The 69,425-nt window shown below is 42.3% G+C and overlaps 6 protein-coding genes across 11 annotated transcripts in view; 2 read left to right on the top strand and 4 right to left on the bottom strand.

Annotated features, from left to right (window-relative positions):
- Nucleotides 1-2,948, bottom strand: part of ccn2b (cellular communication network factor 2b) — a 5,759-nt gene extending 2,811 nt beyond the window's left edge. The window contains exons 1-2 of the mRNA XM_044052175.1: nucleotides 2,742-2,948; nucleotides 25-241 (exon numbers count right to left, since the gene is read on the bottom strand). Of these exons, the coding sequence (XP_043908110.1) occupies nucleotides 25-241; nucleotides 2,742-2,795 (271 nt within the window). The 5' untranslated portion in view covers nucleotides 2,796-2,948. The remainder of the gene's footprint in view (nucleotides 1-24; nucleotides 242-2,741) is intronic.
- Nucleotides 2,949-22,464: 19,516 nt separating this feature from the next.
- Nucleotides 22,465-27,892, bottom strand: stx12 (syntaxin 12). 2 transcript variants are annotated; one of them, XM_044051945.1, is made up of 10 exons: nucleotides 27,797-27,892; nucleotides 27,045-27,168; nucleotides 26,506-26,575; nucleotides 25,383-25,482; nucleotides 24,458-24,595; nucleotides 24,322-24,365; nucleotides 23,847-23,952; nucleotides 23,623-23,695; nucleotides 23,456-23,538; nucleotides 22,465-23,349 (listed from the first exon to the last, which is right to left on the bottom strand). In XM_044051945.1, exons 2-10 carry the CDS (start codon nucleotides 27,142-27,144, stop codon nucleotides 23,257-23,259), a joined length of 807 nt encoding a protein of 268 aa, XP_043907880.1. In that variant the 5' UTR covers nucleotides 27,145-27,168; nucleotides 27,797-27,892; the 3' UTR covers nucleotides 22,465-23,256. The 2 variants fall into 2 exon arrangements, with proteins under 2 accessions (XP_043907880.1, XP_043907882.1); XM_044051947.1 differs by having other exon boundaries at nucleotides 27,801-27,892.
- A 1,099-nt stretch (nucleotides 27,893-28,991) lies between these two features.
- si:dkey-222b8.4 (uncharacterized protein KIAA0895) lies at nucleotides 28,992-36,212 on the bottom strand. The gene is made up of 7 exons (XM_044052002.1): nucleotides 35,908-36,212; nucleotides 33,889-34,544; nucleotides 32,016-32,159; nucleotides 31,129-31,261; nucleotides 30,665-30,970; nucleotides 30,247-30,344; nucleotides 28,992-29,965 (listed from the first exon to the last, which is right to left on the bottom strand). The coding sequence occupies exons 1-7, from the start codon at nucleotides 35,930-35,932 to the stop codon at nucleotides 29,807-29,809; spliced, it is 1,521 nt and encodes a 506-aa protein (XP_043907937.1). The 5' UTR covers nucleotides 35,933-36,212; the 3' UTR covers nucleotides 28,992-29,806.
- Nucleotides 36,213-36,585: 373 nt separating this feature from the next.
- anln (anillin, actin binding protein) lies at nucleotides 36,586-47,560 on the top strand. Of its 4 annotated transcripts, none has more exons than XM_044053284.1 (24): nucleotides 36,586-36,776; nucleotides 38,477-38,627; nucleotides 38,720-39,151; nucleotides 39,281-39,582; nucleotides 39,770-40,127; nucleotides 40,312-40,514; nucleotides 40,638-40,745; nucleotides 40,832-40,943; nucleotides 41,085-41,371; nucleotides 41,465-41,607; nucleotides 41,698-41,839; nucleotides 42,051-42,186; nucleotides 42,486-42,668; nucleotides 42,760-42,886; nucleotides 43,117-43,165; nucleotides 43,278-43,331; nucleotides 43,665-43,697; nucleotides 43,791-43,809; nucleotides 44,419-44,531; nucleotides 44,736-44,789; nucleotides 45,394-45,480; nucleotides 45,584-45,691; nucleotides 45,906-46,078; nucleotides 46,520-47,560. In XM_044053284.1, the coding sequence occupies exons 1-24, from the start codon at nucleotides 36,759-36,761 to the stop codon at nucleotides 46,632-46,634; spliced, it is 3,507 nt and encodes a 1,168-aa protein (XP_043909219.1). In that variant the 5' UTR covers nucleotides 36,586-36,758; the 3' UTR covers nucleotides 46,635-47,560. The 4 variants fall into 4 exon arrangements, with proteins under 4 accessions (XP_043909219.1, XP_043909218.1, XP_043909217.1 ...); XM_044053283.1 differs by having other exon boundaries at nucleotides 39,767-40,127; nucleotides 41,088-41,371; XM_044053282.1 differs by having other exon boundaries at nucleotides 39,767-40,127.
- Nucleotides 47,561-48,373: 813 nt separating this feature from the next.
- asns (asparagine synthetase) lies at nucleotides 48,374-59,052 on the top strand. 2 transcript variants are annotated; one of them, XM_044053242.1, is made up of 12 exons: nucleotides 48,374-48,480; nucleotides 52,526-52,781; nucleotides 53,456-53,693; nucleotides 53,780-53,965; nucleotides 54,066-54,167; nucleotides 54,420-54,547; nucleotides 54,641-54,767; nucleotides 55,205-55,311; nucleotides 55,613-55,713; nucleotides 56,153-56,234; nucleotides 57,145-57,300; nucleotides 58,044-59,052. In XM_044053242.1, exons 2-12 carry the CDS (start codon nucleotides 52,533-52,535, stop codon nucleotides 58,251-58,253), a joined length of 1,686 nt encoding a protein of 561 aa, XP_043909177.1. In that variant the 5' UTR covers nucleotides 48,374-48,480; nucleotides 52,526-52,532; the 3' UTR covers nucleotides 58,254-59,052. The 2 variants fall into 2 exon arrangements, with proteins under 2 accessions (XP_043909177.1, XP_043909178.1); XM_044053243.1 differs by lacking the exon at nucleotides 48,374-48,480 and adding an exon at nucleotides 50,524-50,555.
- Nucleotides 59,053-60,692: 1,640 nt separating this feature from the next.
- On the bottom strand, nucleotides 60,693-66,831 carry tac1 (tachykinin precursor 1). Its single transcript, XM_044052105.1, has 5 exons — nucleotides 66,382-66,831; nucleotides 65,369-65,471; nucleotides 65,240-65,263; nucleotides 61,873-61,929; nucleotides 60,693-61,303 (listed from the first exon to the last, which is right to left on the bottom strand). Exons 1-5 carry the CDS (start codon nucleotides 66,493-66,495, stop codon nucleotides 61,257-61,259), a joined length of 345 nt encoding a protein of 114 aa, XP_043908040.1. The 5' UTR covers nucleotides 66,496-66,831; the 3' UTR covers nucleotides 60,693-61,256.
- Between the last annotated feature and the right edge of the window lie 2,594 nt (nucleotides 66,832-69,425).

Genomic DNA, 69,425 nt, shown 5'->3' with positions numbered 1-69,425 from the left:
GTGTTAATAGGAAGAAAGTATTACCCATGCAGATGCCAGTCTCAGTGTCACTCAGCAGAGCGTAGTCACAGTACAGCTCCTTGTGGTGGTCGCAGGGCTCCAGCAGGGAGCACGGATCCCCAAGCTGCTTGGCACACACTTTACAGCAGCCACAGCCGTCCAGGACCAGGCTGGTCCCCAACGGGCAGCGCTGAGGTTCTGAGGGGCAAGCGCAGGACTGGGAGCAGTCGTGTGCCACTGTCTGCAACATCAAACACACACACACCACACACAACCATACGTTAAGATCACACAAGAGTAAGTTGTCGCAGAGCAAAACATGTCACTTTCACTTTTTCCACTGTGATGGCCCAGTTCCAATGTCCACACAATGTGAGCCACATTCATGGTAAGTCACTGAGGACAGAGGAGAAGTACATTAAATAACCCTCTTTAAAAGGGCTATATGTTCGAAATATAGGATGTGTCATCGGAGGTTATAGATACATGTTAAGCAATAGCTTCAGCGATAACAAAGGTGTCACCAGATTATTCACGATTTGAATTGACATTTGCAAGCAATAAACCCCTTATGTACCCATCTTATCTACCCACCCAATAATGCAATCTCGTAGCAGCAATGTTAGCCTCAGTACCCCTCTCAAAAAAGTCTCAACAAACAAAAGGAGAAGGAGAACGAGGGTCAGCAGTGTTTAGTAGTTAAAATAAATTGGTTTAATGTTCAAAAAGAGGGACAGTTATGAATCTGCAGCTGCCTTTTTTTCACCATGTTTAAGAAACTCAATTCAATGTCTTTTTACCAAAAGATTTTTAATCTAAATGACCTTTAAATCAGCAGAAGGTAAAGAGCTTAAAACTAAAAAAGTCCCAAACTGGCCAAATTAAGTGACTTTAAGTGATCAACGTAAAATTATACACAGCATAAAGTGTCTCCCTTTCCTTTTTCTATTCTTCTACTGAGCCGTCGCAGCCACTTGTACTCAGTCACGTAGCTGCTGACATGTTCAAAGTCCATGAGGGGTTCAGGGCTTAAAGGTTTACAAGGACTTGGCTGAAGTAGCTGCTGAGTAAGAGAGGAACTCTGAAGGTTTGTGTGTCTCCACGCCACACAAACATGTGACAAAGGACAGTGACATGACATTGTGGTGCTTCAGATGGTGTCTCACTTAGGTTTCAGAGACCACAGTTCAGTCTTGACTGTAACTGTAACTGACCATTTAGAGCAAATGGTTTCACAGACGCATGCACGCACACACACAGTTTGGCAGAAAAGGCTCTAAAACACTCTGCTGAACCGATTCTGCACTTCAAAGAAACACGAACGGCACATCGAAGCTGAAGTGACAGCACCAGAAATACGTATAAGGTAGAGGTTGTTTAAGGTGAAGTAGGCAGAATCTTTAGGGCATTATATAACCTTATAACCTTTAAAAAAAAAACACTGTTTACACCCTCATAACTAAATCTGTATCATCCCAGGAAGCTTTGACCAAGAGAATATGCTCCTATTGGCTGTTCCACTACAACTAATCTGCATACAGAAGAAAGCTAAAATACGAGTGCTTTTCCATTAGCAATAGTACTTTTTGGTACCTGCTCTGGCGAGGTTCCAAGTGAGCTGAGCCGATACTAAATGTGATGTTGAGAGACTGCCGGTCACTGATTGGCCAAAGAGGGTTGTCACTGGAAGAGTCATGAGCACAACGCTCGACAGAGAGATCAAACCAAACAATGCCAGACTGTAGATCGGTTAAAAAGACTTTAAAAATCCTGAAGAAATGCATTAATCTCCAATATTTAGCAAAGGACATTTCTAAAATGTTAATAAAATGTTTAGCGACCGAATCACAACAGCCGTATTTTAGCCGTACTCCGGTCATGATGACTCCACCCGCGTTGAGGCGGTACTATAGTAATGGAAAACGACCCAAACCGAGTAGAGTCGAGTGCCGTGCCGTTCTGAGCCGTGCTACAACTATACAATTGTGAAAAGTGCGATAAAAGAAAGTCTTTCTCACAAGTGGGTCTATCTGACCTACAGATAAAACTCAACAGTCAACTACTTTTTCCAGCAACCCTGCCTACTGCAGCTTTAAGGAGAGCCAAGTGAGGACTTGTGAGCCTAATGTCTTAAATGCTCCAACCCAAAACACTGGAAGTCATTGTCTGTCGTCAATTTTGCACTTTTCGAGTCATTTTTTCCCGTGGTTTGCTCGCTAATATCTGACTACAATCTCTGAGAGACAGCTACTTAATAGAATGACTGGTCTTTTACAGTATTTGTACAGATACAGATGCTTTTCTTTCTTTCTTTCTATGGAGATATAGCACATAAAAGCAAACCTGCAGCACTAGCTACAAACATAGAGCTTCATTTTTGCAGAAGAATCCGAGTTTGTTCCAATGTGCCATTAAAACAATACCAAAACATTGTGAAGTACAATTTCCAGCAGAGAACACTTTGTTTTGGTCCCGAGTAGAGATTACACTCACTGCCACAAGATGGCGACACCAATCTGTGATCCCACAGGCCAGCGCACACTGTCCATGTTTTGCCTCTCTCCCTATGATAAGCATCAGCTCAACAAAAAGGGGACAGCATGTTCACCAGTTTGTTTACCAGCAGGAGATCCAGACATTTCACTCTGACACTCTGATCCACATGCTGCGGAATTTACAAAACATAGTCCAACTTCCAACTTTTCAAACATAGCATCACAACACGAGTACAACCAACTCACCAATGGGACAACAAGCAGGAGGAAGAAGAACGTGGCTGAAGTTTCCACAGACATGTTGCTCTGCAGGCGACACTTCACTCAGTAGTTGCGGTTCCTAAGGGGGTGTGAGGCTCACTCTTGTGTTTCTCTCTGCAGTAAACTGATGAAGACCTGGGAGGAGAGAGTGGCTTAAATACCAGCCCAGTGGGTGTAGCCGGAGAAACGAGAGCCATGCCACCACTCTGCTATGTGAGGTGAAAATATTCCAAATCAAACGGACCTCTCACAGAGGCAGCCTCCTCCTCCTCCTCCTCCTCCCCCTCCTACTGCTCCACAACATCACTTCACAGAGCTGTGAGTGGACAAACTGCCAAAGGACAAAGGGTGTTGACTTTGAGGTAACTGACAGCAGCTCTCGTCTGGTCATTTTGGAGTCTTCATTTGCCAGTTTTCCAGTTTGCAGTGTGTGTGTGTGTGTATCAAAGCCACGAGCAGCAGCTCAACACAGGACAGTGTGTGTGAGTCTGAATGTGGGGAATGTTTTCACGGAATCTGAGGAACACACAGCAGAGGTAATGATGGTGGAAAATAAGCAGGTGATGTGAGCCAAACACCGACAGACTGCAGAGCAACACACACACACACGTTTGCACAGCGAGGACACTCATATAGACATAATTCATCCCCTGGTCCATTACCCTCACCTTAACCAACACAACTAAATGCCTTATCCTAACCCTTACCCTAAAACCAGGTCTTAACCCTCAAAAAAACACTTTGATGGCTGACAGAACGTGAGGACCAGCCACTTCCCAGAATGTACCAAATGTCCTCACAAAGATGACCATACAATAACACACACACACACACTCACCTCAACTTGTTGTTATCATAGACATAGTGCATTCCCCAGCCCCTTACCCTAATATAACCCTAACCCTAACCATTAAAAGGTGCAGTGTGTAGCTTTTAGGTGGCTATTAAGGCAGGAATTGTATATACTTGATCATCAACACTTTATGCACTGTAAGCAAGGGTTATACTCATAGACTGTACACAAGAAATGTACAAAACGATCCGTATGCTGGATGAGGACAACCAGTTTCCCAATCCTGGTCCTCAGGGACACCTGTCAAATGGTCAGCTCATCAACAAGCTCTGCAAAAGCCTGATAACGAACCCATTTACTTGAATCAGGTGTGCTGGAGAAACCAGGGGACCAGGATTGGGAAACACTGTCGATTTAGGTTCAGGTCTTCTTCAGTGAAATCTTGTGTCAATTTTGGAAATGATGTTCCAATTTAGAGGTGAAGCACAGCACATGCGGGTGGTATCGTCCAATAATAGTTGCTAGTATAGTTGCAGGTATCTGTTAATTTTCAGTTGCAAATCCCAAACACGACGCTGACCCAATCATGACTTTCAAGGTTTTTTGAGGAGTTAAGATTTTTACATGTGACAGCACTAGCAGTTGGTTGTTCTTGGTTCTTGGTTGTACTTGTGCCATCTTAATACTGCCAAGTTTCTACAGCAGCCAGAGCGTACAGTTAAAGCCCACATAGACTGGAAGCTCCAATTAACGCTTCGTTTGTGTGTGTATCTGCGTCATTACCTCGTTTATGAAACCCTAAAGTTTCAGAACAAACAGTTCAGCCACTGCTGAGAAAATAGTGTTGTATTGTTTTCCTGGGCTCTGCGAAGCGGATCGGCACTTCCTTAATTTGATGTCGTCATCAGAAATCCTCACCACTCCTCTCACCACCGTAGCGCCTCCCGGTGCGGGCACTAGTCCGCAGAAGTAGAAGAACTACTCTCGTTGTAGCTGCTGAGATGCAGAGCATCCACCGTGCCAGAGGGGGAGCTGTGTATCTGAGAGCTGGCCTACCAATTACGTCACTTTCAGGTACCTGGCCAATCACAGGACAGTGGGAAAGCTCTCGTTGGCTGGCCAATCACAACACAGTCCACATTCTGGGAGTGTGGTTTTGGTCTGAAACGAGAGCGTCAGTGAGGAGATATTTTGATGGGCTCGTTTGCAGCGATTAGGAGGTTTTTAATCATGAAAACAAGTTAATATATGTAAGTAGACCTCCATAACTAACATATATGTGTGATACAAGCATTCTATGTCACCTTTAAGGACTTTGAGGCAGAAGGTGACAAAGAATGACGACATTAAACAGAAGCATAAACCAGTGAAGGAGAAGGAGGGAAAGTGCAGGAGTAAACAGACATGTGAGAGAGTGTTTACGGTGTTTTTGAAGAACCTCGTTCAGGTTGAGAGAGAGAGAGAAATTCCTTTCAGTTTTCAAAAATATTTAGGCCTTTTCTGCAATTGTTTCCCATTGAAAATGAACAGAGATGAACAATGGCCTCATCTGCCTTTAATCTGTACCACGTTGCCGCAGCGACTGTGGTAGGGAATCACATCTGCGTTTGATCTGTGCACGTCGGACTGCAGGCCGATCAAAGGCAGCAGTGTGAATACTGCATTTTCTGATGGGAACGCTTACTTTACATTGTTTGTTTGTTTCCCACCGATGCGGTTTCTTTCTCACAATTCTTCTAAATTCAACTTTCAGTATTCTCCATGTGCTGTTTTTGTCATATGCAGTTGTTAGCTTTGTCATTATGCAAATGTCTTAAACAGGGATTAACATACCACTCAGTTCTTATTACATTGTTAATGGTTTAAGACTAAAAAGCTTTCATGAACCTTCTGAGCTCAGTTTGAGTGGAACGAGAGAGAGGATGATTTTGTTTGACCGACTGAAGGCCTGTACATACTCAGCTAGAACATAGCAGTGTGTTTGTTCTCTCGAGGTGGAGAGGAACAAGAACAAGGTTAGGACATTTCATACTTCATGAGAAAACTCCAGGGACGTTTTCCGCATTAACTTAGCCCACTTCAATTTTGTGACCAATCACACAATAATTGTTGGACACCAAACAAGAAAAAAAGTTCTGCCCTGATGATGAGTCGAGAAGAAGCTGCAAGAACTCCCAAACCAGGGTTGCGAGAAAAGAATGGAGAGAGAACTAATTTCTGTGTTCTTGCAGAGTATGTACAGGTCTTAAGCCCCTGGTGGCTAAATTCAGTATAGGTAAACCCACCACCTCCATGTTAGCATATGTGACATAATGTAAACATCAATGTTCAATACATCAAAAAAATGTTATAAGGTTGTTATATGGTTGTTCTTCGTATCATTACTGATGATTTTAGTTCATAACAGACATGGCAGAATTCACATCCCTATCACTTTAGCAACATTAGCAAGTCTCGCTACATAGTTAGCCATGACAGACACTGCTCCGCTAACCTCTAAAGGCCCATTTATACTCTATTTTTGTAGGTTTCACGTCCATCTGTCCCAAAGCTTATCGCCGTTACCACCCCGCATACCTCCTCTAGAGGGCAGTGCCGAATACCAAGTTGCAGGCATTAACATAGCGACATAGCGCACAATGATGGACGAAATGAACGCAAAGTATGAATGGACTTTAATAGCCTCCTCCAGCACGATAGGCCCACCCACGACAAATGCTAAAGCAACGCGTACGTGTGGATCCACTGTAGGAGGTATAAGTTAAGCTGCATGCACATCACACACACACAATAATGTGCCTTTTGCTTGAACTGAGCATTTGTACAATGAGGTCTTGCTTCTTTATATCTGAAAACATCTTATATCACTGCAAAGGTTGTTTTTATTAAAACAAGACAGGAACTATTGGGTTTGGTTAAGTAAATGAAAACAGTGAGTCTTTGTTAAGGGCACTGGCAAACAGCTGCCATTCTCCAGCAACCACATAATTAACTGGTATTCGTCTTCGCTCTCTTGCCACAAACATTACGTAAAACATTGCAAAAAAAAACCAAAAAACCTGAACACTGACCACAGCAGTCGTGTCCCGGCAGGTGAAACGGTGCCTGCAGGATGATCTGCACCGGACTGGAAAAGCTCGGCTCACATTAGTTACACACTCTGTTTGGCCTGTGTATTAAATCACTATCATTTTTCCATCTCTAAACACACACAAACAAACGTGGGTCAGTGTGTGGTTTAGCGAGTATAGCGGGTCGTCTTTGTCCGCGTTCGATTCCTTACTCTTCCAGTCCTTGGGCAAAACTGTGGAATGGGCCCCTGATTGTTCTTCCTGTGGCTGGTGTTTGTGTTGGACAGAGTGCACCTCAATGAACAGTGAATATAGTGTATCATATTAGCAACATTACCAACTTCTTCTAGTGACAGATCATGACAGATTCAGCTCAGCTAACCTGCGATAGCGACCTCCATTACCAAGCATCAGGCCCACCCACCATCAAGAATTGAAGTTGTGTGTGTGTACGAGTGCAGATATGGTTGGTTTTAGACATATTTGCCTATATGACACACCACCAGCAACTCCTCTTTCTACCGTTGAACATTTTGCCACACATACTTGAACTACACAACTATAGAAATGTTGATATGACACATGATTTTGTCGAGTGCTCTGTATACCAGTCAAAGCTACTTTACATTACAGTTTTTGTCATTTTCTTCTTCTATGTTTGTGTTTCTATGGGGATTTGTGTCCATTCATTAAGAGGTCAAGCACTGATGTTGGACGAGAAGGCTTGGCTTACAATCTCTGTTCCAGTTCATCCCAAAGGCGCTCGATGGGGTTGAGGTCAGGGCTCTGCGCGAGCCAGTCAAGTTCTTCCACACCAAAATTGTCAAATATGTCTTTATAGTCCTTGCTTTGTGCACTGAGGCGTAGTCAGGCTGGAATATAAAAGGTTGTTGGAAGTACAGCATTGTCCAAAATGTCTTGGTACGCTGCTGAAGCGTTAGGATCGTCCTTCATTGGAGCCAAAGCCTGATTGAATCACCTGAATTCAATAATAAACAGGCGTGGCCGAATACTTTTGTCCATATAGTGTATGTGCAGCGCTTTTTCCATCACTTTTTCCTTCTTACTCATAGTCACACGCTGCCAGCACAGCTTTCAGGAGCAACTTGGGGTTAAGGCACACATCAGCATGTAGACTAACTGAGCTGGGAATCAAACCCTTGAAGGATAACTCGCTCTACCACTCCTGCACCATTACCCCTGTCTGAATCTGTATGAAATCCACAAACATTTCCCATGGTTTGCGGGAATTTTTTCGTTTTGGGACACCATGCTGAGAACCTCAGTGGGACTCCCTGAAAAAGTTGGACTGTCAGAACATCTTTCATTCAAGACACATCCCAGTGATGTGGTGGTGTTTGGGTGTTTATCACCACAAGTCTCAAACTGGGGAGTAAATCCTCGTCCAGGCTGCAGTCGAGCAGAACAACGCCCTGCTTCAGTCATACGAGTAATCAAGTGCGTCGTTTCATAACTTTCCCTTTGGTGATTAGCAGCGCTTTGAACGTGGACCCTTTGCTCATGTGAAGTGGAAGTGAAAAACAAGCCACCTGACTCCACAGCTTGTTAGTCACAGCAGGATACGTAGCGTTAATTACATCCTGTGTTACGGTACGACAGCTGAAGTCAGTCAAGGTGTTTGAGCGGAATCAAAGCGCAGTTTGGTGCTTTTGGCTGCGGCCGTGGAGCGAGATCCAGACCCTGAGTACATAGTGTTGTTGACTTTACATTAGTCCACTTACTGAGAGTGAGTTTCATATACATGATATATTATCACCTTCACAGCGAGTTAGGAGCGTAGTCGGGTGTAGCGTGTGTAGCGCCGTGTAGTAGAGCATGAACTCATTTCTGTCATGACGTCAAATTGTGATGCTCCCATATTCTGTGAAATGTGATTATTTGTTTTACCACAAAATAATATTTGAGGCCAATAATAAGTCACTTCCAGACGGTTGACTGAAGTTCTTCTCAAGGCAGGAAAACAAACGGCATTCAGAGATTCATTCATTCATTCAGAGATGTGCTTCTATTTTTGGCGTTACATACAATAAACTTCAGGATTAGTACCTCACGTTGTCGTTTCGGGCTTTTTTGAGGAATTTATTTAAAGTATGTCATACGTATACGTAACTGTGTACAGTTTTTTCTCTTTGTGTAAATTTTTCTTCCGTTCTCTCTCAAGTGGGCTGCATACTTTGCAGGAATACTGTATAATCACAACATACTATGATTTCCCAGGACGAATAAAATACTAATACTGACTTACAATCAAGTTAAGAGGTTTCAATGATGGGCTGTGAAACCGGCTGCAAATCTTTTGTTCTTTATCAAATATAACAAGGTACTATTAACGCATTTATTCACTCAATGACCGTAACTACAAACCTCATCTACTTGATTCCTTCAAACAGGCTTTTAAGCAGGAAATCCCTTCTTACCCTTTAACTGCCCTGTTTGGGGTGGCAGACGAGGGTGAAGGAACATGTGAACAATAAATACCAAGCCCATTGTTAGCTATGAAACTGATTTTATCAGTCTGGAAAGGGCCAAAATAACTCCCACGTCCGATATGCGGATGAAGGAGTTCAAGAGATCTTGAGAAGATCGCTCAAGATTTGTAAACACGTTATGTCGACTGAAATCGAGCTATAGTCTTAGTCGGACTAACATACCTGGATAACGTGAGGCATAGTCTGATTACTCCTGCTTGTATACGCTTCATCAGACTGGAGTTGGAATCCGGGAGCGAAAGTTACAGACACGAGATCCATCTCGCCGCTCGCTGTTAGTTTTTCTGTGACGTAAAAGGTCAACAGGAAACTGATTCAATACTCACTAGCCCATAGTGTGATACAGCGCCACCTACGGAGGCGGAGTCAGATGTACTTGTGCCTGTCGGACTGCGGCCCAAGTTATTTAAATGTATTCTATCGTTGTCTTTAACACTTACAGACAAACATGCGCCAGGTTTTCCTTTGATTCTTACCTTAAGGTGGTTATATATAGATATTCTGTAAATGCATCCCTCTATTAAAGGCTACTGCGATCAAAGACCATGTCTGAACACATGTTTTCTGACAGACGCGTGCGTACACCCGTGCTTCACTGATTCGCACACACACACACAGGCTTATCGTCCGCCGCCTGAACATCCTGGTGACCAGGTCACAGTCTTTCCATCCGTTGCGCTTTTATCTCAGCTGACTTGTGTGCGATGTTTTTCTGTGCGATGACCTCAACAGTTAATGCGCTGACTAATGTTATTGGAGCTAGATTAGCGCGTGACCCAGGAGGGTGGAGTGATTGGGCTCAAGTGTCACTGGGCCAGACAAACTGATTATATTGGGCAACTTTCCTGCTGAAGTATTAGGAAATGAAAGCAGGTCCATGACTGTGGGTTTATTTTTTACCACCTGTTTCCCTCAGAAGAGGGAAGAGCTCTGTAGTTTTCCCCTGAACCAAGGTTTTAGGATTAGTGTAATACCAACAAGCCCTGAGCCAGTTTCGAACTGTTTCCCATCCAAAGCATTATACTGCACACTGGATTAACGTGATAGCGTGGGTATGCATGGAACAGGGGAAAAGCGCACATGTGCCCACAGATGTGTTACTTCACATCCTTTTTAAGTTTGGACATGAACATAATTCATCCTTCCAAATGTGCTGGTGTCTGCATTTTTGTTGTCTTGCGACAACAAAACCTGACAGAATGTTCTATATTCTCCCTGCAACACACACACACACACTGTGCAGCTATTCTTCTTAAGACATTGCATTTACCACCTAAACAAAGGATTATCCCTTTACCAGTTAATGCCTAATCCTAATCTAACCGCGATTCAAATTTTATCCTTAAACATAACACCAGGTTTTGGTCTGTGGACTACTGGTCCCGACAAGGTCGGTGTTTAATGCCAGACAATGTCCTAAAGAGGGAGCAAATACAAGAAGACACACAGACAGACTTCATCATCTGTTTTTGAGTTACCCGACCTGTCAACTGAGACAATAACAGCTTCGATTTCACACATGACTGTGTGCCTCAAACCAAATGGTCTGCGCACAACACCAGATCTTTCTGCTGCCACGGGAATGTGTGGTTCACGCAGCTGTCTCCCTTTTTTTCCCTGCACGTCAGTGAGCACTGAGATTTAACAGTGCACACCTACGCAGTGACTGTGGAGTGAAAGTCATGATGAACAAAGGTTTCTCTCTTCGGCAGCTCAGTGAGCGCCGGCGTATAATTTACCAACAGCATTCATGTGCACCTTGATATCTCTGGGGCTCGATCCCATTTCACCCCTTGCCCCAACCACTTACTCATACGCCTGCATTTCGCAAGTTCACATGTTCACGTAGGGTGTTGCGATTGTTGTTGAGGTAAAGTGTAGGGTGAAGTGTAAAGGCCCTGGAGTACTTCTGCACACATGCCGTAGTGCGCTTTGCATTGCATGGACCCTGGTATACTCGCGCGTCACGGTCCTGTCGTATCCCACTTAAGCATAGGGTGGCGGTACAAGCGTGGACGCAGGGAATAGGATGCATTCCTACCAAAGAGGAAGAGAATGATGCCACAACTTCCTTCGGACACGTCTGGTTCGAGCGGTTCACAGATGAAAGGACCATTGGGCAGGGGAGTCGGGGTGTCAACCAGTTCAAGGGTCACCAGGTCGAGGCTCGGATGACTATCCTTGGTGACTACTTCTTCTGTTCTTATGTTTTTTTTCTGCCTGGTGAACGAGGCTTAATACTCCACCTATTGGTGGAGTGGAGATTCAGTTTGCGCATGTGTTGTCCACGCGGTTCCAAAATCTGGGTGGCTCTACGCAAAAGACGGCGACAGATGGAGCCTTTCGTCCATATTTTGTGTTTATTTTGGCCATCATTGCAGGCCGGGGAGTGTATGATGACGGACAAACCGGAACAATATCACCGGAAATCATGGGCGCAGTATAGAGTCAGTAATCCAATCAATCAGGAATTATAACCATCCCTGCAGCCAGAAAACGGACAGTGACTGCCAGGCGCTCGGCTTCACCCTCTGGCACTGTGGGACGTGGCATGTTTGATTCGAGGGTCTATCCGGCGAAGCAAGTCGTGAAAAGTCGCAGCGGACATACGGAAATACTGAAAATGCAATCTCTCTCATCGGAAATCCACTTGGGTTTCAGTCTTTTTCGTAACAAGCACAATAAAATAACCTCTTTCGTGGATGCCATGTTTGTCGATGGCTGCCGCTTTGGACTCGGCACTGCCCTCTCGAGGAAGTATTGCGTAAACGTCCATACCAAAAGACGCGCGGAAGTATGGGACATAAAATAGAAAGACACAGAGGATTATGAGATTTTTTCCTGGATTAACTGAATCCAAAGATGGTTATCAGGTTGTGTAGCTATGCTAACCACAACTAAATGTGTTTGCGGTCTCTTGCACGTACCATAAATAGTGTTCCCAGGCTTTGAAGACGACTTCCACCCTCTTGAAGTGGTGTCACATATATGCAGGACTAGATTTAACCACTAACCCTCAAGTCTCAGGGGTAAAACTGAGAAACTGTCCAACCCTGTCCTGCAGCATGTTTCACCTCAGCCTCTCAGACCTCATTGGTTAGGACGTGGACCAGTTCTTTGAACCTCCACTGCTAATTCATGTCAATATTGTCAGCAAAAGTTGCCTCATAGTGTGCTGAGGTGATTGAACCTCCTCCCTCTGAAGAGACATGGTTTCAGCACTTCAGTCTCATTATATCCTGATATTTATTATTTCCAGGTCTGTGAAATGGGAGTGTGGGGCTGTTAACCCCCTCTGCTCCACTTCATGACTTCATCTCATAACACACATCAAAGCACATCATGAAGTAGTGAAAACAGCATGTCTGAACTGAAGGTGTTGCCCCAGTGAGCTGATCCTGCTGGGAATGTTTCTGCTGATGCTGCTAAACGTCGTATAAACTGGAACTTAGCTTAGATATCATTCATGTCCTTAAAGGGATAGTTTGTTATGTGGGGGTGTGTGAGGCACTGATTCATGTAGTGTAGTGTAGTGTAGTGAGCAGGGCCAGGATTTAAAACTAGGGCTGTCAAATGTCAAAAGTAAGCTTTTTATATATATGAATGGGTTGGAAAGATGACTGAATGGGAAAAAAAACTTAACTTGTTCATTTTGGCCCTCAATTAATTGCAATTGAATATAATAATCTACTTATAACCCCTCTGCAGACTCAGGGATCTGCCACAACTGCTTTGGTTTGTCCCGGGTGTATTGTACTCATGAGGTTACCATAGCAATAACAAATAACCAGAAATATGTTTTGAATGAAAACCCAGTTTGTGGGACACAAAGAACTCACTGTGGTATCTCATTTAAATGTGTAGTTGATACACAGCTTTGGTGGATTGTAGTAATAAATAGCAGAAATTACAGTTTCTGTTTTTGAAATTGAAGTTATTTACCTGTAGGCCTTCATTATGGCAGTATTTCCTTGCTCCAACACGTGTGATTCAAACGGTCAGTTCATCAGTGAGCACTGCAGAAGCCTGGTAACGACCCATTTATTTGAATCAGGTGTGTGGGAGCAAGGAAACTGCTCTGCTCAATCAACAACACCTGGAGATCATCTAATCAGATCCTTTTAAGAACCCTGCTCCTGCTGCCAGTTCCTAACAAGTCATTGCACCATAAAGTCAGCTGCCATCGCCTGTCTTCAGTTTCAGACCTTTCATTAATAAAGGGACGTGTATGCACTTAGGCTACAATCAGATATGAACAGTTCCCATTCATAACTACTAAGTGTCTCACATCTGAATACAAAAAGTGTCCTCTAAAGTCAAAGGTCTTTAATCTCTCACATTAAGTCCATAATCACTTTTTGAAATTGTTGTTATTTCTTCTGACATAAAGTTGAGTGACTTTTTGTTACCTCTTCCACTACCTCATCAGTGACAACACTTCTTTTAGGTGGCAAACTCACCTGCTGCTGCCTGGTGGCTAATGGTGTAGCGAGAGCTGGGCCTGGTGGCTAATGGTGTAGCATGGGTTGGGGCTGGGCCTGGGCCTGGTGGCTAATAGTGTAGCATGGGTTGGGGCTGGGCCTGGTGGCCTGGTGGCTAATAGTGTAGCATGGGGGCCTGGTGGCTAATGGTGTAGCATGGGTTGGGCCTGGTGGCTAACGTGTAGCGAGAGCTGGTCCTGGTGGCTAAGGGTGTAGCATGGGTTGGGGCTGGGCCTGGTGGCTAAGTGTAGCAGAGCTGGGCCTGATGGCTACAGTGTAGCAAGAGCTGGGCCTGGCTAGCTGGGTTGGGGCTGGGCCTGGTGGCTAATGGCGCATGGGTTGGGGCTGGGCCTGGTGGCTAATGATGTAGTAAAGAGAGCTGGGCCTAGTGGCTAATGGTGTAGCATGGGCTGGGCCTGGTGGCTAATGGTGTAGCATGGGCTGGGCCTGGTGGCTAATGGTGTAGCCTGGGCTGGGCCTGGTGGCTGGAGGTGTAGCCTAGGCTGAGAGACTCAATGCGTATGGATTCTGACAAAACTGTTTTTATTCATGTTACATGGCCACATGTGGGACATCTGATCCAGGCCGTATAATGAAGTGACACAAATCTGATATAGAAGATATAAGTAACTTCATCCTCGACTGCTTTGTTATTGTTATTACCACCAGAGGAAACTTGTGTACCATTGGGGGTCCACGTACCACAGTTTGAGAACCATGGGCCTAGATCACGACATTTTGATGGAACCACAGTATAATTCGCTCCTCTGGACTTCAGAAACACCGTGAAAGTGGTGATGGATGAATATGACGAAGCTTCCTTAAGAAAAACAACAAGAAGCAAAGTCAGAAGAAGAAGAAAAAAATCCACCTTTTCCTGAGGAACTTGGCCTATGGCTTCATTGCATAATTGTTGTCGTCCGAGTGTTTGAAATTGGAGTTTTGGAGCACTGTTCATCTCACACGGCCCGGGTTATTGTGCTCAAACGTCTGTCCTCGTGGACACCTGTAAAAAAAAGCTAGTCTTTAATGAGGTGAGGTACGTGGGGCTAAAAATAGCCAGGGCTCCTGGACTGAACCTTCCTTCTCTGCTCAGTCAGGATGTTGTTTGAGTCTGGTACATTCCTTACACGCTTAGCCAGCCTGCATATTTGCCTCCGTCCCACTGTTTTCTTCCATCCACCTTCGCATGGCTGTACCAGCTGCACCGAGCGCTTCTGAGGCATCGTCTGCTCACATTTACAAATATCTCTGTCATTCAGATGGTTTTTTTGCAGTATGAAGGTGAAGTTGCAGTAAAACTGCAGTAAAACACACTCAAAGAAGCAGAGGAAGAAGATATTTTTGCAGTCTTAGCTGACAGTCCTGCGATAAATCCTACCTTTTTGTGAATGTTTGTTTTGTTTTTACTCAGATTCCTACAAACAATTAGTGAACTTGTGTTTATGATTTATGGTTTATGTCCATGTGCGCTTGATGTATTGAACAATGCTGTAAATGCATCACATCGTGTGATGAAAAAACTTTCCTCTTACGATGTGATGAATATTAAAAGCCGTAAAAAAAGCCTCATACGTCCACAAAAAACGAGATAAACTCTCCGGAATTTCAGCCTGGGAAAAAGTGTGATTTTTCAACATGGCAGTTAAAAGATTTTGTTTGGTGAGATTATTTCCATTTTGGCACCAATGGAAATTAAAATGATCCTGAATTTCAGTTTCAGTTTTTCGTTACCACAGAATCAGCCCTTTATATTAAGTCTTTTTAAATGAAAACACCTTAAGTTCTGGGACATGCTGGGAAGGGAAGGACGAGGTGAGACACATTCACGTGCAACTTCAGTTTTTCAAACAGTGGTCCATTTTAGTTTGTATTGAGCCTGAAACCTGTGTTCTCTTCAAACAGCGTCCACCAGGGGGCGACTGCACTGGTTTGTAATGTAAGTCTGTGAGAAATCACCAACTTCTCCCTTGATTTATGACAGTAAATTATTCCCCATATCTCACTGATTAACCAGAATAAGTCAGTGTTTATCACTGACCCCAAACTTCTTTTAAAAATCTAATCTTTAAAAAATTAAAAAAAATCCTCCCTCTGAAGAATTCTCTCCATTTTTCCATTGTTGTGACACACACACACACACACACACACACACACATTCCTGCTGTGCTTAGACCAGATGGGAAATAAAAAATGTAAAGTTATGTACTGTATGCGTATTAAGGTCATCATGATGACAGAAATGGGGGATGTTGGATGCTGTAACAGACCTGACCTGTTCATCATGTCATCCGACCTCTCTCTGGGTGCAGGAGCAATGCATGCAGGGAGTCAGGATCCTTTAGCATGGAGGGGTTTATTAGAAACAGCCACTCCTCCGTCTCCTTACAGTGTTCTCATCCACAATTCCAACTTCAGCCAATCAGACACCAGGACGGGAGCTGTTGACATGGTTTCACCAATCGTTCTCTGTGACATTGTCAGTCTACAGCGCCTCCTGGTGAAAGGTCACGCGGTGTTTGATAACCGTTAAGATAAAAGTGTGAGTGTGGAGCTGGGAATGAAGGTTTTCAGAAGATAAATTGGGCCACATGAGGCCACATGGTTGGTGCGGTGGTTAGACCCGGGTTTGAGACCCAGTTGGACTAAGGGCCCACCTCCAACCATGTCTGCAAGTAAAGAATTGTATTCTTTATCCACTTCCAGATTCCTTTAAAAAAAGGAAAGTGGACCTTTTTTTTACGATAGGAAAAAATATGCATGTACAAAATATATAAACCTTGAAGGTTCTGGGGTTATTTAAGTCCAGGAATCAGTCTACATTTAACCATCTGAGCACGGGGAAACTAAACTTGTGTGCACACAAATGGATCTCTATAAAGAGGACGCATTTACATAGGTACACACTGAAGTTTGCATTAAATAAGAGTGCAACACCAGTTCAGATTAGCACCAAATTCCCGATGGAGAAGTGTTAAATTTAACACTAAAAGACTTCAATACAATTCAAGTTTCAAAATGAACAATTCCAGCGTTACATTAACTCAAACTGTTCAACTGAAGCCAAATTTAGTCTCTTTAATCCCACAGTGATACGGCAGTTCTCATTTATTTCCGTCACATCTTAATTAGCTGCAACAGCGCTACAAGAAAACAAGTAGAAGAAAATATTCCAAAAAAAAATCACGATGAGGATGAAGGAATGTTCTTCACTGCAGCCGTGATTCTCGTTCATGAGAGGAAGTGCCAGTCAGCCCACAGGAATGCAAATAACTGCGGCACTCATGATTTTTCCACAAGAGAGAGGGACCTGTGTGTGTCCATGTGAGAGAGAGGGAGAGAAAAAAAAGTGATGTGTGTCAGTGTGTCCTCTCCGTCTGTAACAAGCTGCTGTGGACGTGCAGCTGCGGTTGTACCGGCAACAGTAACTCTGCCCCCGGGATGCTGGGAATGAACTCACACCGGCCCATTCACGCCGAGAACACAGCTGTCGGGAGGAATTCTGGGGGTTTTGGTGTCATTTCACTTGCACTTACCTTGACATGCAAAGAGGAGGAGAGGCAAGAGCCGGGAATCAAACCATCAACCCCCTCCATAAAAGTGGACAAACTGTTCAGCCTCCAAAGCCACAGCCAGTTTAAACTTGCAGCTCATTACTCAGCATGAAAGAGGAATCTATAATAAACAGAGAAACTAGAAAACACACATAGATGTACTTTATTGAAACTGAAATGAATGAATAAATAATAATAAAGCTGCACTGGAGTTAAAGTCCTGACAGAGAATCAGGGTTCTGACCTTCAGCTGCCTCGTTTGTTGCGTTTGTGTGACACAGGTGTCAAAATAAAAGAAAAATCTCCATTTAAATCAGATTTAAAAAATAAATAAATTAGGTTGCTGAAAATGCCAATTAAGTTTTGAGGAGCTTCGGACCAAGGTCAACATTAAAATAAATAAAAATAATAACCAGAGTTTAAAAAACCCAGATAACTAACTGAAACTGAATTGTGTTTATAAAACTAACTAAAGTTGTTGTGAAAATGTGCTTAGTTTTGATCTTTATACATTTATTTTATACATAATCCTTTTGGGTTCATATGAAGCGGCAACTTTGAAAAGCCTTTTCATTCATTCATTCATTCATTCATTGTTAATTGGGTTGAGTTTGTTCATGTAAGTGAATCAAATCTTTAGTCTTTTATTGGGTTTATTCATTTTGCTCAGGTTATTCCTCAGATTGAGCTCCTGAGACTCCTCGCTCACAAACCATGTGATGTGTCTCATGAGGGTTATTTATTATTATTATTATTTACATTATGTTCATATGTGTCTTGTCTGTTTGACTTTTACCTGTCACACACTTCCGGTTACTTTCTTGTAGACTGCTATAACTGATTCAGAGATGGAAGCTCATGTGTACTAATAAACTCAGCATAAAATCTTTTGTTGGGGTTTTATGACACAAAAAAACTCAAACTAACAAAAAAAAACAAGCATTTACAAAAAGAAAAAATAGCAAACCGCTCTAAAAACTAATTACAACTAACACATTTTAAAAACAAAAAGTCGAAACTAAACTTTGGACTACATTATTTATTTTTTTATTACATTTGGACAACTCATTCTATATTACACTTTTCTATCTTACAGACAAATATGTGAAATGAGCTGCTGGACGTCCTCCTTTGTTGTCTTTTGTGTCGCGTCCGATGTCATCGCTCGCCGCGGTCGCACCGGTGCAGCGCGCACGCTCCGCACCAACACAAGCCTGAGCCAGTGATGGAAACACAGCGTGAAGCTCCTCTTCTGAATGAGCCTTGAATGTGAATGTGCTCTGCAGAGGCAGAGGCAGAGGCATGGTAGAACAATCACACAGCTGAGTTCTGGACAACATGTTCTGTGAAAGGTAACCCTGCCTGAGCTGGTGACAAGACAGATGGCGTGATGCAGAGGAGCGAGCAGCGGCGTGACAGAAGGATTGTGGGGAGAGAAGTGAGCGCTAACAGTGCAGAGTTGGGGTGGGTCTCGTGGACTCTGGGAAAATTGGTCAGACCGACTTACCCAGAGCGTTTTCCCTTCTTTAATTGTTTCCAGACGGTCGAATGTTAAGGCTGGAAGGCCTTCAAGGGCCTCTCCTGTCTGGGTGTGGATGAATGCACTCAGGAAACAGAGAATGGGGTTGGCAGGAGGGCAATGTGATATGCCACCACAGACTCTGGAGAGAGCCTCTGGGATTTCTCGCAGAAAATCCCCTCTCGTGTCCTTGAGCGTTGTCAGCTCGCAGCGATGCGCGCGCTGCAACGTGCTGCAACGCGGTGCTGGCCGCCGCCTCGCTCAAGTGTTTTACCCAGACTGTCAGAGGTGAGGTATGTCTGCCCTCGCTCTGTGCCAGCGGCATTTCCTTTTCAGACCTGCTCCACTTGAAATCCAACTGGACACGTCGCCTCCTGCCAGCGAGGAGCAGTCAAAACAGTCGTCAGCGTCGGCCTCCGCGGACACGGTCCCTCTCTGCTGCTTTCGCCTTCACGCAGCCGTGTCTTCAGCATATGTGTCCTGATTTTGAAACTAATACGGTATCAGCTCAGGAAAAGTCGTTTATCATCTGTGTCAACTGCATGTCTGTGCTTTCATCTCAGAACTAGAGGCGAGACGTGGTTTAGACTGGAACCTGAGGGAACAGTTGGCCTGCTAGCTAGCCTGCTGGAAAAACAGGTATAAACTTAAAAGGACGATTTCGGTTGGATTGACGGGCCTGACTGACCGAGAGCTCGTCCACTTCCTGTCCACTAAGACCATAGCCTGGATAAATCCTGCTGGATCACAAATGGGTGAATTTATTGTGCGGCGCGATTGACGCACAGCGACGCAACAAAATAGCACCCATCACCCGTCTATCGCACAAGACGACAGGGTTTCCTCTCTGCAGACATAGAGATGCTTTGGTGGATGGTGAAAAGATGGCGATTGACGCTCCCGTCGCGTCACAAAATGATCCCGCGGCGCGGTATACGCGGTTGGCGCGGAGAGGCGCGACAAATTGCATCACACAATGACGACAGAGGCAACTGAAGAGCAGCCGTCTAAGCGTTCTTCTTATTCACCATTACGGGGTAGCCGTCGCTCCTTGAAAGCGACAACACGCATTTTTGTTGACGCGCTTTCCATCGCTCTGAAAAAATTTTGATCTACGTCTGTTGGTCACGCTTCTTGGGAATGGGAGGTGGCTACACCCGACCGACGAGTGTTATCAATCGCTGCAGTTGCCCTCTGGTGGCCATTTAAGAGAATACAGTTTCCAGTTTTCCTGTGTTGGCTTCAATCTCCAGATTCTGTCCATATACAGTATAGTCTATGATTGGGTTGCTGCAGAGGCTCATTATCAGCCGTATTGCTGCCGTTGAGTTGCTGCAGCAGCAGCTGGATTTAATAAAAGAGTGGACATTAATAGCGGGAGCTCCTGCCACCGCTCCGAGTCAAATATCCATATCTGTGATTTAACCAGTCGCAGAGTGAGAGGGACGGGGGGAAAAAAACCAAAACACAGGATGCCAAAAATCCTGTGCCAGTCACAGCCGAGAGACGTGAGCTCGCCCAGGTCGTCAAACTCCGTCTCCGCCAGTGTTTCATCCTTCTCACGCACCTCGGCGGTATTACAGGACACGCAGGGGATTGAATGTGGCAGTGGGTGTGGTCCCAATTACCTGCTCTGCATGGAGACCGAAAACATTAAAGTCAGACTAATGTGATAAATTTAGAAGAACCGATCCAAGAGCACATGAGAACACTTGGGCTCAGTCCCATTTCAGCCCGAGGCCTCTGTTTTGTGAGACAACGTGTGGTTAGCATAGCGACATGACCACTGAATCAATGTTAGCATGTTATGTAGCGACGCTAACCACTTGTTTGCAGTCTTTCGTACAAACCATAGAGCAGGGGTGTGCAACCTGCGATTCTAGAGCCTCATGTGGCTCTTCAGCGCATCTGCAGTTGGTCCGTGTAGCTTTGAATGAATGTCTTCAAAGCTAAACGGTGTTTATTTCACCCTTTTTCACAGATATCAAGTAAAAGTAAATAAATAAAAGTGTTTTGATGTTTCGTGCATCACGTCCAACGTCTACGTCAAATGCGTTCCGACACTTAAATGAAGTAATGTGTACATGAAGAAGTACACATTGGTGGAGTCCCGTCCATCTTTGGATCAACGTACTTTCCTCAAGCGTGAACATCCAATTATTGTTTTATTTCATTTAAAAGCTCTTAAATTTCATAAATGCGACCAACTGTACTAATTTAAATATAGTATGTATAAAAATGTATTTATACATGATATTATCTTCCTTTTAAGGGTGTATTATGTATTATTGTGGAGAAGGAACAAAATTGCTCTTGTCATTCCAAAGGTTGCCGCCAAGAATGGAAATAGTCTTCGGGTTCCAGCCACAAAGAATAGTTTACGTCCACCAGGGGGCGACTTCTCTGCTTGCAAAAATAACTCAAGTCTAAGGGATTAGCACATGATATGAGGAGTTCATGGTCTCAAACGCTCCTTTCAAGTCTTCTTCTGTAAAGCATGATGTCAATTCTGTAAACTATGTTCCTGTTTAAAAGAAAACAGGAGAAAGTGCAGCATAATATGAGCTGATATCATCGCAAAGAGGTCACAAACTGTGAATATCGAGGCTTCAAAGTGGGAGTTCAGATTCCGACGTGTGACGTCACGACTGGTTGCCATGTGGTACATACCATAATCTGATCTAACGGTAAACCCTGGCATTGGAGACGTCTTCCACTTTGCTGCGGGCGAGTGCTTAATTATGCCTGTAGCCCTTTTTTAACTCAGTTACAGGCAAAAATGAGAAAATGGGATTGGGCCTTGCGCTTACATAACCACAGTGTACGGGAAAGTGGCTCTTATGTAGTCACAGGCATATTTCTCGCCGACAAATTGTCCACATTCATCATCTTTATGTCCCTGAAGTTCATGCGGTGGGTGGACAGAAGGGGAAACACCCTGAAGAGGTCACCAGTTCATCATCACAGGTAGAGAGAGAGAGCGCAGCATGAACAGTCACACGTCCAGAGACTTTACACGTTTCCACTTCAGCGCAGATGGAATTTCCGGCTCAGAGTGTCAAACCAGGTGTTCTGCACAGTCTCTTAGCCTCAACAACTGGGTGGAAAGGGTGGATGAAAGGTGATGGAATAAATCATATTAAAAGTAGGGGAAAGTAGGTGATTGTTGAGTTTAATCCACGGTTTATTTAAAGTATAAACAGTTTCTACTTTTACATCATTTATATAAAGTTGAATGTGGACACAGCCTGATTTAGGGATGGAGCAGATGCAAGAGAACAAACATTCTATTCTCGTCTATACAGATAGGAAACACACACACACATGCAGACAACAGTGCAAACGTAAGTTTTCTGCTCCAAAAAGACGTGCAAAACAACCTGTAAAGTGTCAGCCTTCAGATAAAACCTGAAGGTGCACTGCCCCCTTCTGGAAAATGCTTGCTATAACTTATCTACTGAATCAACAAAAATCTTTTACCCGCCCTGCGTCTCAGCATCAATCACTCTCATGGGTTATCATTGGCAGCCATGTTTTCAGAAAGAGCATCCGTTTATACATAAGAAAACATTCTACTTATTATTTGAAAAACAAATGTATTTAAATATAAGATATTATTTAATTACAAAAATGAATCTTTGGTGTTTATAACAGAGGATGAAAATCACCATCTTCATAAAATACTACAGTTTAACATTTCTGAGAATCAATTTTATTCTAAATGTTTTAACATTATCATAACAGTTGTTGTATGGAGAGAAAAAAAACAGTCCAGAGGAGTTAAAAGACTTTAAAACATTTATTGTGCATACTATCAGGTGCCATAGAAATTCATTTAAATATGTTTTCCTGTTTCAGAGTTTCTCTTTTTTTAAACACTGTGATTTTTCTTTTTTTTTTGTCATCCAGAACATTCTCAGCAGAATATAACGCAGCACTTTAGGATATTTACAGACAAAGTAATTGATTTCTGTTTTATAGAGTTTCCATTTTACTACATGTACGGCATGGTACAATCACATGAGCCTTCACCACCAGAGTCATCGAGTCCTGACGTGTTAATGTGAAGACCTGTGACCCTCCACACGCGCTACACCAGCAACCACCACAACAACAGGTAACAAAAAAAGATCATTTACAACCCTTGAAACCATGACTTTACTTTGAAAACCTATTTTTTTATTATTATTATTTAGCCTATTGCTCATCCCAATAACATTTTTTATATACAATGACATATAGATATACAGTGAGAGCTAGTGTTAGTGCAGTAAATAAGACAAGAAACAAATGAATGGAGGCAAATCTAAGGAATCTCAGGTGTTGCGTTGCTCCCCTGCATCACCTCGGCTCTGTGTCCTCTCACTGTCCAGTTCTTTTTTTTACAGAAACGCTTTGATCGGGTCACGAAAACGTTTTTTCCTCACAGAGCAGCTCATTATAAATCTACTCCACTGACCTTCACTAAGTCATCAGCCACTGGCGGCTTATTTTAAATGCAGGGACTCACAGGTGAGAGGGAGGGGGCAGGGGTCAAATGTAGCGGCGGCAGACCACTCGGGCCGAGTCCACTCATTTGGAAGCTTGCCAGATGATGATGGCGAGTATGGCGAGTACGACGGAACACACCATGGCGAGGATGCACATCTTCTTGCGGGACTTTTGCTGTCATGGAGGAGCGGGGAGAGAGAGGGAGAGAGAGCAGGGTTAGCTTTTGTGGCGGGGACCTCGACGACGCACAGCGCCAGTGTCTTCCAGCAGGAAAACTCACCTGGTAGTAACTGGCTCTCTGTAGCTGCTCCGCCCCTCGCTCCACGTGAACTTCAGCGTTCTCCACGTTGGCCTCGATGCTATCTGCAGCGCAAGAACTTTGGTCAGTCATAGAGTAATTGGACAATGTAGATCATTAAAATTGAAAAGATGAATTTGCCTGCTCACCGATCATTTCTCCCTGATCATGGATCATCACCGCCAGGTCCTTGAAGATCTGGTTCACATCCAAGATGTCGGACTGAGAAACACCAACAGGACAAGAAAAAAAAAAGGCAGTTGAGCCAGTTGTTTGTGGTCCCAGGACATGACGTGGTTTTAGTCATGGTAGCAGCTAACGGTCTTTCACCATGTACTCATGTATAACCATTGAAAATAAGACACAGACAGACCTCTAGCTGTCTGATGTTGGTCTCTCTCTCCCTGATGAGCTCCAGGTCCTCCTCTGTGATGGCCACTTCCTCTGCCTGGGTCGTCATCTGACCCCAGTCCTCTTGGCTATAAACAAACAGGACAACAATTAAAACATGTCGGGAATAATTTACGTCAATCGATACCGTTACAAACAAAGACTAAGACTTATGTAATAAACTCGTGCTGATTTCATTCATGTGTTCTGTTGTGTTCAGTCTTGTTTCCTTGAGTATGCTGTGACTTATGTGAATGAATGAATCATCCCCCAATTTAATTTATACCAGTGATGGTACCTTGAGTTTATTACCAACACCCAAGTCAACCTTTTTCTGTTACTTAGAAGTCCAGAAATGCCAAAAAACATTCATATGAAGGGTTTGGATGTCCCAAATTCGAGTTTAGTCCAGCAGAGACTTGTCTTAAGATGAAAATGATGAGCGATGAGTCACTTACTTATCGAAAGACACAAGCTTTTCATCCCGAGTGGTGTCTTCAGCCTGAGAGAGGAGAGGAAACATCAAGCTCAGTGGTATCACGTGCATTAAGGCGACGTCTTCTTCAACTGCCACCGTCACTGACTCGTACTCACCGACAGACGGGACCCAGCCCTCGCTCTGGCTACAGACTCCTTCTCCCTCTCCGCCGCTCGTCGCTGCACTGATTGGAAGTTGTTGAGAGCCGCGGAGAAGTCGTTCATCAGACGCTCCCTCTGGATCTTCTGCTGCCTCTGGACGCCACAAAGCAGAGGGAGACACGGGGAGTGAGACAGGTTGGAAAGACACCAAAGAACTCAGACTGCCTCTTATCATGTGACAAAAATGTGTTGTTTTTTTAAAGTAAGAAAGGCGTCTTTGTTTCCTCCTGAAGCCAACCAGGAACTAAGACTATATTGAATAGCCACTAGGGGGCAAATCCGCTGGTTTATTTGAATAGAGGTCTATGAGAAAATGAGCCTAGTTTTCCACTTGCTTGATAGGTAAAATTTTCCTGAGGAGTCAATGATCTCAATCTCTAGTTTCAGGTCTTCTTCAATAGACTAAGTTGCCAATTTTGTCAATTATGTACAGGTTTAGAGGAAGATAGACGATAAATGATGGCGCATACGACACGAGTGGACAGCAGTGTGATTGACAGCTGGTACCAGTGAAACTGCGAATCTTGATGCTTCAAAATGGGAGATAAGATTCTGATGGTTGAATACTCCTGAGGCAAAAACTATGGTCTCATAAACCCAAACTTTCAGGTATAGGATCAGCAGAGTTACAACTAGGAATACATCTGCTGACTTTAACTGCATGTTATTGACTGTAACAACTGGTGGACTTCACTCTGAGTTCACTGCTCACTGCTCTTTATCTGCTGTTACTGTGCAGCTCATTTGGTTAAACGTTTCTACCATTTCCTGATCGACAGCACACGAGTAAAATGACAACACAAAGCCACAAGTCAGGACCTGTCATCTCCGTGTCCTCTCAGTCTAATTATGCAAAAGACACAAGAAGACTGGCACTCACCTGCTCCGACGGTGATGAGGGCAAGGGGACTGATCCCAAATCTTTCAGGTGTTTGTTGGTTTCTTTTGCCAAATGGTTAGTGGAGTGTTGTATCTGCTGTCTGTGGTGACAAAAGCATTTCAGAACAACCAAATGACATCTAACCATCACAATAAAAGGACACAAAGGGATATTATTGTGAGACATAGAAAATTACAATAACAAACTTTTTTTTTTTAACATTCATTGCATATCGATAAAGATAATGCTGTATTTACAAAACAGCAAGTGCTATAACGGCTGTTTTGAAAAACGTAGTCCTCAAACATGCAGTGTAAGCTAACACCAATAGGTGGCAATAGACACCCAAACAGCACACAAGCAAAAAAAAAACCATGGACAAAACAATGAAAACTGTATCTACTGCCCGCAAAAATGAAGGCAAAGATACTGTCACCCTTTTAGGAATGTGCAAATCCTTGACTTGGACATGAACCATGCAAGTATTCAAGAAGTGCAGAGGAAACAAAGTAAAATACGGCATGACCGGCCTCAACGATCACATGACGGGACATAATGCTGATCAGCAGATGTTAAAAGAATGAATATTTCCTAAGACATTCTTGGTGGACTGTGGATGACGGGGATGAAATGAATACCCCATCCGTTATGAAACAACTTGATATTGTTATGTAACCCAACACATCTTTCCTTCTTTCTTTGTTTTTTATTTAAATATATGAAGCTGTATAATGTATAATACAAATTACCCTGTCTGCTGTTTTGTTGTATGCATTTAATTTGCTTGTATTTGTTAAACAATCACAAACAAATAAATGAAAAAGATTCTTATTTGAAGTTTAAGTACTTTTATTTTAACATAATTTAGTTTTAAGAGTTCTGTGATGAGGAACCTGTGGCATTGCCATTTGTCAGAAAATGAAGTACAGCTGTTGTAGTCAATTCAGTGCAGGACATGATCATTTACAATGTATACTGTGGCATGTGTATACTGATACGCACTGTCTTGTAAGCAAAGCAATAAGAGATACTAGACAATAACAGTTCTGAAACAGTTCTCACTCGTTACTCCATGTATGTGTGTGTGTCTGTGTGTTAGTGAAGATTAAAAGTCAACACATACAGGCGATCCTGGAGTTCACTGGTGTCCTGTCTGGTCCCCAGCTGGTTCACCATGCTCTTTATCTGTGCAGCTGTAAAAGAGAAAGGCAGAGTGATAAGTCAGTCTTTCGATTAAAGCTAAATCTGATTATACATTATGTCAGCAGACAATTGACTGTAACAATTCTACTCTCTACGACATCTCAAAGTTCTTTACACCACCTCATGACTACAAAGTTTTGGGTTTAAACATTGGCTATATTATCAACTCTGGAGTTGGCTGTTCACATATGACAAATTGGGATTATCTGAGACACATTAAGAACAGCAATTGAAGCTCTAGAAGATCCAGGCAAGGGGCTGTTGACTGGCTTGGTCACACAGGAGACACTCTGTGGATTCTGCAGAGTTTCTCCTGTTGGTTCTCACATGACCTCACTTGATCATGCAAAGTAGATTAGACAAGGGAGCTGACAGGAGATGCTGTGGAAAATCTCCACAGTTGTGTGCATGTCTGACAGGGCTGCTGTAGTGAGTAAGTGAAAGCTGAGGACCACTCACTGTTCTGTGTGATCTTCTGGATGTTGGTGCTGCATGTTTGTATGACTGTGTTGAAGTCCTGTGGGACAGAGCGGTAGCTCTCCGCTTTGCCGTACGACATGTTGTCTTTGGAGTGGAGGTTGACCTGCAAAACAAAAAGAAAAACACTGTTACATCAGAAACATGTCTACAAAGAGGACTGGAGAATGCAAGGAAAAGGCAATGATAGGATCATCAATGACAACTGGTACTAACTCAGTGACATCCTGGCAGATCAAACAGGTTTTCAGTCAGTATTAGACTAAATAAGGGTGGTTCATATAACAATGCAGTCATGCAGCTTAGTCACGCCAGCTGTGCGTCACATAGTCCGCGTAACTGCCGTCGTAGAGATAAACCCACATTAAATATCGATAAGTGCAGTCCGAGAACAACCGTTAGCCGGCTAACAAGTTAGCCCGCTAACGTCACAACATTGCAGACCGCTTATTCTGCTGGTTGAGACGTATTAATAACAGCGTGTTTATACACTATAAGTGTACGTGTTCAATTAACGGAGGCGAGCCTCCCTTCGTCGGTTTACCGAGCGAAAGTAACGGGAGGGTGTGTGGAATGCACAGCTGTTAGCTTTCCAGCTAACTGACGTTCAACTTGTTCAGCCATTGGTTTATTTGTTTAAGGAACTCTTTTTCTTTCTTTCTACAACAGCTACGTCTGTTCTCTGGCAGTTGACAGCGAGCCCAGAGCGTTTAATTTAAGAAATAATGTCATACTTGCTTAATGTGCAGTTTCCGATGAACATATAGGCGTAGTGTTGTTCGTTGTGCCGCTGAAGACGGTGCCCTTCCTGCCCCGTGACGTTGCAGAATTCTTCTTCTTCTTGTACGTGCTTTGTTGACAGAGCGTAAAAAATGGCTTTAAGAGAGGATACCGCCACCTACTGGGTCAGATGTGTAGAGGCAGGACATTTTCTGTCTCCTGTACTCTTAACCCACATGTTCCTCTCTAAATTATATCTACTGCAATGCATAATAATGTGTTCCACATCAACCAATTCCAAACTGAAGAGTGCCAGGGCCCACTTTGATATCTAAATCATCTGAGGCCCATTCAAACCTTTTAAAGCAAACACAGTTGGTGTATGGTAAGCTAACTTCTCCCATCTGGTTGACGCTAAATGGGATTCCGAGATGGCTGCCACCAAACAAACACTGCTACTCGTCTTGTGTATCTAGGCTTGGGTGTTGCATGTGTGTGTGTCATGTATAATCCATAGAATTGTCATGTGAAACAATGTGGGTCATTCAACCTGTGGCACAGTTTCAGGTTGTTGGTTTCACCTGAGTCAAAGGTGTCACAATGTGAGTTGTTAGGGGGCCACCTGAGAAGCACTCTCCTGTTATTGAAGGTTTCTCCAGGTTTCTCCTGATTAACATAGATGGCTTCCTTTGACTCCTCGTTGTCCTCTCTGCATTCTGGGCATGAAAGAAGCCTCCTTTGTCCTTTAGTTATTGACCAGTTAGCAACTTGCCAGTAAAATATTATGATGCCGTGATAACCCTAAAGCTCCAATATGTAACTCGACCACTAAAGGTATATTTCCACTTGTTTCTTAGCATTTATGATCTAAAGCTCAACAATAAGCATAAACATGACATGTCTTCTTCTGTTGAAGCTCTGTGACACACACAAACCTGTTCTTGTATCTCTCTTTATATGTATCATTCCCTAGCCCCTTACCCTGACCTTCACTGTCACAACTAAGTACCTTACTGTAACCCTTACCCTAACATAAACCTAAGTCTTAACCCCGAAAAAGCTCTTTAACATCGTGGGGACCAGGCCAAATGTCTCCACAAACATAAGTTTCTAAGTTTTTTTGGTCCCCACAAAGATATAAAAACATGTACACACACACACAGAGAGAGGCTCACACACTTTTAATACAGGAGGTCTATTTTATTTAAAGATTCTATCGAATAATATAACAAAAAAAATCCTTTAAAAATCAAAAAAATCTCATAGAAATGCCGTGTCAATAAAGTGTACTGTGGCAAACATGCTCTTAGCATCAGGTAATCCTTGGTTTTTACAACACAAACACAAACACTCATCAGGTATTACAGGAAAACCACAAGGCATTGGGTCGATTTGTGCAGTCTGTATACGTGACTCAAACGTGTATCAGTGCAGGTAAGAAGGTAGATTCAAGTCAAGAAAGTGCAAATAGTGACTCCTAACAATGGACCATATATAAAAAAATGGACTTCTGGATTCCTTGATGAAGTCAGGTTGAATAGAAGCCTACGGGAAAATGATCCTACTTGGTTTCCTGAGGAGTTAATGGGCTCAATAACTAGTTGTCTGTCATCTTCAATAACACGTGATGTACAAATAGATGATGAAGTACGGTACATGTATGTGTGGACACCAGTGTGATTGACAGCTGGTCTCGTCCAACAGGAGCCTCGGTGTGATTCGTGAGGCTCCAGAATGAGATTTCAGATTCTTATCGGTGACATTATGAGAGATCTGCATGGTTTAATGAGTAGCTACTAACTACTGTCGTGTGACCTTTTAAACATATAGATAAAACCACATTTCACATTTGCACAAAATTAGGACCAATAAGAGTATTGTTCTAATCCTAATATAAACCATTTAAATATGACTACAGCATGCTGAGCAAGTCACACACTCGGCGACCATGCACACTGATGATGTGGGTGGTGTTGACACATGCAGCTCACAGCTGGCAGGGGGTGCAGGGGAATGAAGACGGCTCAGACGATGGTCTTCAGCTCGTCGTCGGTCAGCCCATTGACCGCCATGATTTTCTTCAGCTGCTCGGCATACCTCGCCTGGTCCTGCATGAAATGCGGGATGCGTAAGTTCTCCGTCTGGGCCACGGCTTTCAGGCGATCCACGTCTTCAAATGACACCTGAGTCCACAGGAAAACGCCGACGTTAGGACATTGGTTAAGGACTTAAGCAGCGGATTCAGCTCCTCTGATGCAGTGTTTACCACTTTTTACACAGTGCGTGCAAAGTCAAAAGAACTAAATCTCATTCGCAAATATCAAGCTGGTTTAAAGAGATGCTTGTCGCCAGGATCTGCACACAATGGGATCACTCAAGTCTGAAAAGGATCAATCTACTAGGCTTCAATCAGCCGAGTAGATTACTCTGTAGTAATATTCCCTACAGAGTTAAGATGCCTCACCTTTCCGAGAGCCATGAGCAGTGGGAAGTTGATCTTGTCTCTGTACCGAAGGATCTTCAGGATGCCATCAAGGTAGACCTGATCCTTACTGAAACAACCTGAAAAAAACAAAGACAAGTAAAAAGTTATATATCACACGTGAATTCAGGGTTCAGGCCTGGTGCTATAATCAGTCACCAGTGATCTGAGAACAGCCAGACTGCACTACAGTAAGTACAGCTGTTCACACACATGGATCTGTCTCTTGTGATCACATATAATCTTCTCTGCCCTTTGCTCACATACACACTGACATTATAATGACTGTTTACTGATGTCACAAGGACACGTTGGAATTGCTCAGACCTGTTCTTGGCGTGACAGATTTTAATACCAGGTCTGAACTTGTTTTAAATTTAAAATCCTGTCTGTTAGCGACCTGGCTGTGCCGTGTCAGTCTGGCCTCTCTTTGCTCTGACACAGTAGTCCCAGCGGGTGTTGGGGTCCTGGACAAAGCGTCCCAGGTTGTGGAAGAGCTGCGAGAAGGACATGTGGCTGGCCTGGTAGACGGTGTAGTAGAGCAGCGCGGCGCGCCACAGAGTGGGGTCTTTCCTGAACAGGACACTGTGGATGCTGGCAAGGCCTTCCTCTGTGGGGTTGAGGGGCTTCAGGTTGTGCTTCTTCCTGCCCGCGCTGCTGCTCCATGGCTGGTGGCAATTGTTCATGCCGCGGAAATAATGAGTGCCTGAAAGACCGGGACAGTGACTGTTTATATTCAAGCCAGGGCTAAGTCACAAAATAACACGACTGAATTCTCACCGGTGGAGGCAGCAGGTCAAACCTCAAAAACCTTTCATTATTTCCTTTAAAATAATCACTTTAATTCAGAATTATCGTACCCACCGATCTCATGCCTCAGCATGCCCTCCAGCCAGTGTTCCCGGGCAGTGGAGATGTTGATAGTAAGTGTGGGTCTGCTGTTAACGACTGTCATGGAGGCTCTGGACAGGAGGTCATCGGTCACCTGGACAACTATCTATCAACACAAGAGCAATAGAACGCCCACATCAGAAAACTACTTTGATTTCCCAACCAGGAAACAGATTTCCCTACCAGAACATCGTCTGTTAGGGATTGATAACCATTAATAACTCTTCAGGAAAATGTTCACAGATGTTTAAACTTAAGTGAGAAATAAGTTCATTCCCATAGGCTTCTATTCAAATAAAGGCATGTTTTGCAGCTAGCAGAATCGCCCCCCCCTGGTGGCTATTCAATATATTCTCACTTTCTGAATGACGTCACCTGGGAAACCGGAAAAGTGAGATGCATTGAACCAAAGAAGGACATAAGATGGAGGATGGAAAAAAGGAAAAAATGGAACTTAACATTACTTCAAATGTTAAGTTACAAATATAAAATCACTCTGTTAAAATAACTATGTTCAAATAAATCCATGTGTATAAATAAAATGTGTTTTTTTCTTCCTTGTCACTGCACTGGATTTGTTGTCTTGAATGTGTTTAAATGTACACAGGAACCACACATACAAGTGTGGTAGGATGTGTTCAGTGGAACATTGTTAACAGAGTGATGTAACATTGGTTAGTTGCATAAGCAAAGTGCTTCTGATGGGCTCAGTCAAGTGGTGGGTTTTTGCCAGGCCTTTGTTTTCCCCTGAAGCGCATTCACTTCCTTCTCTGTAACGACGATGTGCAAATCCACATTGACACGGGCTGCAGCGGACAGCCACGGGAATATACCGTGCTACAGGCTCTGTGTCCTCTCACCTCGCCCACGCAGCCTTCCTTCTCCATGTACTTCTTCACATTGTGCCAGATGCGACTCTTGGTGAGGAGGTTTCCCCCGGTGACCTGCTCAAACTTCTCATAGCTGCCATATCGCTGCAGCGCGAGCTCCATGATGTGCACTGCCTGGAAAGAATGAGAAAGTAATTGTATAATAGCTGTCACGTCTAATGACTAAGTAGTATAGGATAGTTCTCATTGTGGTGCTCCAAAGTAGTATGGAAGGAAGACACAGAAGCAAGTGATTATTCTATTCCTTTACAGAGAGCCAGATATATTAATCCATTTACGATGAAATTCTGATCTATTGTGTGTTCTAATATGAATAAAATCTTTCAGTGTTCATCCCTGTATTAAACAATAGAGTAGTATTTTAATTTTACTTTTTTTTTTGCTAAGGCTAACTATACCAACTGGCACTCTTAATCCTGTGGCGTTCCCCAAGGTTCTATGCTTGGTCCTGGTCTAATTTTTGTCCGTAAGTTTTAATACTCCGCTGAGGTCATATTTGATCAAAAACACAAATCTCTTTTCACTCCTGAATCTGCTGTCATGGATATTATCATGTGGCTAACTTCTTTGTCAGTTGCTGTTATTAAACATTACCTCGTGAGCAGAGAGGACCCTCTGGCTCCTGGTTCTGGGATACTGGAAAAGTTTATTGCAGGATTTACACAGCACCATTCCGAAAGACAAAAGTCATTCTAATAGAGAGTAGAGCAATTTTTTTTGCCATTTTTATAACTGGCATCAACCGATTATTAAATAACAAACTGGCCAATTATTACATATTTATGTAGGTTTACACATTTTTGATCTTAGACACTTGAGCAAGTGCACTTAAACCTAATTTTTTTTTAATCCAAAGGTTTATTTGACAAGATTTTTTAGTCATCATCGGCTGCTCATAGAAAAACCCTTATCTGTTGACCACTACATTCAAAAGAGAGGGAAAAACTAGGACACACTTTAGGAAGAGAAACCTTGAACATTTGCTCCAGGATCATCTTACTGTATTTCCTATTCAGCTCACTCACATTTCCTGTTCAGCTCACGCACTAGTGTTACTTAAACAACCTGTAACAGGACACCAAATGGCTGTTTTCCTACTCATTAGAAACATATACCATGACTCCTGCTGCTGGGTGGAGATTCTGTGGCTTGTAAAGATGATGTGTTACACCATCTCGTGGAACCACCACGACTGCAGTGACTCTTGAAAGTCAGATTTTCTGTGTTATTGAAGAAGATTCTTTATGCATGTAAGCCCATCCATGGTTCCAAAGGATGGGCAGCCCGTGACCAAGTGGACAGAGAACTTGACTTGTAACCTGGAGGGTCGCTGGTTCAAATCTCCACCAGGCCAAAAAGGGCTGGGGTACCCCGGAGCAAGATACCCAACCCCCCGAGCGCTACTCAGTGTGGCAGCCCACTGCTCCTAATTCTAGAATGGGTCAAATGCAGAGGAATACTTTCCCTAAGGGGATTAATAAAAAAGAAAGAAAGAAAAGGGATGTTTGATTTCAAGTGTGTACTGTAGTTCTGTGGACTGTGTACATATCACTCAGATAGTACAGGTTCTTCATGATGTCCTAGACATCAGTGCAAAAATAGATGCCAATGTAATGTTGCAATGTCAACTCTTGCAATGGATTTGATCAGTCTTTCATTTCCATCAGTTTTCCCATAGTAAGCTTTACACTATAAGGATGTCAGCACTTTCTTCCACATCTCAAGTAAATCACAATTGTAGAAAAAGACATTATTCAGCATTTTGATAAAAATCCCTGATGATTTTAGTTCCAAATTCAACACTGTTTTGTTTCACACACGCTTGTTGGAGAAAGAGCCTCACCTGTGTCAGGAAGCGATCGGAGGCGTTGTTATGCCGTGCCAAAACAGGCGCAGAGACAGGGTTGCTGTACTCAAACTGTGGATTGTAGCAAAAGTCAGACTTGAAGAACTTGGCCTTCTCTTTCTCCACATTAGACGGCTTAATGGCTGTCAGGATGCACAGCCTCTTGCCATTTTCCCCTTCCCCTGCGATCGCTGCTTTGTGCAGCGTTGGAAGTTTAGCATGAGGCGAGTTGGGGTTGCACATCTTCCTGAGTTGTGGGGTCGTACGGGGAGTGAGGCCCATCTTGCTGCCCACTACTGCGATGCCCTGTGCCGTTTTGGAGAAATTGGAGTTGGACCTCTGAGCGGATTTACCGCCACCTTCTTGTGCGTGCGTCTTTTTTAAAGCCAGGCCTCGTTGGCTTCTTTTACCTGGTGAGGTGCCGCTCCTCGCTGCTGTTTTTGGCCTCTTAAACAGGGACTTCTTTGGCCTCTCCCACTCCTCCTCCTCAGCCTGCAGCAGTAGGTTGTAGCTGCTGGAGCCAGTGCTGAACAGGTCTTTGAGGATGCTGGAAGAAATCCTCTCCAGGTATACTTGGCTTGGACTCAGTGGCGTGTCAGTGGAGTTTAAGATGTATTTTTTGGACATTTCTACTTCTGGCCAGTGAAGTCTTTCTGAAATACAAACAAATGTTTTTTTTGCTGATTTACCTTCATGTGCAGACCTTTCACAAATAGCGAGATAGAGTAATCCTCTGAGGATAAAATTAGATGTATCCCTGATCTCAGTTTGACACAATGTAATTAGCAAATCACAAAGGCTGCAATTTAACTGTTCTATTTTTCCACTGATCTTTTGTTTGTATAAAAATAGAATGCATACATGTTGGAAGCAATACATATCTTTAAGCTCTCGTACTCACATCAGAAGATTATTTATTTTGCATTTTGTTTCTATTCTTTTCTAATAATACATTTTGCTGCTACTGCTTTTTTTTGCATACAGCTTATTCTATATTATTTTCTATTTTGATGGTGTCTTATGTGGCATTGCAGATTTTAAATCTACAGTAGCTCAGTAAATACTTATGTTATGATAAATTAAGAGAATTGCATGCATCTAACGGCAACATGCACAGCTGAAGCGAAAACCAGTGTACATCAACGACCTCATCCTTTTTACGGCAAACTACGGCTTTATGGCGATACTTTTTTATTAGTGATTACAACTTGTCCGAGGACAGTAGTTTATGCTTTCATTTACTTACCGACTAGTAATGTCCTGCTTAGGGACAGGTCTACAGTACATTATATGACAGGGCTGATTGTGGCGCTACCGAGATGTGCTTTCCCTATTTTTTTTGTATTTTATTGCCACAATGAAAGTGGTGTGCATGGAATACACATCATTCAGGTGAAATATAACATGAGCACCACCATTTTTCTTCTGAATACTCAACAAAGGAAAATAAACAAGTGGTGCATTTTTCGGCAGAGCTGGTTTTACAGCTGCCGAGATTTACATCCCCCATTTTATTTAGCCAGGAAGCTCTCACATGCAAGATGACAATCCAAATAAAACATGAGTACCACTACTTTGTCCCAAATGCGTTGACTTCCATCATTTGGACAGCCTAAACAAAGCATTACTCCTAACCTCAAACACCTGATTAATGCCTAACCCTTAATTTTAGCTCTAAACTTAACCAGTTCCTCACAAATGAGGTTTGGCATCATGAAGACCAGGAAAGACCTGAAAAGGTCTTTAAAGAGGGAACAAATACAAGCACACACACAGGCTAATGAGCACATCAGCACAGTGTGATGACTAGACAGTTTCACCAGCACAGCTATGTGCTCAACCATGTCATCAACTACTATTACCTCACACATGAGCTGCTGTCAACTGAGGTTCTATCTATTAGATGACAAATTTAAACACAGACATAATTTAGTAATGAAGGTTAATTTCATCCTGTTACACGGGGCAGCTGTCAGGGAAATAAGAGAAGCAAAGAACAAAACAATGCAACATTACCAGTCACTTTAATCGACTCCAGCATCCTCTGGAAAGTGAAGGTGGTCAGTAGTCCGTAGTCTAACTAACACAAACCCACCGTGACTTAGCAAGGTTAAACTAGCTAAATCGGCTGTATAATCGGAAACTAGAGTTGCCTGTCGTAACTACGCATTCCGACAGGCAAACACAAATGTGTCGGACATGTTTAGTAGCTATAAGTTGAGCTGACACCGTTTGTTCAACCTACGCAAGGCGATGGACAGGCTATTGCTGTCTCTGTATGGACTGCGCTCGCTGTCTCTGCTGTCTGCATTGACTGCTTTGTTTCCATGGTTACGTTGTTCCCTAGGCCACACACGCACGCGCGGGGGCTGCTGGGAAATGAAGTGCAAAGAAATTAATTAATGTTTATAAATGTAGGAATATACACGAAATAAACTTAGGGCTGGGTAATGTGGTCAATGAAGTATTAAGTTAATTTAGGTTGAAAAATATAGATTTAATAAGAGGAGCGCGTGACAGAAATATCGATGTTTAGTGACGTCTCGCTCACGCGCCACATCCATGGTTATGATTGGCTGGCGGGCTTAAAGACTTGGCTTCTTGGTTTTGATTGGTTCCGGGGAGTTTCGCTCAACGGTTGGAGTCTGCGCAGTTGGCGCAGCGCTGAAATTCAAAATTTGAACAGATGTTGTTTTGTGCGAGAAGAGAAGAAGAGGAAACAGACAGAGAGGAGAGAAGTAGAGTGTCGTTCAGCTCGTGTCACCCCGTCCTGTGTGTGTGTTTGTGTCTTTGTACACATAGTGGTGTACAGGAGAGCTCTAAAGTACTGTCATAGGGTTAACTTTTGAGCGGATACGTCTCCCAAAATGGACCCGTTTACGGAGGTGAGTCGGTGCGCTAACTTTAGAGTTAACGTACGTGTGTGGCTAACTCATGTTTGTGTCGAACTGGCTGCGCCTGAGTTGCATGCTAATGTTAACGTAGAACGTAACATTGACAAAGTCGTTTTACACTCGTCAGTCGCGGTGGGAAACTACGTTGTTAATATCGCTAGTATTTGCACTCGCACATAAGCTAACGCTGCTATATAAGACTCGATTGTAATTATTTTGGAATGTTAAAGTCAACGTAAACGCGTCACGTGTTATTTCTTTGTCTTGTACGTGGTCAGGAATTACAACCTTGTGTTAAAAAAGAAGCTAAGCTAATATTTGCTGCTAAAGATCGGGTATTGAGTTAGTATCGATGTTTGATTGCTCTGTTATATAGTCATACTGCTGTTTGACTGACTTCCCGGTATAGAATAGCATCCATTTTTATCACTTTGTCATCGTAATTCAAATTGAACATTTCTCCATTTAAGGCAATGAACTGTGTCAGGGTTGGAAATTGTCCAAATCCCAACGACCTGCTTGCTGTTGTGAGCCAAACCTGTGGTTCTGAAGTCATTATCTAATTACAGCTGCTGTTACTCCTGTGTTCTGGTCATTGGAGTTTGAAAATTCAAATCCAGGAGCCACAAGCAGGAGTGGCTCATTCCTGCTGCTAAATGTGACATCAGGTTTTCCACAGTGCCTTGAAAAAGTTTGTAGGCGTTGCAGTGCAGCTGCAGGAATGTGTTGAGGCTTGCTTTACTGTAAATCAGACTGGTTGACAGGCTGAGGCCATTTGGAGGGGATGTCATGTATAAGAGGAATGAAAGTGGGCAAGCAAACAGAGGCCTCTTTCTCCTCCCTGACTCACCCACAAGTAATGTTGCATTGGGCTATTAAAACTGGCTGACGGGATTTGTAGTTTACCACTGGCCTCAACTGAAAAACTTGAGAGGAGTTGTTTTTCTTTCACAGCTTGTATTCTATTCACAAACAACTTCTGTTTGCAAGTGTTGTGGTTGTATTGTATGCATCAAGTTGCATCCCCGTTCACACCGCCACACCCTCTTACTAAGTTGGCTTGACATATACAATGAAAGACATGTAAGTTTCTATAGTTTCCATAGTCCAGTGTGGGATTGAGGAATGTTTTTATGTAGAATTATGTTTAAACAAAAATTATTTACTTTTTTTAAATACTCACTGTCTGAGTCTATGTTGGTGTCTAACAAACCCAAAGACATTACTACCATATACTTATGTATTGTAGTTGTTGGTGTGCTGCTGTAAAAATGCAAAATGGCAAACACATTTTTACTATTGCGTGGTGGTGGCTGCAAATGGGGGGAAAAAGGAGAAGTGAAAAAAACAACCTGGAACTGCTGTGGATCAGATGATTTCAGCTGAAGAGACGGTCCCTTAAGTGTCCTGAGGACAGACCACATTCATGCAGCGCAGGAATTTAGCCACATGTGCACTTAAACCATTAAATGTGGTTTATGTGATTGCATCTGAGGATGCATTCAGGATGGATTAGGAGCATTTGGACCTGTACTTGGTGCAAATGTTCCTGTGATCAGGTCTGAACAGGGCCATAATGTTTCCATACCAGGGCTGGTGTTATCGAAAGTTTCTGCTAAGGTATCAGTTTTGATTTCTGGTGGTGAAACACAGCTTTTGGACCAAAACTTAAACACTCTGTCTTCAAACAGAAACTGTTGGAGCGGACCCGGGCTCGCAGAGAAAACCTGCAGAAGAAAATGGCCGAGAGACCAAATGCAGCAAACAGACCAATGGCCAAAAGGCCCAGAGAGCCACTGGCTGATACTAACAGTGTGCTCAGTGAGCCAGTCATTGACAAAGGTATGACTCTATCTGCTGGCCTGCTATGCTTTCAGACATGTACATTTTATTTCAAGTAGCTTTGCTCATCTTTCTACTCCACATCCTCCCAGTTCCACAGCCATCCTCCAAGCCTTCTCCTTCCAAGCGTCTATGCTCGGGGGAAAATATCCATCCAGCAGCTGGTGAGGAGAACAAAGAACCAGAGATGAACCAACCTGTGGTCCCCATGCTCGCAGATCCTCCCACAGACAAGAAACCTCCAGTGGGGCCCAGCAGCAGACATTCCTCTCTGGAGAAAACTGCTACCCGACCGGATGTTCGCTCTCAGCCAGTGCAGCTGCAAACTGAACAGCCACAACTAGAGAAAATAGCTGTCACTCCTGCTCCTAATCTGAGCAGCAAAGATGAAGAGTTGGTACCTGCCAGTCCAGCCCTCCATAGGACTAAGGAATACCTGGTGGAAGAGCCAACTCCCTGTGCTGCTGGCATGAAGTCACGCCTACAGAGGCTCGCTGAGCAGAGAAAATGTTGGGATGGAAGTGGTAAAATATTCATTATTTCTATAAAGATTTTTGCTTAATATACTGTTTATGTTCAAATTCTATGACAATCCCTATGTAATCGACTTTGTCAAATAGTCTGATTATTGCATAATTCTGGTTACTTTTCAGCCCCCACCACTGATGCCATTCCAGACTGTACCCCGCTGTCCCTGTTAAAGAGACAAGCCGAGGACCCGCCAGTTGCTGCACCCTCCATGTCCTCAGGAAATCCAGTAGGGAGAAGAGGCAGACTGGCCAACCTTGCTGCCACCATTGGATCTTGGGAAGATGACCTAAGCCATGCTAATATCCCCAAAGAGAATCCGAAAGAAAAGCCTGCTGCAACCAAGTTTGTGGCTGCCAACACAAAGCCAAGTGCTGCTGACAGCCAATCAGCATCAAGCAGCAAGTCCACATCCAGGTTTAATCAGGTAGGCTGACCTGAGGTCATTTCATTCTTGGTTTTCACACAAGTAGGTGGGTAGGTATATATAAATCAATGTGGTATGGAAATATGTCATATCTTTTTTTAATAAATAGAACATTATGATGAGGAATCTGTTTTATGAAGAGACCAGATTGTATGTGATTATTTTATTGATTTTTTTTTCCCAGCAGGCTGCATGTCCTCCCATCAAATCCAGCCAAGTGGTTGCCCCAAGTCCTAAGAAATCTGACAATCCTGCAGCCAGAGCAGCACCCCAGACAGTAAGCAGTCCTCAGAAGAGTTCCAACCAGTCAGTGGCCTTTACCTCTAGTCCCCTGAAAAGCTACAATCAAGGCACAACAGTCCCATCCAGTCCCAAGAGGGCCGGTCCCTCCTCCACAGCATCTGTGCCTCAGAGCCCCCTGAAGAGTCAGGTCCTTTCCAGGGGTCTCAACTCCACTGCCAGCCCCCAGAAACCAGAGCTTTGTGCCAAACCAGTCATTGCTGGTCCTTCTGCCTCCCAGGAAAAGTCCACCGCTGGAGGTCCGGGTGAGTCATTGTCACTCCTGAATATTTTACGTTGCAGAAATTGTAATAAAATGATCCATCAACAAATAAATATATTAACAAGAATAAAGAAAAATCAGTTTTACTGGTTAAGTCAGCGTTTGTTGTCGGGGTGGGTTTTCTCCACGTATGTAAAAGAAAACACTGATTTCACATTCCCCAACAGGCGTCAAATCTTTCCTGGAGCGCTTTGGAGAGAGATGCCAAGAGCGCAGCAACCAGTGTTCCCCAGCAGGGGGCAGCACCCAGGCCAAGACTCCCCATGCAACTCAGTCAGTCACACCTAACACCAAACTGGTACAGGAGAGACTCAGAGCTGCCCAGGCAGCAAACACCACCTCTGCTGATCTCACCCAGCGACAGAAGATGGTGGGTTATTGTTACACATAATAAAAATAATGCATCGCATCATCACTGTTGTGATCATCTGGTCTATTTAAAGTTATCATAGACAAATATGGTATATGATAAGTAGAATCCTTTGCTTTGCAGGAGCGAGAGACTGAGCTGGCTAAGATTCGCAGTCGCTTTCAGAATGGGAACAATATGTGGAAGAACAAAGATGAAGCGGCAGAATCCAAGAAAATCAACATCGACAAGGTTGGCTCACAAACCTATCGAATGAACGACTAAGTCACAAAGCAGTCCTCCTTCATATTTAATGAACGGATAAAAATGCTTCACAGGAACAGCCCGATAAGCCGGTACGGAGTGAGGCTGCATCGTGTGAGCAACAGGAGGAAGCATCAGCGCCGTCCATTGAAAAAACTGATACACCCACCAAATGCACCCCCCCAGGTACTTAGAAATATATATATTGTCCAGGTGAGTGGTCATGCTGCGGAATCAGCCACTCTTCTGTTGTCCATGTTCTGATATTGGGGGAATTTATTTTTTTACTGCTGCTGTGAGTGAGTTAACAGCTATTCTTATGGTTAGCAGGTCATATGTTGGTCTCACCTCCAGCACTGACATCCAGCCCTCTGAGGGTGGTTCCCCAACCTGAGGAGAAACCAACAGATGAGTCACCAGACAAGGAGGAGGTGGTCACAGAGAGGGAGATGAACGTGGACCAGTCCATCAACTCTGCAGTCATCAACGAGCTGTTTGATGGAGTCCTGGATCAGGATGAGGATGATGAGGAGGAAGATGCCCTGAATATCTCCTCCATGTCCCTCCTGACTCCCCTGGCATCTGTGGTGAAGAGTCCAGAGAGGGGAATGATGGTGGGCACCAGTTTTGTGTCTTTTTGCCTTTTGAGTTAATTTACAGCACATTATATGGGCGTAAAATAAAATGTTCCTTATGTGTTTTTGCAGACGTCAACACCTGCCAGTTCATTCCTTATAAAGTCCCCAGACAATGTTCGCGTTCCAAGCAAGTATCCGAGGACGAACATAATCCAGACTTCCTCCTCAGACCGCGTCGAGGCCTCGGATGAAGACCGTAAACTGCCCTATAGGTGAATACTCCCACATATTACTCCCACATGCATTAAAGTTTTCAGTTCTCGATTTGTCAGTACATTCAAGTCTTTCTTTGTCTCTGCCAGCATTGACGCATACAGGTCGACCAGAGTGAAGGAGATGGAGCGGCCCAACGTGAAGCAGGTCATTGTGAGAAAAGAGGACGTTTCTCAGAGAGCAGAAGAACCCAGAGGATCCGGTCTCTTCAGCGTCAAACAGAAGACGAAGGTTTGGAAGAAATACCTACTCAATTTAAAACTTGTTTTGTAGAAGGATTTTTATCTGTAGTGTTATCTTCTTCAGGTTCACTAGTCTCAGTTTAGCTGCTAATTTTAATGTGAATGAGGCTATAAAAACATGGGACGCACACAAAAAACACTTTGGACATATGCTTGCTCTTGCTCATCACTTGCGGTGTTTCTTTTTTTTATTTGTGCAGATTTTGACAAACGAGATGAACCTCCAGCAGACAATCATTCATCAGGCCAGTCAGGCGCTCAACTGCTGCACAGACGAGGAGCACGGAAAAGGATCCCAGGTGGAGGCTGAAGCCGAGAGGCTGCTGCTGGTGGCAAGTGAGTTCAGCCTGTCGATAGATGCAAACACGATGTGTGTAAGGCACAGGATAAGCGGGAAGGGGATATTTGGACCAGTGAGTAAAGCAGTAACATGGTCTGAAAAACATGGTTGCAGAAATAAAAGCTGTGCTCAGTTGTTAGATGATGTCAGAATGACAAATAGGAGATGTAGATTAGTGTGGGCCCTCTAAAAAATAAAGCCACATTCCAACACTAGCGCCACAGCCACAGTCGTGTGCTGTAAGATCTGACTCCTGGTGGTACCCGAGCTTGACTGTCTTTCCTTTTGGATTTAGTGCAGAGGAGGGAGGCGCTGAAGGCGGAGCTGGACCGTCTGCGAGGAGGTGTGCCTGGACAGAAAAAGACCGCTGCTGCCCCGGAATCCACCACCATGTCCGCCTCTAAGGGTTCAATCACCCTGCAGGGGATTCGTCTGCCTCTCAAGGCAGACTTTGTGTGCTCTATTGCTAACAAGCCAGGTACACTCAGATCTTTAACACAGGTTTAACCACGTCATGGTCATTCTATACTGCGTCTTAATGAAGAAAAATTCTGTTTTGAATATTTCAGAGTCGACCAAATATTCTTTCTTCATCATGATCCGTGCTGGAGCAGAGAACACTGTGGCGACTCCACTGGCCAGCACACACCGTGGCCTCAGTGGAGACACCCTCAGCTTCCCCACCAAGTTCACATTGTAAGTCAAACACTTTCTAGACAGGTTTCAGCCTCAAAGGCAAACAGGCTTTTTCTCTGAAGAAGCCAACTACAGATGAATGACCTGGATGTCTGAGAAGCTTCACAAACATAATGTGCTGAATCTAACAAAATGCAAATCTAATCCCAATCTCTCACCCCATATATCAAAAGTCAGTGTTTGTGGGAAAAGTCAATGAATTACTGGATAATTCTGCTTCTTTCACTCAGATCTGATGTCTCCGGTGACTTTGTAATTGACATTGAGGTTTATTGCCTGGTAAGTGAATATAACTGTCTGTACATGACGCCCTTCTGTCTTTCTTCTTCTTCTTCAAAAATGACCATAAATGTTTCACTACTGACGCGTCATCCTCTTGAACATCCTCCAGGTGCAGAAGCCTGAGGTCTGCGGTGACAAGAAGAAGAAAGCGAGCAAATCAAAGGTAAAATCACTTGTTTTATTTCCCCGTTCTTACCCCACAATTTTTTTTTTTTTGGTGCAATGTACAAATTCTTTAACTGTGTGTATATGTGCAGACAATCTGGAGACAGGCTCTTGAAGCACATGATTTGTGTATGTCGGTATGATTAGTTTCTATATCCGATCCTTCTGCACTGGGTGTCACAATGTCACCACTGCAAAAATAACTGAAGATTCATTTGCACAGGTTCAGGTGGTGGTGGTTTCATTCAGTGGAGTCTTAAAAAGATGTTTTAATGTCAACTGTCACAGGTGAGGCAACAACATACTGACTTCTTGATGTTTGTCTTTCTAGGCCATCACGCCAAAGAGATTCCTCGGCATCACTGTGAGAATTTTAAATTGCTTTTACTTACTTACTTACTTTTGATCAATGTAATATGAAAATGCTGATTTTTCTCTTTTATCTTGTCCTTTGCAGAAAAGTGTGCAGACACCAGGTATGTTGAAGTATGTTTAATGTTTTTTTGTTTTTGTTTTTTTAAAGGGGTATTCCATGATTTTAAATTTCCACTTATTTACTTACTATATATGTGTGTGTGTGTGTGTATATGTATATATATATATATATGTATATGTATATGTATGTATATGTATATGTATATATATATATATATATATATATATATATATATATATACTTAAAGGGAGGTTTCATCAATTTTTTTTTCTCAACTTTGTCAAATAAAGAAGGATTCATATTCTATCATAGAGTCAGATCAAGTTTTTTCAGATCTTTTACTCATAAAACTTGACTGAAACAGAGTAAAGAGCGGTGTAGGGCTTTTATTTTCTTTGAAGGAAGTGACTTTGACGTTGACCTTTAATTATTTTCAATCCCAACTTCCTCTGTCATTGTGGGAATGAGACATGTATCCCAAATCCACTGACTGATAATCGAGTAACACATTTATCTCTGGAAATGAGTAATTAACTGTATATTTTTTGGGTGAAGTGGCCCTTTATAACTACTGGGGACATGAGGAGGAAGATGTTTTTCACAACATTTCTCACTGGCTCATTATTTCCTTTATCCTTTCCCTCTGTAGTTGTGGCCAGTCCAGGAGGGCCCAACGCTGTTCGCTCCAGTAACTTCGTGCTGGTTGGATCACACAAGCTCACCCTGTCCTCAATTGGGAAAAACAAATTCCCTCTGGAGAAGGTATAGAAACCATTTTCTTGTTTCTGGCCTTTGTCTTTGACCTACTCATGCTTTACTGTATGTGTGATGCCAGGCTGAATTAGATCCTCAGTCCTACGCTTGCGTGCAGGCTCGACAGAGACTCTCACGCTCACGGAGGTTCTCATAGGACACCCGAGTTGTGCCTGTGCATTCATTCTCCTGCCTTGATTATCTTTCTTTTAGATCATATATGAAGGATGTGAAAGGGAACTTCTCAGTGACTTGTTTCATACCAAGGTTACTACTTATCCTCTTGTCTGTTTATTTTGCCTGCGTTCTGTTTTTGTGGGGAAGGGTGAACACACTTTAAGACGGCACATACTCTAAACTATAATGACGTTGTGATAATGTTTTCAGCTTGAATAACAAATAACAAACCCAGTTCTCATTATGAAACGTTAATACATTTTTCTTTTTAGATGTCCACATTGATACTTTTTGGTTTTAATACAAAAACACTGCTGAAATGTATGTTATTACATGATCATTTACCCAACATGACATGTATGTACATGTCTGTAACACTTGCATTCATTGGTAGTCGAGCTGTTACTAAGATTAAATCAGTAAATTAACACGGACGCATGTCCCGATTTAATCTGTCTAGTTTTCAAACTAAAATCCTTCAAAGTTTTCCAAGGGGCCGGAAAATTCGACAAGTACATATTGGTACAAAATCAATAAATGTTTTAAAACTAAGATGTATTGGTGTGGACACAGCCGCTGTTTATGTTTGTCAGATACTTTTAAAGTAGGACTTTAGACTAATCTCAACACTCGTCAATTGTGGCGGCGATGATCACACTTTTTATTAAATAAAGTCTCTGCTCTAAAATCCAAGGTGCCGTTCCTGTGCCCACTAGAGGGCCACGTCTACCTCAAGATGCAGTGTGAAGTCGGCTCAAAAGTAGAGGAGAGGGGCTTCCTGGTGAGTGCAGGCAGTTCAAGCATCAACATGATGGCGGTCATTAGTCATTAGTCATTAGTGATGTTATTTATCATCTGTGTCCGTCCCCTCTTTCAAACTACAGACGATGTTTGAAGACGTAAGTGGATTTGGAGCTTGGCACAGGAGGTGGTGCGTCCTCTCAGGATACTGTGTCTCCTACTGGACCTACCCAGATGATGAGAAGAGGAAGGTATGTCATTTTGGGGGTGTCGTTTTTTTTAAAAAATTCTTAAATTAGGCCAGGTTTTGCCAAACGTTTCTCCCTGAGTTTATTTTGGGCCTCAGCAAAGCAGACATGTTATCTTTCAGCTGTTAAAGCTGAGCTGAAACCTCCACTTTACATTTGTCTGTGTTTGATGCCTGATGTCCTCCTGTTTTTTGTTTTAACCCCCCCCCGTGGCCAGACTCCCATTGGCCGTATTAACTTGTCCAACTGCACCAGTAAGAGAGTGGAACCGGCCAACAGAGAGTTCTGTGCCCGACCCAACACGTTTGAGCTCATCACAGTCAGACCACAGAGAGAGGACGACAAAGAGACACTAGTCAGTCAGTGCAAGGACACGATGTGTGTTACAAAGTAAGTTCCCTTCTTACTATTGTTGGACTACTAGGGCTGCAAAGATCAATCGATTGTTGACAGATTACTTCAGAAATCATGTATTTTGATAATTTGTATATTAATTTGTAACATTTGAATTAAACAACCCCCACAACTGGATAATTTTGGACCGATTTTTTTTACACTGTTGGTATTTGAACAGACTCCTCCTCGAGCTTTTCTGCTATCATCTTCAAATTTGGTCAGGTCAGTCTGGACAAGATGAGGACTAAATGTTATCATTTAAAAGTTTTACGTAATGTGAGACGATGCAGGTGCTAGATGGAGTCGCATAGAGTAGTTGGCGGGCACCTCCACTGACATGTAAGGAGCTGGAGTCTTTTACTGTACTAAATACTGATTGAAATGACATGTCTGGTTACATCCCATTGATCCTGGATTGTGTCTGTGTGTGTGCAGGAACTGGCTGAGTGCGGACACTAAAGACGAGAGAAACCTGTGGATGAAGAAACTGAACCAGATCCTCGTGGATCTGCGGATGTGGCAGCCGGACGGCTGTTACAGGCCACTGTAGTTCCCGCGCTTTGTCACAAGCAGCCTCTTTCTCCCTTTTTTTTTTTTTAATGTTTTTTTTGTTTTTTAGGCTGTCGATATCAGTGACGCATGCAATCACTAAGTGCAATACGGTATGAGAATTGTAAAATGTTTTTGCAAAGCACTAAGCTAAAGACGAGGGGAGTAAAATAAAGCCATACACTCAACACATTTCAGGACAGTATTTTTGTGCAGGAGCCAGATTTTATTGGTTTGCAGGCTCGTTTTAAGGTATTATTGAATCGCTGGGTTTTTATGTTCATGCGTATACGTAAGTGTGGGGGAGACGCTTGATGTTACCGCTTCACTGCTGTATTCAGTTATATAAACAGTGTTCCAGATGACTACTCGTCTAAAGCACCACAGTTCTGTCACTGAATTAACGCTCTTTATTTTATCCTGCATGACACCACAGAATAATAATGATAACCTTTTTGATAAGATTTCACTTTATATATATATATATTATCTTTTATGATTTGTGGCAGGTGTGTTTACGTCATTGTTGTACACAGATGTTTGATACATTTTTACACTCTAAGCTTTCCTTCTGTTTGTACTCGTCAGTGTGTGTGTTTGTTTCTGTGTAAGGTGAAGTGTTGTGTAACATGTTTTGTGTCTTGTGACCCCACAGGTTGCATATACTGTACGTCTGTATAATCTAATGTCTTTTACCCGTGTGTAGATATAGGAGACGACTCTTTCTCATATCGTGTTGATGACGAACGCAGATTTCCATTAACGCCACGCATTTGTTTGGGTTTTAGCTTCTACATCGGTTTACATTGCGAACAATCGGATTGAGCAGGAAGTGAGTTGTGTGTTGACTTGTTTAACTGGAGTCTTCAATTGGCCAATTGATGTGGATCATTGAGACTTCAATAAATTCCTGCTCTGACCAACATGGATCCTGTTACTAATGTGTTTCTTATGTCTTTTTTCATACTTTTAAATATAAATTTTAATGAGAATCAATAATTGTTTGTTTCTGCTTTGAGGTATTTTCATGTATTGGTGTCTTCTATGTAGTAGATCTTAATTCTTTCTCTGGATTTTACCGCATTGTAAAATATGCCTTTTTTATTGGAGTGCCTTTAATTCTATTTGGACATTTAGTGTTTAATTCTGACCATATTTTGCGATCTTTGAATTTAATTTGAATAGATTTTAATTATGAACAAAAACAAAAAACCACCAAAGTGATTTTAAAAGAAAAAAATTGGATGTTGGATTGTAATTATGTACAGTAATGTCCACTGTATAGTATTTGAGTTTTTTTAAATTTTAATCTTAAATTTGTTAATCTTGAAATAGTTTTTTTTTTTTGTCTGGACATTCGTACCCTCTGGACACCTTTGTGCCAAAAATGTAGGAAAAATCACTATTAAATCATCACCTTATTTGTAAATTGAGTAAAAGACATTGGACTTCGAACATATTAATAAAAAAATATATATGTATGTGTGTGTATATATATATATATACATATATGTCAAACTCATTGGAATTTTTATATGTGTATATATATATATATATATATGTATATGAAGGCGGGCATCAGGTTTGATTTTCAAAAAATCCATTGGTATTTTCAATAGTAATTTGGTATTTTTAATTAAACTTTTGACTTTAAGTTTGGGTGGTTGCCTTTGATTATGTCCACATTTGCCTCCCATATCCGCTTGGTGGCTAGTGGATGATGTAACATTGAGTTTCCCACAGACCGTGGTTGAATATTCACCCACTGCACGTGGTCCAGTCCACCGCTGGCGGAGCAGCAAGCAGACGTTCGTCTGATTTGAACTACAAACGGTTTGTAAAACAAGGTAAATTTGCTTCCGACACGATAGAAAATAACGTGGTAAAAGGGAAAAATCGACAGTGAACGGCTAATTGTACCCAGGCTGCGTGCAAGTGTTGGACACCGTCACTGTAAAATCATAAAGAAGCGGTGCCATAATTGTGATAAATGTCTAATGTTTAAGTGGAACGTTTTATTCATTTTTTATTATCTGTGGTAGATTTCATTATATCGTCTATTATAGTAGATAGTACTCTGGGCGAGGTTAACACAGCTGAAAATGATGTTATGTACAGTAATTATAAATAAATGTATGTCTGTCAAACTCATTGGAATGATGTGACTTAAAGTCTTGTATTTTATTAGCTGTCAGTGTATGTCATGCTCAAGCATTAAGGTCATAGACCCTTTTACAGCAGATATTTGTTGATATAATTTACAGTTTTTACTTGTAACATATGGTTCAAGTCCAGGTTTAAGTGGCCCTGCAGTGGCTAACACTACACCATTAAGAAAACACTACTAGCCCAGCCCAACACAAGAAACATTAGCTAAACACAACGTAATAGCACTTTGTGCTTTCTTAATGTTTTGGTGTTCTTTAATGTTGTATTTTCCTAATATTTGAACGTTTTTGTAATGTCATGTTTTAACATGTTTTTCATGTTTTCTTATTGTGTTAGCGTTTTTTGTAATGTTTTTGCATTGTCACGTTTGTCACTCCAGGGCCACCGTATTTAAGAGAGTGTAAGGGTAATACTGGACACTAAAATTTGTCACTAAAAAAGTCAGTCAGTCATCATCTACCGCTTTATCCTCAACCAGAGGGTTGGCGGGGTACACCCTGGACAGTTCGCCAGTCCATCGCAGGGCCACACACAACTAGAGACAAACAACCATTCACTCTCACACTCACTCCTATGGTCAATTTTAGAGTGTCCAATTTACCTAATCCCCACATTGCATGTTTTTGGACTGTGGGAGGAAGCCGGAGAACCCGGAGAGAACCCACGCACACACGGGGAGAACATGCAAACTCCATGCAGAAAGGCCCTTGTTCCAACCGGGGCTCGAACCCGGGTCTTCTCGCTGCAAGGCGAGAGTGCTAACCACTACACCACCGTGTGGCCCCACTAAAAAAGTATTATTTCAAAATACTATTTTTAAATCCATCCCCATAGAAATGTCACCACATCAAGAAAACACAACACAATTGAGAAAGTGCAAAACATTAGCATGTGGAAATTGCAATGAACGGGTAAAAACAATTTCTCAGCTTGAGTGCACAAACTGTGTGCCTCGTTTATTGAAAACAGCAGAACCGAAGTAAACACAAGGTGAGGACGCACAGTAACCAACCAACCAGCACAGGGCTCTACGTCATCACAAACATGGTTAATTAAAGGGACCATGATCCCGGAACAGTCCTTCCTACAAGCATAACACAATAGGAAACAATCTCATGACATAAGTGTATAGAAACACAAAGTGCAAGGGTGAATTATGTACGTCCATTCACTACAAGCACTTAATGTTTCAGCGTTTTTTTAATGTTGTGTTTTCTTAATATTTGAACTAGGGATGCACGATATATCGGCATTAATATTGTTATCGGCCGATGTTCGTCATTTTTTAACATATCGGCATCGGTTCAATGAGTAAAACTGCGCCGATTTTAACAACCGATGTTTATACCCGTCTAATTGCTGTTTGTGTATGTGTGTCGGGAAGGGGAGGCCATGCGGCATTTGTTTGGGCATATGACAGTGTCAGTGGCGCAAGCGCAGCACAAGATGTGTGTGTGTGTGTGTGTTGAGGAGAGAGAATGTCAGCGGTGTGGGCGTTTTTTCGGGGTGTCAATAGAAGATACGCGAAAAGCATTATGCAACACTTGCAAAGTCGAGGTAATGCGAGGAGTGTTCCGCGTCAAGTCATTCAATAACACAAATTTGATTATGTCATTTGAAAAACCGCCACCCTGAAGTACACAAACAACGGCAGGAAGCTAACGCTAGTAACATTAGGCAGCAGAGAAAAAAGAAAGCAGCGCAGCTGGGACTCGACCAAAGGAAGACAGTGGCCAGGGCAATAACGATCAAGGTAATGGAAATGATTGCTCTTGACGACCAGCCGAGGGTTCCGACGGTTGATAGCGCATATTGAGCCCCACAACAACCTGCCAAGTCGGCGCTACTTTTCCGATGTTTTGCAATTGAATAAATATCTGGTTGCCATGAATACTGGCAAGTTTGATAAAGTATTTTAACATGTTTTCTTTTATTATGGCAGCTCTTAGTAGAGCTTGTCAGGTATTGTTTCTCATATTTGTTGTGTAGTTTTATTGTGAAGGGAAGTGGCGCGGTTGTTGTTGCCGGGAGGAAGGGTTGTTGACTTTATTTACGTACCCAGTATAGACACCCTTATCTAGGTTACAGTAACTTTGGCAGGGTATTATTTTTATTTATGTTCATGATTGTAATTTATGATCCAAACTTTCTCACAGGAGTTTAGTGAGTTGAGGGAGTTAAACTGTACTTTAATTTAATTACACACTTGCTACAAGTGGTAAAGGTTTCTAAAAACCTTTACTTGTAGTACTTGTAGTTGGTTACTTGTGTCTTATGTGACCTTGTTATTTGGAGGTAAAACATGTTTTGAAAATAAAGGAAGACATTCAAAAATTCAGCTTGCGTGATTTTCATTCTGTACAAACTTTTATCATCTCAGAAACTTTTTTTTAAAACATATATCGATATCGGTAGATATCGGTTATCGGCCATAGCAGCAATATTAATATCGGATATCGGTATCAGCGGAAATAGTCATATCGGTGCATCCCTAATATATATATATATATATATATATATATATATATATATATATATATATATATATATATATGTATGTGTATAAGTATATATGTATAAATATATGGTCATTATGTCATTGCTAAAATTTACATCCAGTCTAATGGTTCACAGAAGTATGGAATTAGATTTGTGTTAATATTTTCAAACAATACTTTTCACGAAGCAAACAACACTTTGTAAGAAGCAAATAAATTATCAATTTCATCATTCAAAAATATTGTATTGTTTGGAGCGCAGAGAACAAATCAGGGAGCGCAAACAACAAGTGTATTTTATCAATAAAATACAGTATTTTTGAATGATTAAATGGATATTTTATTTGCTTCTTAAAAAGTGTTGTTTGAAAGTGTTGACCTCATTCTAATTCCATACAGAAGCGGATCCCAAACTGCAAATGAGCCGTGAAAGATCTTTAAAAATAAGTAAATGAATAATTTTCTGTTTAGTATTATTGTAAAAAAGAAGTCAGGGCTAAGTTCAGATTGAGGCTTATTCCAACCGACAGGTGCCGAAAACCTAAATGCTTTCTTTCCCATTTGTGTTCTTCCGTTTGGAGATTGTGACCTCCATGTTTTCAAATTAAAAGTGAACACAATATAAAAGTAAGTCTGTGAAAAAAGGGATTTAGGAGCCTTATCTCCTCCAGTAGGTCTTTGCAAAGTAGAGGCATTTCTCTTTTGTTTGAAAATCCACCGTTTTGCCATGTTATGATAGGAGCCTCGCTCTGGGAATCTCGTGTAACGGTAATGTGACCCCGTGAGCCTGTAATGGGCCCCTTACAGGGCCACGGCACCAGAGTCGACAGCCTCTCACACTGTCTCTGTGGACGTCAGGAGACTTGGCTCAGCTTTAGCGGCTCATTGTAGTAGAAGGGAATGAATCCCTCCGACTGTGAACTGTAGACAGTGGGAGAGACGGGATGTTCTAGCAGAATAGACTTACTGTAACTGAGCCTTTGGAATGTATTAGCTTGTAGAACAAGTTAAGCGGTCATGTTCTTGATGAATTGAGTATTTGTTTAGTCCATAAAATGTCAGAAAATGTTGATAGGTGTTTCAGAACCTGGAAATGATGATGTTTTAATGATATCTTTTGTCAAATGGAACAATGAAACCAAGTTTCATAGTTTGTCTTATTGCAGGTAGCGAGACGTCCCTGATCATGACGCGTCTGTCTGTCTTTGTATTCCACCTTCCGCAGGTGTGAAATGTGCGGAATCTGGGCTTTGTTTGGCAGCGACGAGTGCCTGTCGGTGCAGTGCACGAGCGCCATGAAGATCGCCCACAGGGGCCCCGACGCCTTCCGCTTTGAGAACGTCAACGGCTTCACCAACTGCTGCTTTGGCTTCCATCGGCTGGCCATCGTGGACCAGCTGTACGGCATGCAGCCCCTGCGTATCAAGAAGTTTCCTTTCTTGTGGCTCTGCTACAACGGGGAGATCTACAACCATCGCACAGTAAGGATCAGGGCAGGATCGCACCTCGACGACATGTAAAACATGTACAACAGTGAGCTTTGGCGTTTAAAACAGTGTCGAGTCGGTTGCCATAGTTTTCTGAAAACATGGAAGTAGCTTCACACTGTGTTCATGCACATACAGAACTGTCCCATTGTCTCTTTTGTTATAAACATTTAATGTATTTGGTTCATTTTTAGTGTGATTTTAAAGTCCCCCAGGTCCCTTTCAGACACAGCAGATCATGTCTGTTGTATGGTATCTAGTGTTATGTTAGTGATAGATGACATTTGAAGGAAGGGTTCCATTTTTGAAGGTCCGCTGCACGTAGAACTGGCAGAGGTTATGGTCGGGAACAAGGGACAAACTCTACACCTGTTTAAGTATGTGTTACTGTATGTTTTCTTTGCCCTGGGACAAACGTTTTCTGACTGGAAACTGAAGCTTGCATCGCTCTGTTACTCACACATGCACCAAAGTTCCATAGAGAAAAATCTGTGATTTCTAACCACAGCACACAGGAGTTGTTGATTCCACCGTTGCCTCCGTCAGTAAGTTCAAGTGTGCTATTTTGTGACTTCAGTAGTAGACAAGCTGATCCTGTGTCTCTATGAATTTAATGAATAATGAATTTTATGAATAAGTGAGGCCTTTGTTTGATGTCCCTCCTTTAGCTGAGGAAGCAGTTTGAGTTCAATCACCAGACTGAGGTGGACGGCGAGATTTTGCTCCACCTGTACGACCGCTTTGGCATCCAGAAGATGGCCTCCCTGCTGGACGGCGTGTTTGCTTTCGTCCTGCTGGACACCGCCAACAGGAAAGTGTTTTTGGGGCGCGATACGTACGGCGTGCGTCCGTTGTTCAGGCTCCTCACAGATGATGGATTCCTTGCTGTCTGCTCAGAGGCTAAAGGTAACAGGCTAGTTTATCACCCTCTTAAATCTTTTATAAGCCTAGTAAGAGACTACAGCTTAACCTTTTTGTTATTCTGATCACAGGCCTTACGAACATTACCCACGCAATGGCCACCCCTGCCAACATTGTCCCCTTTCTCCCCGGGCATTTCGAGGTCTTTGATTTAAAGCAGAATGGCAAAGTTCAGTCTATTGAGATGGAGCAGTTTCACTGCTGCACGCAGGAGCCTGCGCATGCCGTCTGCGACACCCTGGAGACGCTTCAGACGGGTGCGTTACCGCTCTTTGTCGACTTATTCGGTTATTAGTGACACATTCTTTCATGCGTGGTTTGAAAAGAATGGTTTCAACTGATGTTTTGTCCCCGCAGGCTTTGATGAGGAGACGGTGAAGAACAACATCAGAGCCCTGTTTGAGAACGCTGTAAGGAAGCGTCTAATGGCTCAGAGGAGGATCGGTTGTCTTCTCTCAGGTAATTAAAATTCTGTCGTGTGTCCTGAGAGTGCTCTTGTGTCAGCGTAAGACGACAGTGGTCCAAAAACACAATATAAATCGTGTGAGAGAGAGAGAGCAAATCATTTCAGCTATATCTGTAACACCTAATTCATTAAAGCTTCATTTTATGCACATTATTCAAAACATATACACATAAATCGTTGGGAATCACTGCTCTCAAGGTTTTATAGTTTGAATAAAATACAGTTTTTCTGTCACCGATCTCCAGGTGGTCTGGACTCCAGTTTGGTTGCTGCCACGCTGGTGAAACTGGCCAAGGAGGAGAAGCTGAAGTATCCCATCCAGACATTTTCCATCGGCTCAGAGGACAGCCCCGACGTCATAGCGGCTCGCAAGGTCTTTGACGTCGTGTAACAAACCTCCGGCGCTGCGGTAACAACAACAGTAACAGATGATGATGATATAAAGGCCGTGACCTGTGTTTGTCAGGTCGCCGCTCACATTGGCAGCGAACACCACGAGGTGAACTTCACCGTAGAAGAAGGCATCCAAGCGGTAGATGATGTCATCTTCCACCTGGAGACCTATGACATCACCACCATACGTGCTTCTGTTGGTGAGTTTGCGCTCGCCGTGACGCATCACCTCGTTTATTATCGATACCTTTCCCTTCCACGTGTGTTGGAGAACTCGTGTAGCCCTCAGTCAGCATCAAAACTTAAAAGATTGACCCTGCTCCTGATACAGATATTAAAGGCTCATTCTGGGGTAATAAAAAAACATACAATTCATACATCTTCACCTAATTTTGACACTCTGCACCTTAAAAGATGACAACATGAGAAAAACATAGAGTCTGAAACTGTGATAAAATATCTTTTTTCTTTTTTTTGTGTTCTCACAAAAGTTCTCCCGGACAATGTCAGGGGGAAAAATGTTGGGATTTCATTGCATTTCTGAAAACAGCTCAAGTTTACACATGAACTCGCTTCCCAATGAGGTCATGAATGTGCGCTGCCCTCCTGTAACTTCTCCCTCCGTGTTCCACTGTAGGCATGTATTTGGTGTCAAAGTACATCAGGGAGAAGTCCGACAGTGTGGTGATCTTCTCTGGAGAAGGTTCCGATGAGCTCGCTCAGGGATACATTTACTTCCACAAGGCAAGTCCGTAAACTGTCACATTAATCTGTCACATCGGCTGATTTCCGTCAGTCTGACTCCAGAGAGGCCGCGTTAAATACTCATTTATTTGTCACTCAACAAAAGGCTCACGTAATTAAATCTATTCCTGCTTAAGTCTAAGATGTCTAAGAAATGTATTTTCCACTTTGTCACACCAGTACACCTGTAAGACAGCAGTAAGATTGTTTTTGTAAATTAAATGGCTGTTAAAATACAGAGACGTGGACAGTTTTTCCATCACATTCAATGTTTAACAACCGGTCCGCGTTTCCCTCCCAGGCTCCGAATCCCAAAGTAGCCGCAGAGGACAGCGTTCGACTCATGAAGGAACTCTACCTGTTTGACGTTCTCCGCGCTGACCGCACCACCTCTGCACATGGGTTAGCTTCATTCAAACTGGAGCAACGTGTGTGATGTCATTTACCAAAAAGTCTGACATAGTCATTAAAATCACATTATTCCAGGGTTGTCCATCCCTTCTCGGTAGCACTACAATATCTAAAGAAAATACAGTATTTGCTGTATATTCCTGTATGTATCTATCTCAGCAGGAAGGTTTTTTAAGTTTTGTTGTTGTTTTGTGTAATTTTGCCACTCTAGTGTTTCAAATAATCAGTTTAAATTTATTTTTATTAAAAATTGAAAGTAGTGAACAGCTTGGATTTATAATACACAGCAAAATGTGGCTCATAAAAGTTTAACAAGTGACATCGTGTAGGAAGGAAATCCATCGGAAACTGATTTTTGACGTGAATTAATAACGGTGATTACTGCATAATTATGTCCAGCAGTGATTTGAGTGTCGTTTCTGTCTCGCAGTCTGGAGCTCAGAGTTCCCTTCCTGGACCACAGATTGACAGCGTACTACCTCTCCCTGCCCGAGGAGATGAGGATTCCTAAGGTGAAGTGAGATGAGTAATTCTTTTGTTAAAGGCCCCGTTCAGGTCTTGTTTTAACGTGTATCTGTTCACACCTGGCTCTGTGTCCTGGATGCTTATGATTGGATCTGGCACCCCCAGAATTATGTTTTTAACAAGTCTGACTGCACAGATGTGTCTGCGTGAAACAGAGACAGAGAGAGAGAGAGAAAAGACAAGAGCTGGAGTGAAAGAGAACAATTCTCTTGCTGCTGTAACATGAAATTTGTTTAAAAATTGTCAACTCATTTGAGTGTTTTGGTTAAATGTTCAGTTTCTTAAAGTAGTATTTTTGAAAAATTGTGCTTTCCAATCTCAGTTTCCCCTGAGTCGAGAGACTTAGTCCTGTTAGCGTAACTGTTAGCAAAGATGGTGGACACTGTGGGAATGACGTCCAATCCCCCTACGAGTGGGTCTGAAAACAGCAGAATTAGCTTTGCAGTTTCAAGCCTCTAGTATTTCTTTAAATGTGAGTATCTTCTGGTTTCTTTGCTCCATATTAACAAAGATTTCATTTAAAATGGAATCATTTTGGTTTGTGGACAAAACGAGACATTTGAGACATCATTTCCACGTTTGGTAAACACAGATGAGCGTTTTCTTACATTTTACTCAATTTATCAAGAAAATAATCAGACAGATGAATCGATTATGAAAACAATTGTTAGTTGTAGCCCTAATGTACAAATGAATGAACGTATGGGGGCTAGTGTGCGGATCAGGTGACCGCAGTTGAGGACGTGGTCTCTGATGCCTCCTGAGGACAGATTGTGTGTCCTCAAACCCTCTGATTGTAGATTCTGAAGACAAGATACACTGGCAATGTTCAGATCTGTACTTAATATCAGGTCTGAACGGGATCATAACGGTGTCGTATGTGTCCTGTGTAAGCAGCACGGAGTGGAGAAGTACCTGCTGAGGGACTCCTTCAAAGGTCTCAACTTGATCCCCGAGGAGATCCTGTGGCGGCGTAAAGAAGCCTTCAGTGACGGTCTGATGTCTTTGAAGAAGTCCTGGTACAACTGCCTGCAGGACCATCTGGACTCTATGGTATGTGTTTACATCAGTTACACACACACCTGAGTGGGGTATTAACACTGGGCTATATCAGCTATACCTCCGTTTACGCCGGGATCAGTGGCACGGATTCTTGCCGTGTCTTGTCCAGGGGGCCTGGTAGTCGTCCCTTGAGGAGACGTCAAAGAGGCAGAGGTTCAGTCGCCAAAGCTCAACGGAACATTTTTCCAGGTCACTATTCCACCTAGCCTAGCAGCCAAATATCTGTTCTTTAGTTATGTTATACTACACGTCCATGCATCATTCATAATCAGGTCATTACCCTGGAAATGTGTAGGAAACGACCAAATCGCTTGAGAATTTGTCGTCTAATCTCAGCATTGGCCATAAAGAAAATCTCACTTCAGGGAGAATTCCATCACCCTGTTTTGCGGTGCACGTTTTCGCGCACCAAAAATGGACATTTTAAAAAGGTTCATATATTTAAAAAAAGGAAAGTGCAATGGAAACAGATTTGACATTTCGAAATGATGCACTGGTTTCTGTCATGGTCGTACTCGCAGACCATGCACATAACTAATATTAGAGGGTTATAACCACTGTGAAGTTATGGTTGTTCTTGGCGCTCTTTAGTTAAGTTATTCTCCTGTGGTGAGTGTCGCGGACTCGGTGAACCGGCTCTCATGTGGTTGTTGTTTGCGATCCATTTAAGTGCAAACGCGCGGAGCTGTTGTCTGACCTTGTCTGACCCTGCTTGCTCCGCTCTCCTCTCTCAGGTGAACGACGACCAGATGGAAAAGGCCCAGAAGACGTTCCCTCACTTGACTCCGTCCTCCAAAGAGGCGTACCACTACAGGCAGGTGTTTGAGAAGCACTTCCCGGGCCGGGCCGGGTGGCTCTCCCATTACTGGATGCCACGCTGGATCCAAGCCTCCGACCCGTCGGCCCGAACGCTGTCTATCTATGAACCGGAGAAAGATCAGTGATTGGCTGCAGGAGCTGTGTCAGTCAGTCAGTCAGCGTGTCATTTGTAGCTTTACTTATTTCACCCATGATCTATTTTAACTTTGTGCGTTTTAGGTTATTAACTCAACATGCTGTTTTTTCAGATGGTGATGGAGTTAGTCACTTTCTTTTAAAATGACTGTAACATTTGGGCATTACTCAGCAACTTGGCTCCACTTAGCTCTCTGTGTTTCTTGGTTTGCCAGTGTTTCCGAGCTTGTGTCACCTGGTGCACACAGGAGGTGGTTTGTTTTATGTCAAGACAAACAGTGGCGACAAAAAGCGTCCACAAAACGATTCAGAAGTGACACTACTGCTCAAATAAAAGGCTTTTTTGCAGCAGTTTGACGAGATAAACGATAATCGCTACCTCAGTCAAGTCTGATAGTATTGCCTGACAGCTTTTTTTAGATGAACTGTGCAGCATACAAACAGAAAAATATCAACATCATCGACCATTAATTACCAAAAATGCACAATAACCGTTTATCTCGTCAAACTGCTGAACTTTTAGTGTTTTTTTATTGAGCAGTCGAATTCATTTGGAAAGCTTTCTTGACGCTTTATTGGCGCAATGTATGCTGTTGCCCGTGTCAGCTGCTTCAAACGGTTATATGGAGAAACGCGGAGAGTCGTGTGGAGTCATTTTGTGCTTGGTTGATGGTGACACACATTCGCTTACATGTAAAGTTAACACACAGTGCAGATTTAAAGTGCCTTGAGATAACGATGCATCTTGTGTATCGCTGCTTTGCTAATAAAATGGAATTGTCAGACCCACTGATTTCTCATCATTAGTGTGGATGATATACTGTACTGTACTGTACGTGCTCCAGCTGCACAACTGTCATTTCAGGCTTTGTTGTGCAAACATTTCTAACATTTGTAAACATTTCTGACTTTAGCTTTGACTTAACTACAGCAATGTTTACAAAGCACTCAATCTCACGCTGCCAATCCCTGAAGAGTGATGTTATTCACTCTTTTTTGCAAACTCTGAACACATTCTCACTTCCTAAAACACATTTTGCAGCACAGCACAGGTGTTAGAGCTTTCACTTAACGACTTGCACCTCAGCTCACTTTGTGCTAACGACGCGAGGAGACCAACATAAGACCAGTTCAGAGTGCACAAGCTCGGTCAAAGTCGAAATCAAGCAAACTGAAAGGCAGAGGAGGGAAAGCGCATGTCTGAGGTGGCAGATCATGATCATATCAGACTTTGTACCTGCTGTTCCTGTTTTTTTTGGTTGCCTGTGCTCTTGATTACGCGGCCCCGCCCTTATTGTTTGCACCTGTGTCTGGTTTCCAGTATAAAAGCTCACCTTGCCGTAAGTGTGTTGATAGGGTTTCAGCAGTTTGTTCTTTGTGCCAGTGGGTTCTATTTTCTGTTGCCTAATGTTCTTCACTCGCTTCCATGCACTAAAGAGGTCTTGAGAAGTGTTTGAGAAGTATGACCCTGGAAACTTAGAGAGTTTAGTATTTTGTTTTGGGTTGAATTGTATTTTTAGAACCAGAGGTAACTGTGTTTAGAAGAGCAGACTGAGAGCTCGTCCAATCCTTCTCATGGGCATCTGCTGCTCAGCACCAGCCGTCAAACACAGTGTCCATTCCCCCAACTCATGTCATGTGCTTTGCAGTCTATTTGATTAAAATATGGGACGACGATTAATTAAAACGTACATATCTGAAAAAGACCTGCAAGTACTGATTGATAAACTCTTCGAAAACATTATAAATTGTCTAATTTTAGACTTATAGACAAACAAGTGGAGTATCCTCCTGATGGATCGTTAAGAGAATAGGGTTCCGGACACTTGCACAGTTGACTTTGCTTTCCACATCAAGTGAATTTCTCAGGTGTCTGTGAGTCAAAGGACCTCACTGATAATAGATTTAATCTCTAAAAGGATGTCGTCTGTGCTGTTTGTCTACTTGCATCATGTCAGAGATGATGTCTCATATTTGCTTGTTTCTCATTTCTTAAAATAGGGTAATCAATTGCTCCATTGAGGATGAAAATAAAACTACAACTTTTGCCTAAAGGAGAGCATACTTTCATATCGTGACAGGACCACACCAGTGTGTTCTCGCATTATTTTGAAATTGAGAAATAGTGTCAGTAAGTCACTGTAGTTAGGACATACTATATGTTTGGTGTTTTATTTATATTGATGTATGTAAGGTTTTATCTATAATGAACTGATGAGAGTGAACGTGTAGTCATGTTACCCTAAAAACAATGTCGCTCTTGTTTAATTTACCCACTAAAACTACTTGTAAATTGAATGTCTTGAACTTGCAGCAGCACCACCGTCAACCACCAGAGTGCGCCCTCCCCTCACCCCTCCACCGCACTCCGCGCCACTGTTGAGTAAAGGAATTCAATTCACGACTTGCAAGCTGAAGTTGAACCAGTAAAGAAAATAAATTTAATATTTGTCAAACGATTAAAACACACAGTTATCCTGTCATGTCAAAACCACATGTCCAGGTGCACGACGGCTCCTCTGATGTCACTTGAAAGCAACACACACACAAAAAAAAAAAAAAAGTCCCAGTGTGACGGATTTCTAGAACAATCAGCTGCAATTAGTGAACAGTTATGAGGCACTATACAGTCATTTTGGCAGTGCAATTTTCAGCATACCCGGGGGTACAGCCTTGCTTTGATGGTCCACAACAACATGTCGACTTTGTGGCATGGGCAGATGGCCGAAAAAACGCTCACACAAAGCACTAACACTGACGATGAAATCCCCCCCCACACCCTTTCCTCCACCTCTCACCACATTCTGCTGGGACAAATGAAACTGGCACAGGTACAGCACTGCTACATCACTACAATGTGGAAACAGAATCTCTTTTTTTTTTATTATTCGACTAACAGCTATAGCACAGTACGGAGAACCCGTCGGAGGTGCTCCTTCCGTTGGATGAGGAATGGCTGGATGACAAGCAGGCGGGGGTGACGAGAGGACTGTCTAGCGGCGCTTGTCATACGTCTGTATTGTGCTCCACTCGTACGAGTCTGCAGAGACGGGCGGAGGAGAGAGGGGAAGTTAGGGGTTAGTCTTAGAAAAAACATTTTGCCGTCTTTATAAAACGCCGAGAGCAGTGCTTCTCCAACTTTTCACACCACCTGAGTAAATTGGTCGAGCAAAGTCCGCTACAGACTTTTCCCAACAACATCATTTGCTCTCTCATCATCCTCCTCCTCCTCTTCCTCACACATTCATACCCTGGTAAAATGAAATTGGATTACGCACTACAGTCAGAATTCCTAAGCTCCACGCCGATCACATTCCCTAGTTTTCACAGTAGAACAGTATTTCTGATTTTTCCACCAGAGGAAGCTTGTGTACCACTGGTGGTACACGTACCACAGTTTGAGAACCACGGTTCTACTGTGTAAGGAGGGTTTATTGGCAGAAATGAGCAAAATCACTTTAATATACTGACTCCTTTTGGCTTTCATACCCTTTAGATTAAGCCTTTTATTTGTACTTTTACTGTGCCATCATCTTGTGACGCTATCCTACGGAAGCCTGCATGGATAAAGACCTTTTTTAAAGTAGAATATAATTGACTTCTTCTTACCTGGCTCCTCTTGGCTTCTTTTCCCCATCAGTCCAACAAAGGAGTTGACTTTATGCCCTTCAAAGAAAATGTTAAGTAGTTAAGTAGATGCATATTTTGGCAAGCAGCAATTTGGATTTTAGAGGTCCTGTGTTATAATAAATTTAGATATTTTAATGTATTTTTTTTACATTCTTTTTTTTCACGGTTTCATAAATTCAAATCATAAATAAAATAAAAATGTCATAAATTGTATCTTCAGAATGTGACGCTACAGGGGGTTCGGGTTAGCATTAGAGTTAGCAAATCTAGGCTCGGTATTGATTCTGTAAGACAAACTCTGACGTCAAAAGCAAAGGAAAACGGAAGAAAGACAACACAATTAACGATAACATGTGAAATAAAAAGTAGAAAAAGGCTATATTTTGAATTTACGGTCAGGTACAAGACAACAAAACGCTGTTCACAGAGGCTAATGCTAGCTTGTTTAGGCTAACGTGAGCGCCGCAGCATTGGCTGCCAATTTTTAACTTGTACTTTTTTAATTTTTAACTTTCACTATTAAATACAGGAAAGTGAAGCCAACATTGAGGCAATCTAAACCTGTATTCTCTTGAATGTCCATCAGGTGGCGACGCTGCTGCTTTGTATGCACGTCTATGAAGAAAACGGGCCAACTTCTCACTTGATTTCTAGCATTGCATTGCATTACATGTCATTTAGCAGACGCTTTTATCCAAAGCGACTTACAAACAGCTTTAAACATTTGAATCATTAGTTTCAGATCTTCTTTAAAACACCTGGCGAATTTCAGTCGCCAGGTGTTGCTACTTCATGTCTCCTCACGGTGGTGCTGCTCAAGTGAATAAGGGAAACTTGGGCGGAAGTTACCTGGCCAAAGAAGAGGGAGTTTACGTTGGGATAATAGTGGAGATTATTAAGAAATGCCCCATCCACGTTTTTTTATGACTTTCTGCACATTGTTCTCTGTCGTGAATAAACAGCGAGTTTAACTTTCCATGTTAACGTTGTCTTCATATAGACCGACATCGTCATGTACCGCGATAAGATTGTCTTACCATACATCTCACCCCTAACGTGCATTAGGACCATGTCGTGATTGACAGTGGACGTATTATGCGGCCACATTTCAGAACTTGAGGCTTGAAAACCACAGTTCCCGAAGCCTGTTAGATTCAGATCACGTCAGACTTAACAATGAATCGTTTTCATATTGAAAACACAGTTATGCAGCACAGCATGGACGAATAAATTATCTGTAAATGGTGTCATTAATTCTTGCAGTGGAACATATAGTTAATACTTTGGTATCTCATGTGGAAACACTTAATTCATCATCATCATCATGTCATAAAAATCTATTACGCAGTGAAGGAGCTTGACGTTAAAATATAATCCATCAGTGGTTCTCAAACTTTTTATAACAACTTTCACTTGGAGAAAATACTGAGCTCTTGAAGTGACACCATTATCATTCACGTTAAAATACAGTGGTGCAAATTTAGCCTACGGACTTTTCACAAGAGGCAGTAAGACCATTCGCTCTCATCATCATCCTCGTCTTCCTCACATATACGTCACACCCTGGTATAGTGACATTAGATTAAGATGGAGGGAGTGACTCTAATTATTATTATTATTATCATCATTTGTTTAATTTTCTACGCCCTCCGGTCTAAAAAATCCTCGGCTCCACTCCGATCACATACCCTGGTACCACCAGAGGAATGTCGCGTACCACTGGTGGTACACGCACCACAATTTGAGAACCATGCCCCTATATGAAACAAATATAAGCGATGCAAATTATATATATCGTATACATATAATAAATCATCTCTCTAATGCAGTTTTCAGCTTGGTACGTACTTAATATTGAAATAATAATAACATTACATCCAGATTACAGATAACAAGTATTTGTTGATTACTGTAGAAGTAAGACGGCGTTACCATAATATCTGTTACAAAGGTTTTGCTGTTTAAGTGTTAAGTTTGTTTTACGATCAAACGGTGAGGCAGAAATACAGAAACGGGGATTGCAGGTTGACTGAGGCTCCTGTCACTTCCACTTAACGTATCGAAGCATGTGAATGCAGAATTGGATTGGGGCAGTTATGAAACCACAGAGACCCCCGAGGGAGCAGCTTCCATTGCATACATCAATATATGCATTAGACTGATTAGAGGTTACTGTAACTGTTTTGCATAATATGGCTTTGTCACCAATAAAAACAACAATGGAACCGTAACGTATAGGAGCTATACGATAATGCACAAGTCTTCCTTTTCTTTTTTTTTACATTCGTGTAGGAGAATTCTCCAATGCCTGTAAAACAGTGTCCTCGTTGCAAGTGAAGGATAAAATATGTTGCTCCCTAAATCCATCACAGCCATAAACAATCCAATTCAACTCCCATGTCCTTGGGGGCATTGATCGCAGGCACTCTCCCTCTCCCTAATGATGAGTGACTTACAGTCGTGTCTGCATATACGGAATAAATTAGACGTATACTTATTATCATGCCGCTGTGCACTGTGTTTGCATCACTGAGTGGGTGAAAGGAAAAAAGAGAAAAGAAAATCCCCTCCTCTTCATTCCCATTTCTGCCGGACTCTTTATCTCTTTCCTTTAGTGTCGCACACAGACTCTTTTTTTTCTCTTTTTTCATTTGCTCGGCGTCTCTCCCGACAAATTAACGTGGCGGCGCAGACAAAAAAATGAAGCTACAGTTGTTAATTAAACCCAGAGAAATTTCTTTTGCTGCCTCAACTAGTGACATAAATGATAAGATTATAAATATAAATACAATGCATACTTTGTTTATTCCTATTCGTACGTCTGAATCTAAACTTTAAAAGCTTTTTATTAAAACCTTTTTAGTTCTGACGTGTCATGGGCGCTGCAACTCATTTTCCTCATAAAATCAGTCGCATTAATTACCCTGAAAGCCCAACATGCTCATTTAATTTTTTGGCACATACAGTATGGCTTTAGTTGGAAAATGGTGCAGCACTGTCACGTCTCTCTTTTTAAAGGTTTGGATTTATAAGCAACCTGGTGGGAGTTTATAATCATTTCAGATTTCACATTTACTGCACATTGAGACGGCATTCAGGGTGTCACGCTGAGAAAATAAGCAAATATGTCAAACACAAGTCCACATAAGTCACATTTTAGAGGTTCATTGTTGTGACTGAGCGTACAGGGGGCCGAGGGGCTGCTAAAATCATGGCTACGGCCCTGCACGTTTATTATTTTTGAATCTTTCAGATGATGAGAAATAAAGCTACTATATATATATATATATATATACAGGGTACAGGTGTTTTATATCAGCAGTGAGGGGTTTAAAAATGCACTTACTTTTGCGGGTGATCTGTGAGTTTGCTGTTTTGAGGAGAGAGAAAGAGAAAACATGAAGAAATGAGGATTGAGAAGAAGAAGAAGGCAGTTACAGACGCTAGCTGCTGTATAAGGACCGTCAGCTCTCACCCATTGAGCGTTTCCCCATCAGGCCGATGAACTGATGCGGCCGCGGCTTTCTCGTCATCCTCAGGAGGATTTCTCTGAGGGGGTCATTGGAGAGCCAGCCGTCCTGAGTGTGCAGAAAAAAAATGATAGTAATAATGCGTTTCTGGATCATTCGTATGGATTTTATTCCCTTTTCATTCTTGCACTTCTGCTGATGAGCTGGAGGAAAGCCAAGCACCAGATCAGTAATTATCTATAAAAGGATGCCACCACCAATAATCCACACATGACACATGAACTTTCATTAAGTGTTTCTTTTTTATTCCCCTCTCTAAAGCAGCAGATCCACAGTCTTGAGGTTTGAGCTTGGCTCGCCTCCAGCTCCCAATGTCAAACACAGAATGGAGATTATTCAGGGTTCAGATCAGTGCACTTAAGAGCTTTAACTCATTTTTCGTTCACTGGAGCACTCAAACCACATTTCCTTGTGTTCTGTAACTAAGAGGAGAGGCTTTCACTAATTATTTGATTCATTGTTGAATTATTGGAAGCATATACTGCTGCCTTCTGTGTATTTAATCACGTTTGTGGAAATCAAACAAGTACATTTTGGACAAAAGCAGACAGTGTGTCACCATTATACTAACACAACTAGTTATGAATTAATGTGCTCTCCAATCTTAGTAGAAACTAGTAATATTTAACACAATGACATGTAGAGAGAGTCAAAACAACACATCTGGATCAGCTCATCTTTACAGATTTACAACAGTTACTTTTATCATTGTCACTGCTCAGAGAAGCACACATGTGGTTGAAAGTTTCACTGCTTATTTGTTTAAAACGGAATCTGTTCATTTGATGGTTAAACAAACATCCAGTTATTTCATCCAGGAAATATCCACTGAGATGAATCTATTATTCGAGGATGTTCTGGCCAAAACGAGCAATTCAAATCTTTCACTCTAACTTAAACTAATAAAATGTCAGATATCAGATCATCTATATTTTTAGTGTGGAATTGAAAGAAGTACCTGAATCTGATTACTACTCGTCCAGTAGTCAGCCTCCTCTTTCGGGTCGTTCTCGCAAAAAACTTGGACGACGGCGAAAAGGACCATTAAAATCGGTAAAATCAGCAACTTCATGACGCCAAATTGTGATTTTTTTTTTAAAAAAAAGGAAATTCACTCGGATTCACTGTCACTGTTTATCAAACAACAACAAAAGCAAACTTTAAAAAAAGAAAAGAAAAAGAACGAAGGTGAACTGGCGAGGTTTTTACGCACGAGCAGCAGCTGGACTGGACTGTGCGCGCGCTGACTTCTCACTAGCAGATCTTAACAGTAGTCCATAGCGCGTGAGTGCGTGCGTCTGTGCGTCAGTTTGCGGCGTATCTCTCCACACGGCGCTCAGCAGCAGCCTGTGCGCTCCGGTGCGTCTTTCCTTGCTTTCCTTTCGTTCCTGTGCGCATGAGACTGTGCGTGCGCTCCTATATAGCACTGCGAGCAGTGTTGCTTAGTAACGGGCGCTACAGTAGCGCGCGCGAGTAGACGTACTCTCGTCCAGTCACGAAGTAATGAGGATACTTTTTTTTTCTTAGTGAAGTTACCGGTAACAAACACTGATGTGTGTGTGTGTGTGTGTCATCACAGACTGTGAAGTATGTGCGTGCGTCACTGACCAACTCTCTCCATCCCTGCGTCCCTGCTCGTGGTCACGCTTTCTTTTGTTTTTTAAAAAAGTCCTATAATCCATTTGGGGCGTCTCTCTTATCAGAATACATTTTTGTTGTTTAAATTATTTGTCACATAAAAATAAATAATTATAATAAAGAAAGCCCCGTGATGGGTGGGCCTTATTTTATGGAGCCTCAGCTCTTATGTCCACTGTACTTGGAAGAAAATGTGAATGAATGAGTGAGTGAGTGAATGAATGAATGAAGCTCAGTGTGGTCATTTTTAGAAGACAAAAATAAGCTGTGGCTCTAAAAAACTTGGAAGATTTACATGAAAAAAATGAAGTGAGTCATTGTTAAGTGATGTTGTTTTTCATTTTCGAAATAATGATCAATAAAGGCTCCTCTCTCTCTCTCTCTCTCTGTCCCTGCAGTTAAAGGTGCTATGTGCAGGGCCGGCCCTATGCATTTTGGTGCCCAAGGCACCTAACTCACTAGGACAAGTAACTCCTCAGACAAACAAAGCTATTTTCCCCTGAAAAGGTGAAACCTGTATATGAACACGGTAACTACCGTCGTCCTTGTCCGCTGTAAAAACATAGTAAAACAAAACAAATGTGTTCCTTTTTTAACTGTTGCTCAAAGTTAAGACCCGAATACTCACAAAAACCAGTCCTAAGCGTGTATTTAACCCTTAGAACACGGAGCATTTCGGCTGCTTTTTTCCATTACTATGTTTAAACATAAGAATGTGCAACAATATCCTTTTTTTTTCAGCACAAACTCTGCAATTTAAATTCAGTTTTCATTGTGTAATTTGTGTAATACGTCACGGTTCAATGAATTTTTTAAAGGCCTGAATGTGTGACCTATAAACACACATCCCCAGGATGTCCATATAAGGAGTTGTCTTCCAGGGTCATATACAGTATTCTGGTTTTACACTGTTCACAATGTTTATAGATTATTAAAAACATTTCTTGACCTTAAATTTAGTGTTTGTAAAGTGTTTTTTAAAAGAAGCTTTCTGATTTTCCAGCTTCTTAAATGTGAACACACACACACATATATATATATATATATATATATATGTGTATATATATGTGTATATATATATATGTGTATGTATATATATATATATACATATATATATATATATATATATACAAATCATTACAACTGAAAGATTTTGGTTTGTGGACATCATTTCCGACATTTTCTGTCATTTTCTGGACCAAACAAGTACTCGAGCATCTTTATCTTGAGCGATTTATTTTATCTTTTCTCGTTTTTATTATTATTAGCCTATTATGTCTTGTTTTGTTCATATACAGATATGAGCTGAAAACCTGCCGTCACATAACGTAAGTCTGTGATGACGCACACGGCATCGCGTCGCCTTTACGCTGAACTTACTTAGGGTGCTGCAATTATTATTATCATTATTAATAATAATAATGATATAGTAATAATAATAATAATAATAATGATGATAATAATACAATTAATAGTTTTACAGTGTGTTTGTGGATATTTTACAGCCCCAGCAGCCACTGCGTCTCGTGTTGGGTGACATTATTTCCTCCGGCTCAGAGAACACTCTCATCATGCAGAGCTCTCATATCAAAGCCTGATTGAAAGGGAGGAAGGAGTGTGACCCCGGGGTGCCACTGATTTCCATGAGAAAAGCTGTTTTCTTAAGTGTACAATGTTGCGCATGAATAGAGGAGTGCACTACCACACCAAGTTCAGGTTTCACGCACCTCAACAAGTGATTGATTTGCCCAAGTGCCTTTATTCCCCTAACAATAAGTTCATTTTATTTACTCATGTGCTATTGGCAAATGCAAATGTTTTTCCCTGCGATTGAAATGGACTCCAGGACTGTCATGAATAATGATGATAATGATATTTCTGTTTTAATTTCACCCTGTTCAGCTGCCATTTCTTTGGGATTAATTATCCAGTCGGGTCCACACAGCGGGGTAGTGGCTAGCACTGTTGCTGCATCAGGTTTGAATCCTGGTGTGACTGTGGTGTTTGCATGTTCTCAAAGTCTAAAAAAAACATGCAGATTAGATTAATTGGACAATCTTGTGAGTGTGAATGGTTGTTCCTTGACCAGGGTGTGACTTGGCCCCTTTAAAGCTGTAGAAAATGAGTATGTTAACCTATACATGCAGGAGTAATGCAGGAGTAATTGGACTATGAATCACATTATTCATGTATGTTAGTCCAACTAAGCGTATACATGCAGGAGTAATTGGACTATGAATCACATTATCCAGGTGTCTTAGTCCGACTAAACGTATACATACAGGAGTAATCGGACAATGAATCACATTATCCAGGTATGTTAGCTATGTCACATTATCCATGTTAGTTAGCCTATGAATCACA

This window comes from Solea senegalensis, linkage group LG20 (assembly GCF_019176455.1).
Source record: "Solea senegalensis isolate Sse05_10M linkage group LG20, IFAPA_SoseM_1, whole genome shotgun sequence".
Lineage (NCBI taxonomy): Eukaryota > Metazoa > Chordata > Actinopteri > Pleuronectiformes > Soleidae > Solea > Solea senegalensis.
The sequence above is the reverse complement of the archived record's forward strand: the minus strand, read 5'-3'. Positions and strand labels throughout refer to the sequence as shown.

What these genes read in the sequence shown, in the direction of transcription:
- si:dkey-222b8.4 (XM_044052002.1), bottom strand. Translation starts at nt 35,932, where the DNA reads ATGCTGGAGTCGATTAAAGTGACTG. An exon ending in GGAGTCGATTAAAGTGACTG is followed by an intron (nt 34,545 to 35,907) that starts GTAATGTTGCAT and finishes TTTGTATTTCAG; the next exon opens with AAAGACTTCACTGGCCAGAA. An exon ending in CCGATCGCTTCCTGACACAG is followed by an intron (nt 32,160 to 33,888) that starts GTGAGGCTCTTT and finishes CATTCTTTCCAG; the next exon opens with GCAGTGCACATCATGGAGCT.
- stx12 (XM_044051945.1), bottom strand. Translation starts at nt 27,144, where the DNA reads ATGTCGTACGGCAAAGCGGAGAGCTACCGCTCTGTCCCACAGGACTTC. An exon ending in CCTCATCACCGTCGGAGCAG is followed by an intron (nt 24,596 to 25,382) that starts GTGAGTGCCAGT and finishes TGTGGCGTCCAG; the next exon opens with AGGCAGCAGAAGATCCAGAG. An exon ending in AAGCTTGTGTCTTTCGATAA is followed by an intron (nt 23,953 to 24,321) that starts GTAAGTGACTCA and finishes GTTTGTTTATAG; the next exon opens with CCAAGAGGACTGGGGTCAGA.
- anln (XM_044053282.1), top strand. An exon ending in ACATTGAGGTTTATTGCCTG is followed by an intron (nt 43,166 to 43,277) that starts GTAAGTGAATAT and finishes AACATCCTCCAG; the next exon opens with GTGCAGAAGCCTGAGGTCTG. An exon ending in CAGATGATGAGAAGAGGAAG is followed by an intron (nt 45,692 to 45,905) that starts GTATGTCATTTT and finishes CCCCGTGGCCAG; the next exon opens with ACTCCCATTGGCCGTATTAA.
- asns (XM_044053242.1), top strand. Translation starts at nt 52,533, where the DNA reads ATGTGCGGAATCTGGGCTTTGTTTGGCAGCGACGAGTGCCTGTCGGTG. An exon ending in GATCGGTTGTCTTCTCTCAG is followed by an intron (nt 54,168 to 54,419) that starts GTAATTAAAATT and finishes ACCGATCTCCAG; the next exon opens with GTGGTCTGGACTCCAGTTTG. An exon ending in GATACATTTACTTCCACAAG is followed by an intron (nt 55,312 to 55,612) that starts GCAAGTCCGTAA and finishes TTTCCCTCCCAG; the next exon opens with GCTCCGAATCCCAAAGTAGC.
- tac1 (XM_044052105.1), bottom strand. Translation starts at nt 66,495, where the DNA reads ATGAAGTTGCTGATTTTACCGATTTTAATGGTCCTTTTCGCCGTCGTC. An exon ending in GATGGGGAAACGCTCAATGG is followed by an intron (nt 65,264 to 65,368) that starts GTGAGAGCTGAC and finishes TCCTCAAAACAG; the next exon opens with CAAACTCACAGATCACCCGC. An exon ending in CTCACAGATCACCCGCAAAA is followed by an intron (nt 61,930 to 65,239) that starts GTAAGTGCATTT and finishes TTTTCTTTGAAG; the next exon opens with GGCATAAAGTCAACTCCTTT.